Below are 67,440 nucleotides of genomic sequence, written 5' to 3'. Positions count from 1 at the left end.
TAACTACCTGGACACAACCTCCTCCTGCCCAGTGTCCTGCAAGAACTCCATCCCCCCCAATTCTTCTGTCTCTGCCACATCTGCTCTTACGAGAAGACATTCCGCTCCCAAGCATCCCAGATGTCCACCTATTAAGAAAGGTGGTAAGGACAAGCCAGGAAACTATAGACCAGTGAACCTAGTGTCAGTGGTGAGCAAGTTATTGGAGGGAATCCTGAGGGACAGGATGTACATGTATTTGTAAAGGCAAGGACTGATTAGGGATAGTCAACATGGCTTTGTGCATGGGAAATCATGCCTCACAAACTTGATTGAGTTTTTTGAGGAAGTATCAAAGAGGATTGATGAGGGCAGAATGGTAGATGTGAACTATATGGGCTTCAGTAAGGCGTTCGACAAAGTTCCCCATGGGAGACTGGTTAGCAAGGTTAGATCTCATGGAATACAGGGAAAACTAGCCATTTGGATACAGAACTGGCTCAAAGAGAGAAGACAGAGGGTGGTGGTGGAGGGTTGTTTTTCAAACTGGAGGCCTGTGACCAGTGGAGTTCCACAAGGATTGGTGCTGGGTCTGCTACTTTTCATCATTTATGTAAATGATTTGGATGTGAGCACAAGAGGTATAGTTAGTAAGTTTGCAGATGACACCAAAATTGGAGGTGTAGTGGACAGTGAAGAGGGTTACCTCAGATTACAACGGGATCTTGATCAGATGGGCAAATGGGCTGAGGAGTGGCAGATGCAGTTTAGTTTAGATAAATGTGAGGTGTTACAATTTGAGAAAGCAAATCTTAGCAGGACATATACACTTAATGGTACGGTCCTCGGGGTGTTGCTGAACAAAGAGACCTTGGAGTGCAGGTTCATAGCTCCTTGAGAGTGGAGTCGCAGGTAGATAGGATAGTGAAGGATGCATTTGGTATGCTTGCCTTTATTGGTCAGAGTATTGAGTACAGGAGTTGGGAGGTCATGTTGCAGCTGTGCAGGACATTGGTTAGGCCACTGTTGGAATATTGCGTGCTATTATCGGAAAAATGTTGTGAATCTTGAAAGGGTTCAGAAAATATTTACAAGGATGTTGCCAGGGCTGGAGGATTTGAGCTACAGAGTGAGGTTGAACAGGCTGAGGCTGTTTTTCCTGGAGTGTCGGAGGCTGAGGGGTGGCCTTGTAGAGGTTTACAAAATCATGAGGGGCATGGATAGAATAAATAGACAAAGTCTTTTCCCTAGGATGGGAGAGTCCAGAACTAGAGGGCATAAGTTCAGGGTGAGAGGGGAAAGATATAAAAGAGACCTAAGGGGCAACGTTTTCACACAGAGGGTGGTACGGGTATGGAATGAGCTGCCAGAGGAAGTGGTGGAGGCTGGTACAATTGCAGCATTTAAAAGGCATCTGGATGGGTATATGAATAGGAAGAGTTTGGAGGGACATGGGCGGCATGCTGGCAAGTGGGACTAGATTGGGTTGGGATATCTGGTCGGCATGGATGGGTTGGACTGAAGGGTCTGTTTCCATGCTGTACATCTCTATGACTCTATAATTGGTGCTTTTCCCCCCTCTGACATCCAGACAGCCCTTTACCATACTTCCTCCATTCCCTGTTCCACTGCTTTAAACCCCCTGCACAAACACAATGTAAACAGTATCCCTTTGTCCTCACCTATCACCCCACCAGTCTCCGCATCCAACATATCATCCTTAAACACTTCTGCGAACTCAAATTAGACCCTACCACCAAGAACACCTTCTCCTCTCCAACCCTTTCTGCCTTCCGCAAGGACCATTCCCTTCGCCAATCCTTAGTTCACATCACTCTCCCCTCCAACCCCATTGAACCCCCAGGTACCTTCCCCTGCAACCACAGAAGATGCAAAACCTGTCGGCAGACCACTCCCCCCACCTCCATCCAGGGCCCCAAACAGTCCTTCCAGGTGAGACAGAGGTTCACCTGCCTCTCCTCTACATCAAGGAGACCAAACATAAACTCAGGGCACAGTTTGCCAATTTGGGTCTGCAGGGGCCGACTGGACCTCCCAGTCACCACCGATTTTAATTCCCCTTCCCATTCCCTCTCCAACATGACCTCAGCCTCCTCCATTGCCACAGCGAATCAGAACGCAAATTGGAGGAACAACACCTCATCTTCCGCATGGGCAGCCTACAGCTCAGAGGACTCAACATTGTGTTCTCCAATTTCAAATAACCTTCCTTCCCATCCCCCGACTCCTTTCCCAGCCTCTCCCCTCCATTCTTCTAACCAACCCTTCATTCCGCTTATGCCCGAAACGTCGATTCTCCTGTTCCCTGGATGCTGCCTGACCTGCTGCGCTTTTCCAGCAACACATTTTCATCTCTGATCTCCAGCATCTGCAGACCTCACTTTCTCCTTCATTCCAGGTACCAACCGGATTCATTCCTCCCATCGACCAATCTGGGTTCACCTACCCATCTACCCCACCCATTATCTGTAGCACCCCTTACACCCACCCCCAGTCCTGATGAAGGGTTATACCCGAAACACGACATCTCCACCTCCTGATGCTACCTGGCTTGCTGTGTTCTTCCAGCCTCCTGCCTGTCTACCTCATGTTACATTAAGCATGTCTCATTCTGGACATGATTACCACTGGCAACAAACATGTCTATGAGCGTTCTCTCACTCACGTCACAACACTCCTGACAGACAGAATCCCCAGAACCTTCACTTTCTGACTCCTTTAGATGGTCCACTGGGGTGTGGCAACACTGAAATAGAAAATAAATGGGGCATTGTCCAATCCACAATCCATCGCCCTTCCTGTCTTCAGTGTTCTGTCCTATCCAACTGCATAACACATAGTAAGATAGTCTCTGCTCTGTTCGTGGCACTTGCTTCAACACCACGATCTGCCTTAAGACAGCCAGATAGAAACCTGTCCCATTTGGATTGGAGCTGGCCGTGTTCACCTGATGAAGGAGCAGCGCTCCGAAAGCTTGTGATTTCAATAAACCTGTTGGACTATAACCTGGTGTTGTGTGACTTCTGACTTTGTTCCATTTGGAGACAAACTTGCTTGTTTCCTCTCACCTGAATTCTCTGAACAGCCAAACAGAAACACCTCTGAAAGCCAGCCCCATCCCACTCCCCCGCCACACCCCACCCCACTGCATTTAGCTTTCATTTCGCCTGTTGCTTCTTAGCTATTCATTTCCTCAGCAATCTCAGGACAAATGACCATCTTTTTGCAACCTGGTATGTCAGAATTAGGAAGACAATAGCCCCTTTCTCAGATAACTTCCCAGCTGACTTTAGTCTTAAAGGGGCATAACATAAAAGGAAAATATAGGTTTCCCTAAGTACAGAGAGTGCCCGCCTAGACATTATCGCCAGCGTGGGACTTGAACCCATAATCGCCTGATTCAGAGGTGCGAGTACTCTATAATTGAGCCTGGGCTTTATTCGTTTTGTTCAGAAACAGTGAAGCCAGGAATTTGCACTTTTATTGATGTTTGTTTAAAACTAAGAGGCGATCAATGATGTTGAAACACGCTGCTAGTACTAGACATATTTGTCAAGACAGGAAGGATCTGTACTTTTTGAAGAAAAGCTTCATCTTTTAAAAGGCTCATTTCAGAGCAACAGTTCCTTTCATAGAATAATAAAATTGCTACAGCGCACAGGAGGCCATTTGGCTCATCAAGTCTGTGCTACCCCTGTCTGAATGTCTCAGTTCTTTGCCCTTTTTCCAGCAGCCCTATGCACATTTACCCTTCAGATGCATATCCAATCTTGTTTTGAAACCCCCTCCAAAAGTTCATTCCAGCTGGGGCCTAATGATTTCCTTGTGTCAAATGTGGTCCTGTTCCCAATCACCTAAAAACAGCGACTTCTTGTTCTTGAACCTTCCATGGTGCGAATAGTTTCTCAACATCAGTTCCGTCCGGATTGAGAAGTATCGAATCTCCTCTCAATCTTCATAACTGATGTCTGCCCAGTCCTGAGGCCAAACCAATGTTTTGGCCTGCACCTTACTCTCTTTGTAATTGATATTTCTCCTATCAGAGTCGATATGCTTTTAAATAATGAAGGGAGCAGATGTTTGGTGGCACCTGTCAGATGCAATAGTAAACAAGAAGTTGAATAATCTACAACAATCCTCAGCTGCAACTTGACACATTGGAAATGTATGTGCATTGTGTTTGACACAAAATTGGGCTCCACCTCATTAAGTGCTGCCGAGGAAGGTTTGGAGCTATCACATCTGGATTTCACCAGAACAGCTGGTCTCTGAACTAACAATTCTCTGTCTGGAGCTAATGAAGGCGGATTCAGAGTTTCAATTGCAATTAGCAGTTAATCATAATATTGCGAGGTTGGATCTGGGAGGGAATCAACTGGGCAATGCTCCAAGTACCCAGCAGGGTGACTGTCTTTCACTCATTTATGTTCCAAGATGATGTGAGCCAGTGTTACAAAGAATCCAGAAGTGAGGAAACCAATGCTTTTGACTCTGGTTGACTATATTACCCATTCAAGAATGAGTCAATGCTAGAAAGTTCTGATCCAGGAAGGAACAGTACATCCTGGCTGAGGGAGAGAGAGCTGAATCAAATTCAACTCAGCGTCAACAAGTTCCTCTAGGTTTAAGGGAGAGTGAGAGAGGAGGAGAGACCCAGCAAATGAGAGACCATGAGAGACAGGATGAGAGGGAGAAAACAAGAGGGGAAGAAAGACATGAGTGAAAGGAGAAGGAGAGCAAGGAATAATGAGAGGAAAGGAGTAAATGAGGGAGCAAGGGAGGGAAGAAGAGGCTGGGGACAAGAGTAACAAAAGCCAAGTACACAAAATTACATTCGGGAGTCAGAGAGTGAGAGAGAGAGAGAGAGAAAGAGGCCAAGAGAGAGACAGACAGCACAAGAGTGAAGCAGAGAATGAGAGTGCAGGCAGAGAGGAAAAGATTGAGACAGCACGTGGGAGAGAGGTAGAGAATGAGAGATTGATCTAGAGAGCAAGATAATGAGGCAAAGAAAGAGAGACCGAGGCTGAGAATGAGAGAGTGAGGCAGAGACTGAGAGAGCGATACAGGGAATGAGAGAGTGAGGCAGACAGTGAGAGAGCGAGGCAGGGAGTGAGAGAGCGAAGCAGAGAGTGAGAGAACGAGGCAGGGAGTGAGAGAGCGAGGCAGGGAATGAGAGAGTGAGGGAGGCCGTGAGAGAGTGAGGCAGGGTGTGAGAGAGCGAGGCAGGAAGTGAGAGAGCGAGGCAGGGAATGAGAGTGTGAGGCAGGGAGTGAGAGGGAGGTAGGGAATGAGAGAGCGAGGCAGGGAGTGTGAGAGTGAGGCAGGGAGTGTGAGAGTGAGGCAGAGAGTGAGAGAGTGAGGCAGGGAGTGAGAAAGTGAGGCAGGGAATGAGAGAGTGAGGCAGGGAATGAGAGGGTGAGGCAGGGAGTGAGAGAGTGAGACAGGGAATGAAAGAGTGAGGCAGAGAGTGAGAGAGTGAGGCAGGGAGTGAGAGAGTGAGAGAGTGAGGCAGAGAGTGAGAGAACAAGGCAGGGAATGAGAGTGTGTGGCAGGGAATGAGAGAGTGAGGCAGAGAGTGAGAGAGTGAGGCAGGGAATAGAGAGCGAGGCAGAGAGTGAGAGAGATGCAGGGAATGAGAGAGTGAGGCAGAGAGTGAGAGAGTGACGCAGAGAGTGTGAGAGTGAGGCAGGAAGTGAGAGAGTGAGGCAGAGAGTGAGAGAGTGACGCAGGGAATGAGAGAGTGAGGCAGGGAGTGAGAGAGTGAGGCAGGGAATAGAGAGCGAGGCAGAGAGTGAGAGAGACGCAGGGAGTGAGAGAGTGAGGCAGAGAGGGAGAAAAGGAGGCAGGGAGTGAGAGAGTGAGGCAGAGAATGAGAGAGTGAGGCAGAGAGTGAGAGAACGAGGCAGGGAGTGAGAGAACAAGGCAGGGAGTGAGAGAGTGAGGCAGGGAATAAGAGAGTGAGGCAGGGAATGAGAGAGTGAGGCAGGGAGTGAGACAGCGAAGCAGAGAGTGAGAGAATGAGGCAGGGAGTGAGAGAGCGAGGCAGGGAATGAGAGAGCGAGGCAGAGTGAGAGAGGGAGGCAGGGAATAGAGAGTGAGGCAGAGAGTGAGACAGTGACGCAGGAAGTGAGAGAGTGAGGCAGGGAGTGAGAGAGTGAGGCAGGGAATGAGAGAGTGAGACAGAGTGAGAGAGGGAGGCAGGGAATGAGACAGTGAGGCGGGGAATGAGAGAGTGAGGCAGAGAATGAGAGAGTGAAGCAGAGAGTGAGAGAACGAGGCAGGGAGTGAGAGAACGAGGCAGGGAGTGAGAGAGTGAGGCAGGGAATGAGAGAGTGAGGCAGGGAATAAGAGAGTGAGGCAGGGAATGAGAGAGTGAGGCAGGGAGTGAGACAGCGAAGCAGAGAGTGAGAGAATGAGGCAGGGAGTGAGAGAGCGAGGCAGGGAATGAGAGAGCGAGGAAGAATGAGAGAGTGAGGCAGGGAATGAGAGAGTGAGGCAGGGAGTAAGAGAGTGAGGCAGGGAGCGAGGGTGCGAGGCAGGGAGTGAGAGAGGGAGGCAGGGAATGAGAGAGTGAGGCAGAGAATGAGAGAGTGAAGCAGAGAGTGAGAGAACGAGGCAGGGAGTGAGAGAACGAGGCAGGGAGTGAGAGAGTGAGGCAGGGAATAAGAGAGTGAGGCAGGGAGTGAGAGAACGAGGCAGGGAGTGAGAGAGTGAGGCAGAGAGTGAGAGAGGGAGGCAGGGAATAGAGAGGGAGGCAGAGAGTGAGAGAGTGATGCAGGGAGTGAGAGAGTGAGGCAGGGAGTGAGAGAGTGAGGCAGGGAATGAGAGAGCGAGAGAGTGAAGCAGAGAGTGAGAGAACGAGGCAGGGAGTGAGAGAACGAGGCAGGGAGTGAGAGAGTGAGGCAGGGAGTGAGAGAGTGAGGCAGAGAGTGAGAGAGTGAGGCAGGGTGTCAGAGCACAAGGCCGGGAATGAGCGAGAAAGGCAGGCAGTGAGAGAGTGAAGCAGAGAGTGAGAGAGTGAGGCAGGGAAGGAGAGAGTGAGGCAGGGAGTGAGAGTGCGATGCAGAGACTGGGTGCATAAGGCAGAGAGTGAGAGAGTGAGGCAGGGAGTGAGTGAGTGAGTGAGGCAGGGAATGAGAGAGTGAGGCAGAGAGTGAGAGAGTGAGGCTGGGAGTGAGAGAACGTGGCAGGGAATGAGAGAGTGAGAGCGTGAAGCAGAGAGTGAGAGAACGAGGCAGGGAGTGTGAGAACGAGGCATTCAGTGAGAGAGTGAGGCAGGGAATAAGAGAGTGAGGCAGGGAATAGAGAGTGAGGCAGGGAATAGAGAGTGAGGCAGAGAGTGAGAGATTGAGGCAGGGAGTGAGAGAGTGAGGCAGGGAGTGAGAGAGTGAGGCAGGGAGTGAGAGATTAAGGCAGGGAGTGAGAGAGCGAGGCAGGGAGTGAGAGAGTGAGGCAGGGAATGAGAGAGTGAGGCAGAGAGTGAGTGAGGGAGGCAGGGAGTGAGAGAACGAGGCAGGGAGTGAGACAATGAGGCAGGGAGTGAGAGAGTGAGGCAGGGAGTGAAAGAGTGAGGCAGGGAGTGAAAGAGTGAAGCAGAGAGTGAAAGAACGAGACAGAGAATGAGAGCGTGAGGCAGGGAGTGAGAGAGTGAGGCAGGGAATGAGAGAGTGAGGCAGGGAGTGAGAGAGTGAAGCAGAGAGTGAGAGAACGAGGCAGGGAGTGAGACAACGAGGCAGGGAGTGAGAGAGTGAGGCAGGGAGTGAGAGAGTGAGGCAGGGAATGAGAGAGTGAGGCAGGGAGTGAGAGAGTGAGGCAGGGAATGAGAGAGTGAGGCAGGGAGTGAGAGAGTGAAGCAGAGAGTGAGAGAACGAGGCAGGGAGTGAGACAACGAGGCAGGGAGTGAGGGAGTGAGGCAGGGAGTGAAAGAATGAGGCAGGGAGTGAGAGAGTGAAGCAGAGAGTGAGAGAACGAGGCAGGGAGTGAGACAACGAGGCAGGGAATGAGAGAGTGAAGCAGGGAGTGAGAGAGCGAAGCAGAGACTGGGAGCATAAGGCAGAGAGTGACAGGGACGTGAGTGAGAGAGTGAGGCAGGGAGTAAGAGAGTGAGGCAGGGAGCAAGAGTGCGAGGCAGGGAGGGTGAGAGTGAGGCAGGGATGGAGAGAGTGAGCCAGAGAGTGAGAGATTGATGCAGGGAGTGAGAGAGTGAGGCAGGGAGTGAGAGAGTGAGGCAGGGAATGGGAGAGTGAGGCAGAGAGTGAGAGAGGGAGGCAGGGAATAGAGAGTGAGGCAGAGAGTGAGAGAGGGATGCAGGGAGTAAGAGAGTGAAGCAGAGAGTGAGAGAGTGAGGCAGGGAAGGAGAGAGTGAGGCAGGGACTGAGAGAGCGATGCAGGGAGTGAGAGAGTGAAGCAGAGAGTGAGAGAGTGAGGCAGGGAAGGAGAGAGTGAGGCAGGGAGTGAGAGAGTGAGGCAGAGAGTGAGAGAGTGAAGCAGGGAGTGAGAGAGTAAGGCAGGGAATGAGAGAGTGAGGCAGAGAGTGAGAGAGTGAAGCAGAGAGTGAAAGAACGTGGCAGGGAGTGAGAGAGCGAGGCAGGGAGTGAGAGAGTGAGGCAGGGAATAAGAGAGTGAGGCAGGGAATAGAGAGTGAGGCAGGGATTAGAGAGTGAGGCAGTGAGTGAGAGATTGAGGCAGGGAGTGAGAGAGTGAGGCAGGGAGTGAGAGAGTGAGGCAGGGATTAGAGAGTGAGGCAGAGAGTGAGAGATTGAGGCAGGGAGTGAGAGAGTGAGGCAGAGAGTAAGAGAGTGAGGCAGGGAGCGAGAAAGCGAGGCAGGAAATGAGAGAGCGAGGCAGGGAATGAGAGTGAGGCAGGGAGTGAGAGAGTGCGGCAGGGAATGAGAGAGTGAGGCAGGGAATTGAGAGTGAGGCAGGGAATGTGAGAGTGAGGCAGAGAGTGAGAGAGTGTCGCAGGGAGGGAGAGAGTGAGGCAGAGAGTGAGAGAACGAGGCAGGGAGTGAGAGAGTGAGGCAGGGAATGAGAGAGTGAGGCAGAGAGTTAGAGAGTGAGGCAGGGAGTGAGAGAACGAGGCAGGGAGTGAGAGAGTGAGGCAGGGAATGAGAGAGTGAGGCAGAGAGTTAGAGAGTGAGGCAGGGAGTAAGAGAGTGAGGCAGGGAATGAGAGAGTGAGGCAGGGAGTGAGAGAGTGAGAGAGTGAGGCAGGGAGTGAGAGTGAGGCTGGGAGTGAGAGAGTGAGGCAGGGAATGAGAGAGTGAGGCAGGGAGTGCGAGAGTGAAGCAGAGAGTGAGAGAACATGGCAGAGAGTGAAAGTGTGTGGCAGGGAGTAAGGGAGTGAGGCAGGGAGTGAGAGAGTGAAGAAGAGAGTGAGAGAACGAGGCAGAGAGTGAGAGAGTGTGGCAGGGAGTAAGGGAGTGAGGCAGAAAGCGAGAGTGCGAGGTAGGGAGGGAGAGAGTGTGGCAGGGAATAGAGAGTGAGGCAGAGAGTGAGAGAACGAGGCATGGAGTGAGAGAGTGAAGCAGAGAGTGAGAGAACAAGGCAGGGAGTGAGAGAGTGAAGCAGGGAGTGAGAGAGTGAGGCAGGGCATAGAGAGTGAGGCAGGGAATAGAGAGTGAGGCAGGGAAAAGAGAGTTACGCTTAGAGTGCGAGAGTGTCGCAGGGAGTGAGAGAGTGAGGCAGGGAGTGAAAGAGTGAGGCAGGGAGTGAGAGAGTGAAGCAGAGAGAGAGAGAACGAGACAGGGAGTGAGAGAGCGAGGCAGGGAATGAGAGAGTGAGGCAGGGAGTGAGAGAGCGAAGCAGAGACTGGGAGCATAAGGCAGAGAGAGACAGGGACGCGAGTGATAGAGTGAGGCAGAGAGTGAGAGAGTGAGGCATGGAGCGAGAGTGCGAGGCAGGGAGGGAGAGTGAGGCAGCGATGGAGAGAGTGAGGCAGGGAATGAGAGAGTGAGACAGGGAGTGAGAGAGTGAAGCAGAGAGTGAGAGAACGAGGCAGGAGTGAGAGAGTGAGGCAGGGAATGAGAGAGTGAGGCAGGTAATGAGAGAGTGAGGCAGGGGATGAGAGAGTGAGGCAGGGAGTGAGAGAGTAAAGCAGGGAGTGAGAGAACGAGGCAGGGAGTGAGCCAACGAGGCAGGGAGTGAGAGAGTGAGTCAGGGAGTGAAAGAGTGAGGCAGGGAGTGAGAGAGTGAAGCAGAGAGTGAGAGAACGAGGCAGGGAGTGAGAGAGTGAGGCAGGGAGTGAGAGAGTGAGGCAGGGAGTGAGAGAGTGAGGCAGGGAATGAGAGAGTGAGGCTGGGAATGAGAGAGTGAGGCAGGGAGTAAGAGAGTGAGGCAGGGAGCGAGGGTGCGAGGCAGGGAGGGAGAGATTGAGACAGGGATGGAGAGAGTGAGGCAGGTAATGAGAGAGGGAGTCAGGGGATGAGAGAGTGAGGCAGGGAGTGAGAGAGTGAAGCAGGGAGTGAGAGAACGAGGCAGGGAGTGAGACAACGAGGCAGGGAGTGAGACAACGAGGCAGGGAGTGAAAGAGTGAGGCAGGGAGTGAGAGAGTGAAGCGGAGAGTGAGAGAACGAGGCAGGGAGTGTGAGAGTGAGGCAAGGAATGAGAGAGTGAAGCAGAGAGTGAGAGAACGAAGCAGGGAGTGAGAGCGTGAGGCAGGGAGTGAGAGTGTGAGGCAGGGAATGAGAGAGCGACGCAGGGAATGAGAGAGTGTGGCAGGGAGTGAGAGAGCAAAGCAGAGACTGGGAGCATAAGGCAGAGAGTGACAGGGACGAGAGTGAGAGAGCGTGGCAGGGAGTAAGAGAGTGAGGCAGGGAGCGAGAGTGCGAGGCAGGGAGGGAGAGAGTGAGGCAGCGATGGAGAGAGTGAGGCAGGGAATGAGAGGGTCAGGCAGGGAGTGAGAGAGTGAAGCAGAGTGTAACAGAATGAGGCAGGCAGTGAGAGAGTGAGGCAGGGAATGAGAAAGTGAGGCAGGGAGTGAGAGAGTGAAGCAGGGAATAGAGTGTGAGGCAGAGATGAGAGGGTGAGGCAGGGTGTCAGAGCACGAGGCCGGGAATGAGCGAGAAATGCAGGGAGTGAGAGAGTGAGGCAGGGAGTGAGAGAACGAGGCATAGAGTGAGAGAGTGAGGCAGTGAATGGGAGAGTGAGGCAGGGAAGGGGAGAGTGAGGCAGGGAGTGAGAGAGTGAGGCAGGGAGTGAGAGAGTGAGGCAGGGAATGAGAGGTTGAAGCAGAGAGTGAGAGAACGATGCAGGGAGTGAGAGAGTGAGGCAGGGAATGAGAGAGTGAGGCATGGAGTGAGAGAGTGAAGCAGAGAGTCAGAGAGCGAGGCAGGGAGTGAGAGGTTGAAGCAGAGAGTGAAAGAACGAGGCAGGGAGTGAGATAACGAGTCAGGGAGTGAGAGAGTGAGACGGGGAGTGAGAGAGTGAAAGAATGAGGCAGGGAATGAGAGAGAGAGGCAGGGCGTGAGAGAGTGATGCAGGGAGTGAGAGAGGGAGGCAGGGATTAAGAGAGTGAGTCAGTGAGCGCGAGTGCGAGGCAGGGAGGGAGAGAGTGAGGCAGGGAATGAGAGAGTGAGGCAGGGAGTGAGAGAGTAAAGCAGAGAGTGAGAGAACGAGGCAGGTAGTGAGAGAGTGAGGCAGGGAGTGAGAGAACGAGGCAGGGAGTGAGAGAGTGAGGCAGGCAGTGAGAGAGTGAGACAGGGAGTGAGAGAGTGAAGCAGAGAGTAAGAGAACGAGGCAGGAGTGAGAGATTTAAGCAGAGAGTGAGAGAACGAGGCAGGGAGTGTGAGAGTGAGGCAAGGAATGAGAGAGTGAAGCAGAGAGTGAGAGAACGAAGCAGGTAGTGAGAGCGTGAGGCAGGGAGTGAGAGTGTGAGGCAGGGAGTGAGAGAGTGAAGCAGAGTGAGAGAACGAGGTATGGAGTGAGAGAGTGAGGCAGGGAGTAAGAGAGTGAGGCAGGGAGCGAGAGTGCGAGGCAGGGAGGGAGAGAGTGAGGCAGCGATGGAGAGTGAGGCAGGGAATGAGAGGGTGAGACAGGGAGTGAGAGAGTGAAGCAGAGAGTGAGAGAACGAGGCAGGAGTGAATGAAGCAGAGAGTGAGAGAGTGAGGCAGGGAGTGAGAGTGTCAGGCAGGGAGTGAGAGAGTGAAGCAGAGTGAGAGAACGAGGCATGGAGTGAGAGAGTGAGGCAGGGAGTAAGAGAGTGAGGCAGGGAGCGAGAGTGCGAGGCAGGGAGGGAGAGAGTGAGGCAGCGATGGAGAGAGTGAGGCAGGGAATGAGAGGGTGAGACAGGGAGTGAGAGAGTGAAGCAGAGAGTAAGAGAACGAGGCAGGAGTGAGAGATTGAAGCAGAGAGTGAGAGAACGAGGCAGGGAGTATGAGAGTGCGGCAAGGAATGAGAGAGTGAAGCAGAGAATGAGAGAACGAGGCTGGGAGTGAGAGAGTGAGGCTGGGAGTGAGAGAGTGAGGCAGGGAATGAGAGAGTGAAGCAGAGAGTGAGAGAACGAGGCATAGAGTGAGAGAGTGAGGCAGTGAATGGGAGAGTGAGGCAGGGAAGGGGAGAGTGAGGCAGGGAGTGAGAGAGTGAGGCAGGGAATGAGAGAGTGAGGCAGGGAGTGAGAGAGTGAAGCAGAGAGTGACAGAACGAGGCAGGGAGTAAGAGAGTGAGGCAGGGAGCGAGAGTGCGAGGCAGGGAGGGAGAGAGTGTGGCAGGGAGTGAGAGTGTGAAGCAGAGAGTGACAGAACGAGGCAGGCAGTAAGTGAGTGAGGCAGGGAGCGAGAGTGCGAGGCAGGGAGGGAGTGAGTGAGGCAGGGAATGAGAGAGTGAGACAGGGAGTGAGAGAGTGAAGCAGAGAGAGAGAGTGAAGCAGAGAGTGAGAGAACGAGGCAGGGAGTGAGAGAGTGAGGCAGGGAGTGAGAGAGTGAGGCAGGGAATGAGAGGTTGAAGCAGAGAGTGAGAGAACGATGCAGGGAGTGAGAGAGTGAGGCAGGGAATGAGAGAGTGAGGCATGGAGTGAGAGAGTGAAGCAGAGAGTGAGAGCGAGGCAGGGAGTGAGAGGTTGAAGCAGAGAGTGAAAGAACAAGGCAGGGAGTGAGATAACGAGTCAGGGAGTGAGAGAGTGAGACGGGGAGTGAGAGAGTGAAAGAATGAGGCAGGGAATGAGAGAGAGAGGCAGGGCGTGAGAAAGTGATGCAGGGAGTGAGAGAGGGAGGCAGGGATTAAGAGAGTGAGTCAGTGAGCGCGAGTGCGAGGCATAGAGTGAGAGAGTGAGGCAGTGAATGGGAGAGTGAGGCAGGGAAGGGGAGAGTGAGGCAGGGAGGGAGAGAGTGAGGCAGGGATGCAGAGAGTGAGGCAGAGAATGAGAGAGTGAGACAGGGAGTGAGAGTGTGAAGCAGAGAGTAAGAGAACGAGGCAGGATTGAGAGAGTGAAGCAGAGAGTGAGTCAACGAGGCAGTAAGTGAGAAAGTGAGGCAGGGAGTGAGAGAGTGAGGCAGGGAATGAGAGAGTGAGGCAGGGAGTGAGAGAGTGAAGCAGAGAGTGACAGAAAGAGGCAGGTAGTGAGAGAGTGAGGCAGGGAGTGAGAGAACGAGGCAGGGAGTGAGAGAGTGAGGCAGGCACTGAGAGAGTGAGACAGGGAGTGAGAGAGTGAAGCAGAGATTAAGAGAACGAGGCAGGAGTGAGAGATTGAAGCAGAGAGTGAGAGAATGAGGTAGGGAGTGTGAGAGTGAGGCAAGGAATGAGAGAGTGAAGCAGAGCGTGAGAGAACGAAGGAGGGAGTGAGAGCGTGAGGCAGGGAGTGAGAGTATGCGGCAGGGAGTGAGAGAGTGAAGCAGAGTGAGAGAACGAGGCATGGAGTGAGAGAGTGAGGCAGGGAGTAAGAGAGTGAGGCAGGGAGCGAGAGTGCGAGGCAGGGAGGGAGAGAGTGAGGCAGCGATGGAGAGAGTGAGGCAGGGAATGAGAGGGTGAGACAGGGAGTGAGAGAGTGAAGCAGAGAGTGAGAGAACGAGGCAGGAGTGAATGAAGCAGAGAGTGAGAGAGTGAGGCAGGGAGTGAGAGTGTCAGGCAGGGAGTGTGTGAGTGAAGCAGAGTGAGAGAACGTGGCATGGAGTGAGAGAGTGAGGCAGGGAGTGAGAGAGTGAGGCAAGGAGTGAGAGAGTGAAACAGGGAGTGAGAGAACGAGGCAGGGGTGAGTGAGTGAAGCAGGGTGTGTGAGAGTGAAGCAGAGAATAAGAGAACGAGGCAGGGAGTGAGAGAGTGAGGCAGGGAGTGAGGGGGTGAGCCAGGGAGTGAGAGAGTGAAGCAGGGAGTGAGAGAACGAGGCATGGAGTGAGAGAGAGAGGCAGGGAGTGAGAGAGTGAGGCAGGGAATGAGAGAGTGAGGCAGAGAGTGAGAGAGTGAGGCAGGGAGTGAGAGAGTGAAGCAGAGAGTGAGAGAACGAGTCATGGAGTGAGAGAGCGAAGCAGAGACTGGGAGCATAAGGCAGAGAGTGACAGGGACGAGAGTGAGGCAGGGAGGGAGAGTGCGAGGCAGGGAGGGAGAGAGTGAGGCAGGGATGGAGAGAGTGAGGCAGGGAATGAGAGAGTGAGACAGGGAATAGAGAGTGAGGCAGAGAGTGAGAGAGTGAAGCAGAGAGTGAGAGAGTGAGGCAGGGAGTGAGAGAGTGAGGCAGGGAGTGAGAGAGTGAGGCAGGGAATGAGAGAGTGAAGCAGAGATTGTGAGAGTGAGGCAGGGAATGAGAGAGTGTGGCAGGGAGTGAGAGAGTGAGGCAGAGAGTGAGAGAGCGACGCAGGGAATGAGAGAGTGAGACAGGGAGTGAGAGAGCAAAGCAGAGACTGGGAGCATAAGGCAGAGAGTGACAGGGACGAGAGTGAGGCAGGGAGTAAGAGAGTGAGGCAGGGAGCGAGAGTGCGAGGCAGGGAGTGAGAGAGTGAGGCAGGGAATGAGAGAGTGAGACAGCGAGTGAGAGAGTGAAGCAGAGAGTGAGAGAACGAGGCAGGTGTGAGAGAGTGAAGCAAGAGTGAGAGAGTGAAGCAGAGAGTGAGAGAACGAGGCAGGGAGTGAGAGAGTGAGGCAGGGAGTGAGAGAGTGAGGCAGGGAATGAGAGAGTGAGGCAGGGAATGAGAGAGTGAGACAGCGAGTGAGAGAGTGAAGCAGAGAGTGAGAGAACGAGGCAGGAGTGAGAGAGTGAAGCTGAGAGTGAGAGAGTGAGGCAGGGAGTGAGAGAGTGAGGCAGGGAGTGAGAGAGTGAGGCAGGGAATGAGAGAGTGAAGCAGAGAGTGAGAGAACGGAGCAGGGAGTGAGAGAGTGAGGAAGGGAGTGAGAGAGTGAGGCAGGGAGTGAGAGAGTGAGGCAGGGAATGAGAGGGTGAGGCAGAGAATGAGAGAGTGAGGCAGGGAGTGAGAGAGTGAGGCAGGGAATGTGAGAGCGAGGCAGGGAGTGAGAGAGTGAAGCAGAGAGTGACAGAACGAGGCACGGAGTGAGAGAGTGAAGCAGAGAGTGAGAGAATGAGGCAGGGAGTGAGAGAGCGAGGCAGGGAATGAGAGAGCGAGGCAGGATTTGAGAGAGTGAGGCAGGGAATGAGAGAGTGAGTGAGAGAGTGAGAGAATGAGGCAGGGAGTGAGAGCGAGGCAGGGAAGGAGAGAGTGAGGCAGGGAGTGAGAGAGCAATGCAGAGGCTGGGAGCATAAGGCAGAGAGTGAGAGTGAGGCAGGGAGTGAGAGAGTGAGGCAGGGAGGGAGAGAGTGAGGCAGGGCATGAGAGAGTGAGGCAGGGAATTAGAGAGTGAGGCAGGGAGTGAGAGAGTGAAGCAGAGAGTGAGAGAACGAGGCAGGAGTGAGAGAGTGAAGCTGAGAGTGAGAGAGTGAAGCAGAGAGTGAGAGGACGAGGCAGGGAGTGACAGAGTGAGGCAGGGAATGAGAGGGTGAGGCAGAGAATGAGAGAGTGAGGCAGGGAGTGAGAGAGTGAGGCAGGGAATGTGAGAGTGAGGCAGGGAGTGAGAGAGTGAAGCAGAGAGTGACAGAACGAGGCAGGGAGTGAGAGAGTGAAGCAGAGAGTGAGAGAATGAGGCAGGGAGCGAGAGAGCGAGGCAGGGAATGAGAGAGCGAGGCAGGATTTGAGAGAGTGAGGCAGGGAATGAGAGAGAGTGAGTGAGAGAGTGAGAGAATGAGGCAGGGAGTGAGAGCGAGGCAGGGAAGGAGAGAGTGAGGCAGGGAGTGAGAGAGCGATGCAGAGGCTGGGAGCATAAGGCAGAGAGTGAGAGTGAGGCAGGGAGTGAGAGAGTGAGGCAGGGAGTAAGAGAGTGAGGCAGGGAGCGAGATTGCGAGGCAGGGAGGGAAAGAGTGAGGCAGGGAGCGAGAGTGCGTGGCACGGAGGGAGAGAGTGAGGCAGGGAGCGAGAGAGTGAGGCAGGGTGGGAGAGAGTGAGGCAGAGAATGAGAGAGCGAGACAGGGAGTGAGAGTGTGAAGCAGAGAGTGAAAGAACGAGGCAGGAGTGAGAGAGTGAAGCAGAGAGTGAGAGAACGAGGCAGGGAGTGAGAGAGTGAGGCAAGGAGTGAGAGAGTGAAGCAGAGAGTGAAAGAACGAGGCAGGAGTGAGAGAGTGAAGCAGAGAGTGACAGAACGAGGCACGGAGTGAGAGAGTGAAGCAGAGAGTGAGAGAACGAGGCAGGGAGTGAGAGAGTGAGGCAGGGAATGAGAGGGTGAGGCAGAGAATGAGAGAGTGAGGCAGGGAGTGAGAGAGTGAGGCAGGGAATGTGAGAGTGAGGCAGAGAGTGAGAGAGTGAGGCAGGGAGTAAGAGAGTGAGGCAGGATTTGAGAGTGAGGCAGGGAATGAGAGAGTGAAGCAGAGAGTGACAGAACGAGGCAGGGAGTGAGAGAGTGAAGCAGAGAGTGAGAGAATGAGGCAGGGAGTGACAGAGTGAGGCAGGGAATGAGAGGGTAAAGCAGAGAGTGACAGAACGAGGCAGGGAGTGAGAGAGTGAAGCAGAGAGTGAGAGAATGAGGCAGGGAGTGACAGAGTGAGGCAGGGAATGAGAGGGTGAAGCAGAGAGTGACAGAACGAGGCAGGGAGTGAGAGAGTCAAGCAGAGAGTGAGAGAGTGAAGCAGAGAGTGAGAGAACGAGGCAGGGAGTGACAGAGTGAGGCAGGGAATGAGAGGGTGAAGCAGAGAGTGACAGAACGAGGCAGGGAGTGAGAGAGTGAAGCAGAGAGTGAGAGAATGAGGCAGGGAGCGAGAGAGCGAGGCAGGGAATGAGAGAGCGAGGCAGGATTTGAGAGAGTGAGGCAGGGAATGAGAGAATGAGTGAGAGAGTGAGAGAATGAGGCAGGGAGTGAGAGCGAGGCAGGGAAGGAGAGAGTGAGGCAGGGAGTAAGAGAGCGATGCAGAGGCTGGGAGCATAAGGCAGAGAGTGAGAGTGAGGCAGGGAGTGAGAGAGTGAGGCAGGGAGTAAGAGAGTGAGGCAGGGAGCAAGATTGCGAGGCAGGGAGGGAAAGAGTGAGGCAGGGAGCGAGAGTGCGTGGCACGGAGGGAGAGAGTGAGGCAGGGAGCGAGAGAGTGAGGCAGGGTGGGAGAGAGTGAGGCAGAGAATGAGAGAGTGAGGCAGGGAATTAGAGAGTGAGGCAGGGAGTGAGAGAGTGAAGCAGAGAGTGAGAGAACGAGGCAGGAGTGAGAGAGTGAAGCTGAGAGTGAGAGAGTGAAGCAGAGAGTGAGAGAACGAGGCAGGGAGTGACAGAGTGAGGCAGGGAATGAGAGGGTGAGGCAGAGAATGAGAGAGTGAGGCAGGGAGTGAGAGAGTGAGGCAGGGAATGTGAGAGTGAGGCAGGGAGTGAGAGAGTGAAGCAGAGAGTGACAGAACGAGGCAGGGAGTGAGAGAGTGAAGCAGAGAGTGAGAGAATGAGGCAGGGAGCGAGAGAGCGAGGCAGGGAATGAGAGAGCGAGGCAGGATTTGAGAGAGTGAGGCAGGGAATGAGAGAGTGAGTGAGAGAGTGAGAGAATGAGGCATGGAGTGAGAGCGAGGCAGGGAAGGAGAGAGTGAGGCAGGGAGTGAGAGAGCGATGCAGAGGCTGGGAGCATAAGGCAGAGAGTGAGAGTGAGGCAGGGAGTGAGAGAGTGAGGCAGGGAGTGAGAGAGTGAGGCTGGGAATGTGAGAGTGAGGCAGGGAGTGACATATGAGGCAGGGAGTAAGAGAGTGAGGCAGGATTTGAGAGTGAGGCAGAGAATGAGAGAGTGAAGCAGAGAGTGACAGAACGAGGCAGGGAGTGAGAGAGTGAAGCAGAGAGTGAGAGAATGAGGCAGGGAGTGACAGAGTGAGGCAGGGAATGAGAGGGTAAAGCAGAGAGTGACAGAACGAGGCAGGGAGTGAGAGAGTGAAGCAGAGAGTGAGAGAATGAGGCAGGGAGTGACAGAGTGAGGCAGGGAATGAGAGGGTGAAGCAGAGAGTGACAGAACGAGGCACGGAGTGAGAGAGTGAGGCAGGGAGCGAGAGAGTGAGGCAGGGTGGGAGAGAGTGAGGCAGAGAATGAGAGAGCGAGACAGGGAGTGAGAGTGTGAAGCAGAGAGTGAAAGAACGAGGCAGGAGTGAGAGAGTGAAGCAGAGAGTGAGAGAACGAGGCAGGGAGTGAGAGAGTGAGGCAAGGAGTGAGAGATTGAAGCAGAGAGTGAAAGAACGAGGCAGGAGTGAGAGAGTGAAGCAGAGAGTGAGAGAGTGAAGCAGAGAGTGAGAGAACGAGGCAGGGAGTGAGAGAGTTAGGCAGGGAGTGAGAGAGTGAGGCAGGGAATGAGAGAGTGAAGCAGAGAGTGAGAGAACGAGGCAGGGAGTGAGAGAGTGAGGCAGGAAATGAGAGAGTGAAGCAGAGAGTGAGAGAACGAGGCAGGGAGTGAGAGAGTGAGGCAGGGAATGAGAGAGTGAGGCAGGGAGTGAGAGAGTGAAGCAGAGAGTGACAGAATGAGGCAGGGAGTGAGAGAGTGAGGCAGGGAGTGAGAGAACGAGGCAGGGAGTGAGAGAGTGAGGCAGGGAGTGAGAGAGTGAGGCAGGAAGTGAGAGCGCGAGGCAGGGAATGAGAGAATGAGGCAGGGAGTGAGAGAGTGAAGCAGCAATAGAGTGTGAGGCAGAGATGAGAGGGTGAGGCACGGTGTCAGAGCACGAGGCCGGGAATGAGCGAGAAATGCAGGGAGTGAGAGAGTGAGGCAGGGAGTGAGAAAACGAGGCATAGCATGAGAGAGTGAGGCAGGGAATGAGAGAGTGAGGCAGGGAAGGGGAGAGTGAGGCAGGGAGTGAGAGAGTGAGGCAGAGAATGAGAGAGTGAGGCAGGGAGTGAGAGAGTGAAGCAGAGAGTGACAGAACGAGGCAGGGAGTAAGAGAGTGAGGCAGGGAGCGAGAGTGCGAGGCAGGGAGGGAGAGAGTGTGGCAGGGAGTGAGAGTGTGAAGCAAAGAGTGACAGAACGAGGCAGGCAGTAAGAGAGTGAGGCAGGGAGCGAGAGTGCGAGGCAGGGTGGGAGTGAGTGAGGCAGGGAATGAGAGAGTGAGACAGGGAGTGAGAGAGTGAATCAGAGAGTGAGAGAACGAGGCAGGAGTGAGAGAGTGAAGCAGAGAGAGAGAGTGAAGCAGAGAGTGAGAGAACGAGGCAGGGAGTGAGAGAGTGAGGCAGGGAGTGAGAGAGTGAGGCAGGGAATGAGAGATTGAAGCAGAGAGTGAGAGAACGATGCAGGGAGTGAGAGAGTGAGGCAGGGAATGAGAGAGTGAGGCATGGAGTGAGAGAGTGAAGCAGAGAGTCAGAGAGCGAAGCAGGGAGTGAGAGGTTGAAGCAGAGAGTGAAAGAACGAGGCAGGGAGTGAGATAACGAGTCAGGGAGTGAGAGAGTGAGACGGGGAGTGAGAGAGTGAAAGAATGAGGCAGGGAATGAGAGAGAGAGGCAGGGCGTGAGAGAGTGATGCAGGAAGTGAGAGAGGGAGGCAGGGATTAAGAGAGTGTGTCAGTGAGCGCGAGTGCGAGGCAGGGAGGGAGAGAGTGAGGCAGGGATGCAGAGAGTGAGGCAGAGAATGAGAGAGTGAGACAGGGAGTGAGAGTGTGAAGCAGAGAGTGAGTCAACGAGGCAGTAAGTGAGAAAGTGAGGCAGGGAGTGAGAGAGTGAGGCAGGGAATGAGAGAGTGAGGCAGGGAGTGAGAGAGTGAAGCAGAGAGTGAGAGAAAGAGGCAGGTAGTGAGAGAGTGAGGCAGGGAGTGAGAGAACGAGGCAGGGAGTGAGAGAGTGAGGCAGGCAGTGAGAGAGTGAGACAGGGAGTGAGAGAGTGAAGCAGAGAGTAAGAGAACGAGGCAGGAGTGAGAGATTGAAGCAGAGAGTGAGAGAACGAGGCAGGGAGTGTGAGAGTGAGGCAAGGAATGAGAGAGTGAAGCAGAGCGTGAGAGAACGAAGCAGGGATTGAGAGCGTGAGGCAGGGAGTGAGAGTGTGAGGCAGGGAGTGAGAGAGTGAAGCAGAGTGAGAGAATGAGGCATGGAGTGAGAGAGTGAGGCAGGGAGTAAGAGAGTGAGGCAGGGAGCGAGAGTGCGAGGCAGGGAGGGAGAGAGTGAGGCAGCGATGGAGAGAGTGAGGCAGGGAATGAGAGGGTGAGACAGGGAGTGAGAGAGTGAAGCAGAGAGTGAGAGAACGAGGCAGGAGTGAATGAAGCAGAGAGTGAGAGAGTGAGGCAGGGAGTGAGAGTGTCAGGCAGGGAGTGAGAGAGTGAAGCAGAGTGAGAGAACGAGGCATGGAGTGAGAGAGTGAGGCAGGGAGTAAGAGTGCGAGGCAGGGAGGGAGAGAGTGAGGCAGCGATGGAGAGAGTGAGGCAGGGAATGAGAGGGTGAGACAGGGAGTGAGAGAGTGAAGCAGAGAGTAAGAGAACGAGGCAGGAGTGAGAGATTGAAGCAGAGAGTGAGAGAACGAGGCAGGGAGTGTGAGAGTGCGGCAAGGAATGAGAGAGTGAAGCAGAGAATGAGAGAACGAGGCTGGGAGTGAGAGAGTGAGGCTGGGAGTGAGAGAGTGAGGCAGGGCATAGAGAGTGAGGCAGGGAATAGAGAGTGAGGCAGGGAAAAGAGAGTTACGCTTAGAGTGCGAGAGTGTCGCAGGGAGTGAGAGAGTGAGGCAGGGAGTGAAAGAGTGAGGCAGGGAGTGAGAGAGTGAAGCAGAGAGAGAGAGAACGAGACAGGGAGTGAGAGAGCGAGGCAGGAAATGAGAGAGTGAGGCAGGGAGTGAGAGAGCGAAGCAGAGACTGGGAGCATAAGGCAGAGAGTGACAGGGACGCGAGTGATAGAGTGAGGCAGAGAGTGAGAGAGTGAGGCATGGAGCGAGAGTGCGAGGCAGGGAGGGAGAGTGAGGCAGCGATGGAGAGAGTGAGGCAGGGAGTGAGAGAGTGAGACAGGGAGTGAGAGAGTGAAGCAGAGAGTGAGAGAACGAGGCAGGAGTGAGAGAGTGAGGCAGGGAATGAGAGAGTGAGGCAGGTAATGAGAGAGTGAGGCAGGGGATGAGAGAGTGAGGCAGGGAGTGAGAGAGGGAAGCAGGGAGTGAGAGAACGAGGCAGGGAGTGAGCCAACGAGGCAGGGAGTGAGAGAGTGAGTCAGGGAGTGAAAGAGTGAGGCAGGGAGTGAGAGAGTGAAGCAGAGAGTGAGAGAACGAGGCAGGGAGTGAGACAACGAGGCAGGGAGTGAGAGAGTGAGGCAGGGAGTGAGAGAGTGAGGCAGGGAATGAGAGAGTGAGGCAGGGAATGAGAGAGTGAGGCAGGGAGTAAGAGAGTGAGGCAGGGAGCGAGGGTGCGAGGCAGGGAGGGAGAGATTGAGGCAGGTAATGAGAGAGTGAGTCAGGGGATGAGAGAGTGAGGCAGGGAGTGAGAGAGTGAAGCAGGGAGTGAGAGAACGAGGCAGGGAGTGAGACAACGAGGCAGGGAGTGAGACAACGAGGCAGGGAGTGAAAGAGTGAGGCAGGGAGTGAGAGAATGAAGCGGAGAGTGAGAGAACGAGGCAGGGAGTGTGAGAGTGAGGCAAGGAATGAGAGAGTGAAGCAGAGAGTGAGAGAACGAAGCAGGGAGTGAGAGCGTGAGGCAGGGAGTGAGAGAGTGAGGCAGGGAGTGAGAGAGCGACGCAGGGAATGAGAGAGTGTGGCAGGGGGTGAGAGAGCAAAGCAGAGACTGGGAGCATAAGGCAGAGAGTGACAGGGACGAGAGTGAGAGAGCGTGGCAGGGAGTAAGAGAGTGAGGCAGGGAGCGAGAGTGCGAGGCAGGGAGGGAGAGAGTGAGGCAGCGATGGAGAGAGTGAGGCAGGGAATGAGAGGGTCAGGCAGGGAGTGAGAGAGTGAAGCAGAGAGTAAGAGAACGAGGCAGGAGTGAGAGATTGAAGCAGAGAGTGAGAGAATGAGGCAGGGAGTGTGAGAGTGCGGCAAGGAATGAGAGTGTGAAGCAGAGTGAGAGAACGAGGCTGGGAGTGAGAGAGGGAGGCAGGGAATGAAAGAGTGAGGCAGGGAGTGAGAGAGTGAAGCAGAGAGTGACAGAATGAGGCAGGGAGTGAGAGAGTGAGGCAGGGAGTGAGAGAACGAGGCAGGGAGTGAGAGAGTGAGGCAGGGAGTGAGAGAGTGAGGCAGGGAGTGAGAGAGTGAAGCAGAGAGTGACAGAATGAGGCAGGGAGTGAGAGAGTGAGGCAGGGAGTGAGAGAACGAGGCAGGGAGTGAGAGAGTGAGGCAGGGAGTGAGAGAGTGAGGCAGGGAGTGAGAGAGTGAGGCAGGGAGTGAGAGAACGAGGCATAGAGCGAGAGAGTGAGGCAGGGAGTGAGAGAGTGAAGCAGGGAATAGAGTGTGAGGCAGAGATGAGAGGGTGAGGCAGGGTGTCAGAGCACGAGGCCGGGAATGAGCGAGAAATGCAGGGAGTGAGAGAGTGAGGCAGGGAGTGAGAGAACGAGGCATAGAGTGAGAGAGTGAGGCAGTGAATGGGAGAGTGAGGCAGGGAAGGGGAGAGTGAGGCAGGGAGTGAGAGAGTGAGGCAGGGAATGAGAGAGTGAGGCAGGGAGTGAGAGAGTGAAGCAGAGAGTGACAGAACGAGGCAGGGAGTAAGAGAGTGTGGCAGGGAGCGAGAGTGCGAGGCAGGGAGGGAGAGACTGAGGCAGGGAGGGAGAGTGTGAAGCAGAGAGTGACAGAACGAGGCAGGCAGTAAGAGAGTGAGGCAGGGAGCGAGAGTGCGAGGCAGGGAGGGAGTGAGTGAGGCAGGGAATGAGAGAGTGAGACATGGAGTGAGAGAGTGAAGCAGAGAGTCAGAGAGCGAGGCAGGGAGTGAGAGGTTGAAGCAGAGAGTGAGAGAATGCAGCAGGGAGTGAGATAACGAGTCAGGGAGTGAGAGAGTGAGACGGGGAGTGAGAGAGTGAAAGAATGAGGCAGGGAATGAGAGAGAGAGGCAGGGCATGAGAGAGTGATGCAGGGAGTGAGAGAGGGAGGCAGGGATTAAGATAGTGAGTCAGTGAGCGCGAGTGCGAGGCAGGGAGGGAGAGAGTGAGGCAGGGAATGAGAGAGTGAGGCAGGGAGTGAGAGAGTGAAGCAGAGAGTGAGAGAACGAGGCAGGTAGTGAGAGAGTGAGGCAGGGAGTGAGAGAACGAGGCAGGGAGTGAGAGAGTGAGGCAGGGAGTGAGAGAGTGAAGCAGAGAGTGAGAGAACGAGGCAGGTAGTGAGAGAGTGAAGCAGAGAGTAAGAGAACGAGGCAGGAGTGAGAGATTTAAGCAGAGAGTGAGAGAACGAGGCAGGGAGTGTGAGAGTGAGGCAAGGAATGAGAGAGTGAAGCAGAGAGTGAGAGCGTGAGGCAGGGAGTGAGAGTGTGAGGCAGGGAGTGAGAGACTGAAGCAGAGTGAGAGAACGAGGCATGGAGTGAGAGAGTGAGGCAGGGAGTAAGAGAGTGAGGCAGGAAGCGAGAGTGCGAGGCAGGGAGGGAGAGAGTGAGGCAGCGATGGAGAGTGAGGCAGGAATGAGAGGGTGAGACAGGGAGTGAGAGAGTGAAGCAGAGAGTGAGAGAACGAGGCAGGAGTGAATGAAGCAGAGAGTGAGAGAGTGAGGCAGGGAGTGAGAGTGTCAGGCAGGGAGTGAGAGAGTGAAGCAGAGTGAGAGAACGAGGCATGGAGTGAGAGAGTGAGGCAGGGAGTAAGAGAGTGAGGCAGGGAGCGAGAGTGCGAGGCAGGGAGTGAGAGAGTGAGGCAGCGATGGAGAGAGTGAGGCAGGGAATGAGAGGGTGAGACAGGGAGTGAGAGAGTGAAGCAGAGAGTAAGAGAACGAGGCAGGAGTGAGAGATTGAAGCAGACAGTGAGAGAACGAGGCAGGGAGTGTGAGAGTGCGGCAAGGAATGAGAGAGTGAAGCAGAGAATGAGAGAACGAGGCTGGGAGTGAGAGAGTGAGGCTGGGAGTGAGAGAGTGAGGCAGGGAATGAGAGAGTGAAGCAGAGAGTGAGAGAACGAGGCATAGAGTGAGAGAGTGAGGCAGTGAATGGGAGAGTGAGGCAGGGAAGGGGAGAGTGAGGCAGGGAGTGAGAGAGTGAGGCAGGGAATGAGAGAGTGAGGCAGGGAGTGAGAGAGTGAAGCAGAGAGTGACAGAACGAGGCAGGGAGTAAGAGAGTGAGGCAGGGAGCGAGAGTGCGAGGCAGGGAGGGAGAGAGTGTGGCAGGGAGTGAGAGTGTGAAGCAGAGAGTGACAGAACGAGGCAGGCAGTAAGTGAGTGAGGCAGGGAGCGAGAGTGCGAGGCAGGGAGGGAGTGAGTGAGGCAGGGAATGAGAGAGTGAGACAGGGAGTGAGAGAGTGCAGCAGAGAGTGAGAGAACGAGGCAGGAGTGAGAGAGTGAAGCAGAGAGAGAGAGTGAAGCAGAGAGTGAGAGAACGAGGCAGGGAGTGAGAGAGTGAGGCAGGGAGTGAGAGAGTGAGGCAGGGAATGAGAGGTTGAAGCAGAGAGTGAGAGAACGATGCAGGGAGTGAGAGAGTGAGGCAGGGAATGAGAGAGTGAGGCATGGAGTGAGAGAGTGAAGCAGAGAGTGAGAGAGCGAGGCAGGGAGTGAGAGGTTGAAGCAGAGAGTGAAAGAACAAGGCAGGGTGTGAGATAACGAGTCAGGGAGTGAGAGAGTGAGATGGAGAGTGAGAGAGTGAAAGAATGAGGCAGGGAATGAGAGAGAGAGGCAGGGCATGAGAGAGTGATGCAGGGAGTGAGAGAGGGAGGCAGGGATTAAGAGAGTGAGTCAGTGAGCGCGAATGCGAGGCAGGGAGGGAGAGAGTGAGGCAGGGATGCAGAGAGTGAGGCAGAGAATGAGAGAGTGAGACAGGGAGTGAGAGTGTGAAGCAGAGAGTAAGAGAACGAGGCAGGATTGAGAGAGTGAAGCAGAGAGTGAGTCAACGAGGCAGTAAGTGAGAAAGTGAGGCAGGGAGTGAGAGAGTGAGGCAGGGAATGAGAGAGTGAGGCAGGGAGTGAGAGAGTGAAGCAGAGAGTGACAGAAAGAGGCAGGTAGTGAGAGAGTGAGGCAGGGAGTGAGAGAACGAGGCAGGGAGTGAGAGAGTGAGGCAGGCAGTGAGAGAGTGAGACAGGGAGTGAGAGAGTGAAGCAGAGATTAAGAGAACGAGGCAGGTGTGAGAGATTGAAGCAGAGAGTGAGAGAATAAGGCAGGGAGTGTGAGAGTGAGGCAAGGAATGAGAGAGTGAAGCAGAGCGTGAGAGAACGAAGCAGGGAGTGAGAGCGTGAGGCAGGGAGTGAGAGTGTGCGGCAGGGAGTGAGAGAGTGAAGCAGAGTGAGAGAACGAGGCATGGAGTGAGAGAGTGAGGCAGGGAGTAAGAGAGTGAGGCAGGGAGCGAGAGAGTGAGGCAGCGATGGAGAGAGTGAGGCAGGGAATGAGAGAGTGAGGCAGGGAGTGAGAGAGTGAAGCAGAGAGTGACAGAACGAGGCAGGGAGTAAGAGAGTGTGGCAGGGAGCGAGAGTGCGAGGCAGGGAGGGAGAGACTGAGGCAGGGAGGGAGAGTGTGAAGCAGAGAGTGACAGAACGAGGCAGGCAGTAAGAGAGTGAGGCAGGGAGCGAGAGTGCGAGGCAGGGAGGGAGTGAGTGAGGCAGGGAATGAGAGAGTGAGACATGGAGTGAGAGAGTGAAGCAGAGAGTCAGAGAGCGAGGCAGGGAGTGAGAGGTTGAAGCAGAGAGTGAGAGAATGCAGCAGGGAGTGAGATAACGAGTCAGGGAGTGAGAGAGTGAGACGGGGAGTGAGAGAGTGAAAGAATGAGGCAGGGAATGAGAGAGAGAGGCAGGGCATGAGAGAGTGATGCAGGGAGTGAGAGAGGGAGGCAGGGATTAAGATAGTGAGTCAGTGAGCGCGAGTGCGAGGCAGGGAGGGAGAGAGTGAGGCAGGGAATGAGAGAGTGAGGCAGGGAGTGAGAGAGTGAAGCAGAGAGTGAGAGAACGAGGCAGGTAGTGAGAGAGTGAGGCAGGGAGTGAGAGAACGAGGCAGGGAGTGAGAGAGTGAGGCAGGGAGTGAGAGAGTGAAGCAGAGAGTGAGAGAACGAGGCAGGTAGTGAGAGAGTGAAGCAGAGAGTAAGAGAACGAGGCAGGAGTGAGAGATTTAAGCAGAGAGTGAGAGAACGAGGCAGGGAGTGTGAGAGTGAGGCAAGGAATGAGAGAGTGAAGCAGAGAGTGAGAGCGTGAGGCAGGGAGTGAGAGTGTGAGGCAGGGAGTGAGAGACTGAAGCAGAGTGAGAGAACGAGGCATGGAGTGAGAGAGTGAGGCAGGGAGTAAGAGAGTGAGGCAGGAAGCGAGAGTGCGAGGCAGGGAGGGAGAGAGTGAGGCAGCGATGGAGAGTGAGGCAGGAATGAGAGGGTGAGACAGGGAGTGAGAGAGTGAAGCAGAGAGTGAGAGAACGAGGCAGGAGTGAATGAAGCAGAGAGTGAGAGAGTGAGGCAGGGAGTGAGAGTGTCAGGCAGGGAGTGAGAGAGTGAAGCAGAGTGAGAGAACGAGGCATGGAGTGAGAGAGTGAGGCAGGGAGTAAGAGAGTGAGGCAGGGAGCGAGAGTGCGAGGCAGGGAGTGAGAGAGTGAGGCAGCGATGGAGAGAGTGAGGCAGGGAATGAGAGGGTGAGACAGGGAGTGAGAGAGTGAAGCAGAGAGTAAGAGAACGAGGCAGGAGTGAGAGATTGAAGCAGAGAGTGAGAGAACGAGGCAGGGAGTGTGAGAGTGCGGCAAGGAATGAGAGAGTGAAGCAGAGAATGAGAGAACGAGGCTGGGAGTGAGAGAGTGAGGCTGGGAGTGAGAGAGTGAGGCAGGGAATGAGAGAGTGAAGCAGAGAGTGAGAGAACGAGGCATAGAGTGAGAGAGTGAGGCAGTGAATGGGAGAGTGAGGCAGGGAAGGGGAGAGTGAGGCAGGGAGTGAGAGAGTGAGGCAGGGAATGAGAGAGTGAGGCAGGGAGTGAGAGAGTGAAGCAGAGAGTGACAGAACGAGGCAGGGAGTAAGAGAGTGAGGCAGGGAGCGAGAGTGCGAGGCAGGGAGGGAGAGAGTGTGGCAGGGAGTGAGAGTGTGAAGCAGAGAGTGACAGAACGAGGCAGGCAGTAAGTGAGTGAGGCAGGGAGCGAGAGTGCGAGGCAGGGAGGGAGTGAGTGAGGCAGGGAATGAGAGAGTGAGACAGGGAGTGAGAGAGTGCAGCAGAGAGTGAGAGAACGAGGCAGGAGTGAGAGAGTGAAGCAGAGAGAGAGAGTGAAGCAGAGAGTGAGAGAACGAGGCAGGGAGTGAGAGAGTGAGGCAGGGAGTGAGAGAGTGAGGCAGGGAATGAGAGGTTGAAGCAGAGAGTGAGAGAACGATGCAGGGAGTGAGAGAGTGAGGCAGGGAATGAGAGAGTGAGGCATGGAGTGAGAGAGTGAAGCAGAGAGTGAGAGAGCGAGGCAGGGAGTGAGAGGTTGAAGCAGAGAGTGAAAGAACAAGGCAGGGTGTGAGATAACGAGTCAGGGAGTGAGAGAGTGAGACGGGGAGTGAGAGAGTGAAAGAATGAGGCAGGGAATGAGAGAGAGAGGCAGGGCATGAGAGAGTGATGCAGGGAGTGAGAGAGGGAGGCAGGGATTAAGATAGTGAGTCAGTGAGCGCGAGTGCGAGGCAGGGAGGGAGAGAGTGAGGCAGGGAATGAGAGAGTGAGGCAGGGAGTGAGAGAGTGAAGCAGAGAGTGAGAGAACGAGGCAGGTAGTGAGAGAGTGAGGCAGGGAGTGAGAGAACGAGGCAGGGAGTGAGAGAGTGAGGCAGGGAGTGAGAGAGTGAAGCAGAGAGTGAGAGAACGAGGCAGGTAGTGAGAGAGTGAAGCAGAGAGTAAGAGAACGAGGCAGGAGTGAGAGATTTAAGCAGAGAGTGAGAGAACGAGGCAGGGAGTGTGAGAGTGAGGCAAGGAATGAGAGAGTGAAGCAGAGAGTGAGAGCGTGAGGCAGGGAGTGAGAGTGTGAGGCAGGGAGTGAGAGACTGAAGCAGAGTGAGAGAACGAGGCATGGAGTGAGAGAGTGAGGCAGGGAGTAAGAGAGTGAGGCAGGAAGCGAGAGTGCGAGGCAGGGAGGGAGAGAGTGAGGCAGCGATGGAGAGTGAGGCAGGGAATGAGAGGGTGAGACAGGGAGTGAGAGAGTGAAGCAGAGAGTGAGAGAACGAGGCAGGAGTGAATGAAGCAGAGAGTGAGAGAGTGAGGCAGGGAGTGAGAGTGTCAGGCAGGGAGTGAGAGAGTGAAGCAGAGTGAGAGAACGAGGCATGGAGTGAGAGAGTGAGGCAGGGAGTAAGAGAGTGAGGCAGGGAGCGAGAGTGCGAGGCAGGGAGTGAGAGAGTGAGGCAGCGATGGAGAGAGTGAGGCAGGGAATGAGAGGGTGAGACAGGGAGTGAGAGAGTGAAGCAGAGAGTAAGAGAACGAGGCAGGAGTGAGAGATTGAAGCAGAGAGTGAGAGAACGAGGCAGGGAGTGTGAGAGTGCGGCAAGGAATGAGAGAGTGAAGCAGAGAATGAGAGAACGAGGCTGGGAGTGAGAGAGTGAGGCTGGGAGTGAGAGAGTGAGGCAGGGAATGAGAGAGTGAAGCAGAGAGTGAGAGAACGAGGCATAGAGTGAGAGAGTGAGGCAGTGAATGGGAGAGTGAGGCAGGGAAGGGGAGAGTGAGGCAGGGAGTGAGAGAGTGAGGCAGGGAATGAGAGAGTGAGGCAGGGAGTGAGAGAGTGAAGCAGAGAGTGACAGAACGAGGCAGGGAGTAAGAGAGTGAGGCAGGGAGCGAGAGTGCGAGGCAGGGAGGGAGAGAGTGTGGCAGGGAGTGAGAGTGTGAAGCAGAGAGTGACAGAATGAGGCAGGCAGTAAGTGAGTGAGGCAGGGAGCGAGAGTGCGAGGCAGGGAGGGAGTGAGTGAGGCAGGGAATGAGAGAGTGAGACAGGGAGTGAGAGAGTGCAGCAGAGAGTGAGAGAACGAGGCAGGAGTGAGAGAGTGAAGCAGAGAGAGAGAGTGAAGCAGAGAGTGAGAGAACGAGGCAGGGAGTGAGAGAGTGAGGCAGGGAGTGAGAGAGTGAGGCAGGGAATGAGAGGTTGAAGCAGAGAGTGAGAGAACGATGCAGGGAGTGAGAGAGTGAGGCAGGGAATGAGAGAGTGAGGCATGGAGTGAGAGAGTGAAGCAGAGAGTGAGAGAGCGAGGCAGGGAGTGAGAGGTTGAAGCAGAGAGTGAAAGAACAAGGCAGGGTGTGAGATAACGAGTCAGGGAGTGAGAGAGTGAGATGGAGAGTGAGAGAGTGAAAGAATGAGGCAGGGAATGAGAGAGAGAGGCAGGGCATGAGAGAGTGATGCAGGGAGTGAGAGAGGGAGGCAGGGATTAAGAGAGTGAGTCAGTGAGCGCGAATGCGAGGCAGGGAGGGAGAGAGTGAGGCAGGGATGCAGAGAGTGAGGCAGAGAATGAGAGAGTGAGACAGGGAGTGAGAGTGTGAAGCAGAGAGTAAGAGAACGAGGCAGGATTGAGAGAGTGAAGCAGAGAGTGAGTCAACGAGGCAGTAAGTGAGAAAGTGAGGCAGGGAGTGAGAGAGTGAGGCAGGGAATGAGAGAGTGAGGCAGGGAGTGAGAGAGTGAAGCAGAGAGTGACAGAAAGAGGCAGGTAGTGAGAGAGTGAGGCAGGGAGTGAGAGAACGAGGCAGGGAGTGAGAGAGTGAGGCAGGCACTGAGAGAGTGAGACAGGGAGTGAGAGAGTGAAGCAGAGATTAAGAGAACGAGGCAGGAGTGAGAGATTGAAGCAGAGAGTGAGAGAATGAGGTAGGGAGTGTGAGAGTGAGGCAAGGAATGAGAGAGTGAAGCAGAGCGTGAGAGAACGAAGGAGGGAGTGAGAGCGTGAGGCAGGGAGTGAGAGTGTGCGGCAGGGAGTGAGAGAGTGAAGCAGAGTGAGAGAACGAGGCATGGAGTGAGAGAGTGAGGCAGGGAGTAAGAGAGTGAGGCAGGGAGCGAGAGTGCGAGGCAGGGAGGGAGAGAGTGAGGCAGCGATGGAGAGAGTGAGGCAGGGAATGAGAGGGTGAGACAGGGAGTGAGAGAGTGAAGCAGAGAGTGAGAGAACGAGGCACGAGTGAATGAAGCAGAGAGTGAGAGAGTGAGGCAGGGAGTGAGAGTGTCAGGCAGGGAGTGTGTGAGTGAAGCAGAGTGAGAGAACGTGGCATGGAGTGAGAGAGTGAGGCAGGGAGTGAGAGAGTGAGGCAAGGAGTGAGAGAGTGAAACAGGGAGTGAGAGAACGAGGCAGGGGTGAGTGAGTGAAGCAGGGTGTGTGAGAGTGAAGCAGAGAATAAGAGAACGAGGCAGGGAGTGAGAGAGTGAGGCAGGGAGTGAGGGGGTGAGCCAGGGAGTGAGAGAGTGAAGCAGGGAGTGAGAGAACGAGGCATGGAGTGAGAGAGAGAGGCAGGGAGTGAGAGAGTGAGGCAGGGAATGAGAGAGTGAGGCAGAGAGTGAGAGAGTGAGGCAGGGAGTGAGAGAGTGAAGCAGAGAGTGAGAGAACGAGTCATGGAGTGAGAGAGCGAAGCAGAGACTGGGAGCATAAGGCAGAGAGTGACAGGGACGAGAGTGAGGCAGGGAGGGAGAGTGCGAGGCAGGGAGGGAGAGAGTGAGGCAGGGATGGAGAGAGTGAGGCAGGGAATGAGAGAGTGAGACAGGGAATAGAGAGTGAGGCAGAGAGTGAGAGAGTGAAGCAGAGAGTGAGAGAGTGAGGCAGGGAGTGAGAGAGTGAGGCAGGGAGTGAGAGAGTGAGGCAGGGAATGAGAGAGTGAAGCAGAGATTGTGAGAGTGAGGCAGGGAATGAGAGAGTGTGGCAGGGAGTGAGAGAGTGAGGCAGAGAGTGAGAGAGCGACGCAGGGAATGAGAGAGTGAGACAGGGAGTGAGAGAGCAAAGCAGAGACTGGGAGCATAAGGCAGAGAGTGACAGGGACGAGAGTGAGGCAGGGAGTAAGAGAGTGAGGCAGGGAGCGAGAGTGCGAGGCAGGGAGTGAGAGAGTGAGGCAGGGAATGAGAGAGTGAGACAGCGAGTGAGAGAGTGAAGCAGAGAGTGAGAGAACGAGGCAGGTGTGAGAGAGTGAGGCAGGGAGTGAGAGAGTGAGGCAGGGAATGAGAGAGTGAGGCAGGGAATGAGAGAGTGAGACAGCGAGTGAGAGAGTGAAGCAGAGAGTGAGAGAACGAGGCAGGAGTGAGAGAGTGAAGCTGAGAGTGAGAGAGTGAGGCAGGGAGTGAGAGAGTGAGGCAGGGAGTGAGAGAGTGAGGCAGGGAATGAGAGAGTGAAGCAGAGAGTGAGAGAACGGAGCAGGGAGTGAGAGAGTGAGGAAGGGAGTGAGAGAGTGAGGCAGGGAGTGAGAGAGTGAGGCAGGGAATGAGAGGGTGAGGCAGAGAATGAGAGAGTGAGGCAGGGAGTGAGAGAGTGAGGCAGGGAATGTGAGAGCGAGGCAGGGAGTGAGAGAGTGAAGCAGAGAGTGACAGAACGAGGCACGGAGTGAGAGAGTGAAGCAGAGAGTGAGAGAATGAGGCAGGGAGTGAGAGAGCGAGGCAGGGAATGAGAGAGTGAGGCAGGATTTGAGAGAGTGAGGCAGGGAATGAGAGAGTGAGTGAGAGAGTGAGAGAATGAGGCAGGGAGTGAGAGCGAGGCAGGGAAGGAGAGAGTGAGGCAGGGAGTGAGAGAGCAATGCAGAGGCTGGGAGCATAAGGCAGAGAGTGAGAGTGAGGCAGGGAGTGAGAGAGTGAGGCAGGGAGGGAGAGAGTGAGGCAGGGCATGAGAGAGTGAGGCAGGGAATTAGAGAGTGAGGCAGGGAGTGAGAGAGTGAAGCAGAGAGTGAGAGAACGAGGCAGGAGTGAGAGAGTGAAGCTGAGAGTGAGAGAGTGAAGCAGAGAGTGAGAGGACGAGGCAGGGAGTGACAGAGTGAGGCAGGGAATGAGAGGGTGAGGCAGAGAATGAGAGAGTGAGGCAGGGAGTGAGAGAGTGAGGCAGGGAATGTGAGAGTGAGGCAGGGAGTGAGAGAGTGAAGCAGAGAGTGACAGAACGAGGCAGGGAGTGAGAGAGTGAAGACAGAGAGTGAGAGAATGAGGCAGGGAGCGAGAGAGCGAGGCAGGGAATGAGAGAGCGAGGCAGGATTTGAGAGAGTGAGGCAGGGAATGAGAGAGAGTGAGTGAGAGAGTGAGAGAATGAGGTAGGGAGTGAGAGCGAGGCAGGGAAGGAGAGAGTGAGGCAGGGAGTGAGAGAGCGATGCAGAGGCTGGGAGCATAAGGCAGAGAGTGAGAGTGAGGCAGGGAGTGAGAGAGTGAGGCAGGGAGTAAGAGAGTGAGGCAGGGAGCGAGATTGCGAGGCAGGGAGGGAAAGAGTGAGGCAGGGAGCGAGAGTGCGTGGCACGGAGGGAGAGAGTGAGGCAGGGAGCGAGAGAGTGAGGCAGGGTGGGAGAGAGTGAGGCAGAGAATGAGAGAGCGAGACAGGGAGTGAGAGTGTGAAGCAGAGAGTGAAAGAACGAGGCAGGAGTGAGAGAGTGAAGCAGAGAGTGAGAGAACGAGGCAGGGAGTGAGAGAGTGAGGCAAGGAGTGAGAGAGTGAAGCAGAGAGTGAAAGAACGAGGCAGGAGTGAGAGAGTGAAGCAGAGAGTGACAGAACGAGGCACGGAGTGAGAGAGTGAAGCAGAGAGTGAGAGAACGAGGCAGGGAGTGAGAGAGTGAGGCAGGGAATGAGAGGGTGAGGCAGAGAATGAGAGAGTGAGGCAGGGAGTGAGAGAGTGAGGCAGGGAATGTGAGAGTGAGGCAGAGAGTGAGAGAGTGAGGCAGGGAGTAAGAGAGTGAGGCAGGATTTGAGAGTGAGGCAGGGAATGAGAGAGTGAAGCAGAGAGTGACAGAACGAGGCAGGGAGTGAGAGAGTGAAGCAGAGAGTGAGAGAATGAGGCAGGGAGTGACAGAGTGAGGCAGGGAATGAGAGGGTAAAGCAGAGAGTGACAGAACGAGGCAGGGAGTGAGAGAGTGAAGCAGAGAGTGAGAGAATGAGGCAGGGAGTGACAGAGTGAGGCAGGGAATGAGAGGGTGAAGCAGAGAGTGACAGAACGAGGCAGGGAGTGAGAGAGTCAAGCAGAGAGTGAGAGAGTGAAGCAGAGAGTGAGAGAACGAGGCAGGGAGTGACAGAGTGAGGCAGGGAATGAGAGGGTGAAGCAGAGAGTGACAGAACGAGGCAGGGAGTGAGAGAGTGAAGCAGAGAGTGAGAGAATGAGGCAGGGAGCGAGAGAGCGAGGCAGGGAATGAGAGAGCGAGGCAGGATTTGAGAGAGTGAGGCAGGGAATGAGAGAATGAGTGAGAGAGTGAGAGAATGAGGCAGGGAGTGAGAGCGAGGCAGGGAAGGAGAGAGTGAGGCAGGGAGTGAGAGAGCGATGCAGAGGCTGGGAGCATAAGGCAGGGAGTGAGAGAGTGAGGCAGGGAGTAAGAGAGTGAGGCAGGGAGCAAGATTGCGAGGCAGGGAGGGAAAGAGTGAGGCAGGGAGCGAGAGTGCGTGGCACGGAGGGAGAGAGTGAGGCAGGGAGCGAGAGAGTGAGGCAGGGTGGGAGAGAGTGAGGCAGAGAATGAGAGAGTGAGGCAGGGAATTAGAGAGTGAGGCAGGGAGTGAGAGAGTGAAGCAGAGAGTGAGAGAACGAGGCAGGAGTGAGAGAGTGAAGCTGAGAGTGAGAGAGTGAAGCAGAGAGTGAGAGAACGAGGCAGGGAGTGACAGAGTGAGGCAGGGAATGAGAGGGTGAGGCAGAGAATGAGAGAGTGAGGCAGGGAGTGAGAGAGTGAGGCAGGGAATGTGAGAGTGAGGCAGGGAGTGAGAGAGTGAAGCAGAGAGTGACAGAACGAGGCAGGGAGTGAGAGAGTGAAGCAGAGAGTGAGAGAATGAGGCAGGGAGCGAGAGAGCGAGGCAGGGAATGAGAGAGCGAGGCAGGATTTGAGAGAGTGAGGCAGGGAATGAGAGAGTGAGTGAGAGAGTGAGAGAATGAGGCATGGAGTGAGAGCGAGGCAGGGAAGGAGAGAGTGAGGCAGGGAGTGAGAGAGCGATGCAGAGGCTGGGAGCATAAGGCAGAGAGTGAGAGTGAGGCAGGGAGTGAGAGAGTGAGGCAGGGAGTGAGAGAGTGAGGCTGGGAATGTGAGAGTGAGGCAGGGAGTGAGAGAGTGAGGCAGGGAGTAAGAGAGTGAGGCAGGATTTGAGAGTGAGGCAGAGAATGAGAGAGTGAAGCAGAGAGTGACAGAACGAGGCAGGGAGTGAGAGAGTGAAGCAGAGAGTGAGAGAATGAGGCAGGGAGTGACAGAGTGAGGCAGGGAATGAGAGGGTGAAGCAGAGAGTGACAGAACGAGGCACGGAGTGAGAGAGTGAGGCAGGGAGCGAGAGAGTGAGGCAGGGTGGGAGAGAGTGAGGCAGAGAATGAGAGAGCGAGACAGGGAGTGAGAGTGTGAAGCAGAGAGTGAAAGAACGAGGCAGGAGTGAGAGAGTGAAGCAGAGAGTGAGAGAACGAGGCAGGGAGTGAGAGAGTGAGGCAAGGAGTGAGAGATTGAAGCAGAGAGTGAAAGAACGAGGCAGGAGTGAGAGAGTGAAGCAGAGAGTGAGAGAGTGAAGCAGAGAGTGAGAGAACGAGGCAGGGAGTGAGAGAGTTAGGCAGGGAGTGAGAGAGTGAGGCAGGGAATGAGAGAGTGAAGCAGAGAGTGAGAGAACGAGGCAGGGAGTGAGAGAGTGAGGCAGGAAATGAGAGAGTGAAGCAGAGAGTGAGAGAACGAGGCAGGGAGTGAGAGAGTGAGGCAGGGAATGAGAGAGTGAGGCAGGGAGTGAGAGAGTGAAGCAGAGAGTGACAGAATGAGGCAGGGAGTGAGAGAGTGAGGCAGGGAGTGAGAGAACGAGGCAGGGAGTGAGAGAGTGAGGCAGGGAGTGAGAGAGTGAGGCAGGAAGTGAGAGCGCGAGGCAGGGAATGAGAGAATGAGGCAGGGAGTGAGAGAGTGAAGCAGCAATAGAGTGTGAGGCAGAGATGAGAGGGTGAGGCACGGTGTCAGAGCACGAGGCCGGGAATGAGCGAGAAATGCAGGGAGTGAGAGAGTGAGGCAGGGAGTGAGAAAACGAGGCATAGCATGAGAGAGTGAGGCAGGGAATGAGAGAGTGAGGCAGGGAAGGGGAGAGTGAGGCAGGGAGTGAGAGAGTGAGGCAGGGAATGAGAGAGTGAGGCAGGGAGTGAGAGAGTGAAGCAGAGAGTGACAGAACGAGGCAGGGAGTAAGAGAGTGAGGCAGGGAGCGAGAGTGCGAGGCAGGGAGGGAGAGAGTGTGGCAGGGAGTGAGAGTGTGAAGCAAAGAGTGACAGAACGAGGCAGGCAGTAAGAGAGTGAGGCAGGGAGCGAGAGTGCGAGGCAGGGTGGGAGTGAGTGAGGCAGGGAATGAGAGAGTGAGACAGGGAGTGAGAGAGTGAAGCAGAGAGTGAGAGAACGAGGCAGGAGTGAGAGAGTGAAGCAGAGAGAGAGAGTGAAGCAGAGAGTGAGAGAACGAGGCAGGGAGTGAGAGAGTGAGGCAGGGAGTGAGAGAGTGAGGCAGGGAATGAGAGATTGAAGCAGAGAGTGAGAGAACGATGCAGGGAGTGAGAGAGTGAGGCAGGGAATGAGAGAGTGAGGCATGGAGTGAGAGAGTGAAGCAGAGAGTCAGAGAGCGAAGCAGGGAGTGAGAGGTTGAAGCAGAGAGTGAAAGAACGAGGCAGGGAGTGAGATAACGAGTCAGGGAGTGAGAGAGTGAGACGGGGAGTGAGAGAGTGAAAGAATGAGGCAGGGAATGAGAGAGAGAGGCAGGGCGTGAGAGAGTGAGGCAGGGAGTGAGAGAACGAGGCAGGGAGTGAGAGAGTGAGGCAGGGAGTGAGAGAGTGAGGCAGGGAGTGAGAGAGTGAGGCAGGGAGTGAGAGAGTGAAGCAGAGAGTGACAGAATGAGGCAGGGAGTGAGAGAGTGAGGCAGGGAGTGAGAGAACGAGGCAGGGAGTGAGAGAGTGAGGCAGGGAGTGAGAGAGTGAGGCAGGGAGTGAGAGAGTGAGGCAGGGAGTGAGAGAACGAGGCATAGAGTGAGAGAGTGAGGCAGGGAGTGAGAGAGTGAAGCAGGGAATAGAGTGTGAGGCAGAGATGAGAGGGTGAGGCAGGGTGTCAGAGCACGAGGCCGGGAATGAGCGAGAAATGCAGGGAGTGAGAGAGTGAGGCAGGGAGTGAGAGAACGAGGCATAGAGTGAGAGAGTGAGGCAGTGAATGGGAGAGTGAGGCAGGGAAGGGGAGAGTGAGGCAGGGAGTGAGAGAGTGAGGCAGGGAATGAGAGAGTGAGGCAGGGAGTGAGAGAGTGAAGCAGAGAGTGACAGAACGAGGCAGGGAGTAAGAGAGTGTGGCAGGGAGCGAGAGTGCGAGGCAGGGAGGGAGAGACTGAGGCAGGGAGGGAGAGTGTGAAGCAGAGAGTGACAGAACGAGGCAGGCAGTAAGAGAGTGAGGCAGGGAGCGAGAGTGCGAGGCAGGGAGGGAGTGAGTGAGGCAGGGAATGAGAGAGTGAGACAGGGAGTGAGAGAGTGAAGCAGAGAGTGAGAGAACGAGGCAGGAGTGAGAGAGTGAAGCAGAGAGAGAGAGTGAAGCAGAGAGTGAGAGAACGAGGCAGGGAGTGAGAGAGTGAGGCAGGGAATGAGAGGTTGAAGAAGAGAGTGACAGAACGAGGCAGGCAGTAAGAGAGTGAGGCAGGGAGCGAGAGTGCGAGGCAGGGAGGGAGTGAGTGAGGCAGGGAATGAGAGAGTGAGACATGGAGTGAGAGAGTGAAGCAGAGAGTCAGAGAGCGAGGCAGGGAGTGAGAGGTTGAAGCAGAGAGTGATAGAATGCAGCAGGGAGTGAGATAACGAGTCAGGGAGTGAGAGAGTGAGACGGGGAGTGAGAGAGTGAAAGAATGAGGCAGGGAATGAGAGAGAGAGGCAGGGCATGAGAGAGTGATGCAGGGAGTGAGAGAGGGAGGCAGGGATTAAGATAGTGAGTCAGTGAGCGCGAATGCGAGGCAGGGAGGGAGAGAGTGAGGCAGGGATGCAGAGAGTGAGGCAGAGAATGAGAGAGTGAGACAGGGAGTGAGAGTGTGAAGCAGAGAGTAAGAGAACGAGGCAGGATTGAGAGAGTGAAGCAGAGAGTGAGTCAACGAGGCAGTAAGTGAGAAAGTGAGGCAGGGAGTGAGAGAACGAGGCAGGGAGTGAGAGAGTGAGGCAGGGAGTGAGAGAGTGAAGCAGAGAGTGAGAGAACGAGGCAGGTAGTGAGAGAGTGAAGCAGAGAGTAAGAGAACGAGGCAGGAGTGAGAGATTTAAGCAGAGAGTGAGAGAACGAGGCAGGGAGTGTGAGAGTGAGGCAAGGAATGAGAGAGTGAAGCAGAGAGTGAGAGAACGAAGCAGGGAGTGAGAGCGTGAGGCAGGGAGTGAGAGTGTGAGGCAGGGAGTGAGAGACTGAAGCAGAGTGAGAGAACGAGGCATGGAGTGAGAGAGTGAGGCAGGGAGTAAGAGAGTGAGGCAGGAAGTGAGAGTGCGAGGCAGGGAGGGAGAGAGTGAGGCAGCGATGGAGAGTGAGGCAGGGAATGAGAGGGTGAGACAGGGAGTGAGAGAGTGAAGCAGAGAGTGAGAGAACGAGGCAGGAGTGAATGAAGCAGAGAGTGAGAGAGTGAGGCAGGGAGTGAGAGTGTCAGGCAGGGAGTGAGAGAGTGAAGCAGAGTGAGAGAACGAGGCATGGAGTGAGAGAGTGAGGCAGGGAGTAAGAGAGTGAGGCAGGGAGCGAGAGTGCGAGGCAGGGAGTGAGAGAGTGAGGCAGCGATGGAGAGAGTGAGGCAGGGAATGAGAGGGTGAGACAGGGAGTGAGAGAGTGAAGCAGAGAGTAAGAGAACGAGGCAGGAGTGAGAGATTGAAGCAGAGAGTGAGAGAACGAGGCAGGGAGTGTGAGAGTGCGGCAAGGAATGAGAGAGTGAAGCAGAGAATGAGAGAACGAGGCTGGGAGTGAGAGAGTGAGGCTGGGAGTGAGAGAGTGAGGCAGGGAATGAGAGAGTGAAGCAGAGAGTGAGAGAACGAGGCATAGAGTGAGAGAGTGAGGCAGTGAATGGGAGAGTGAGGCAGGGAAGGGGAGAGTGAGGCAGGGAGTGAGAGAGTGAGGCAGGGAATGAGAGAGTGAGGCAGGGAGTGAGAGAGTGAAGCAGAGAGTGACAGAACGAGGCAGGGAGTAAGAGAGTGAGGCAGGGAGCGAGAGTGCGAGGCAGGGAGGGAGAGAGTGTGGCAGGGAGTGAGAGTGTGAAGCAGAGAGTGACAGAACGAGGCAGGCAGTAAGTGAGTGAGGCAGGGAGCGAGAGTGCGAGGCAGGGAGGGAGTGAGTGAGGCAGGGAATGAGAGAGTGAGACAGGGAGTGAGAGAGTGCAGCAGAGAGTGAGAGAACGAGGCAGGAGTGAGAGAGTGAAGCAGAGAGAGAGAGTGAAGCAGAGAGTGAGAGAACGAGGCAGGGAGTGAGAGGTTGAAGCAGAGAGTGAGAGAACGATGCAGGGAGTGAGAGAGTGAGGCAGGGAATGAGAGAGTGAGGCATGGAGTGAGAGAGTGAAGCAGAGAGTGAGAGAGCGAGGCAGGGAGTGAGAGGTTGAAGCAGAGAGTGAAAGAACAAGGCAGGGTGTGAGATAACGAGTCAGGGAGTGAGAGAGTGAGATGGAGAGTGAGAGAGTGAAAGAATGAGGCAGGGAATGAGAGAGAGAGGCAGGGCATGAGAGAGTGATGCAGGGAGTGAGAGAGGGAGGCAGGGATTAAGAGAGTGAGTCAGTGAGCGCGAATGCGAGGCAGGGAGGGAGAGAGTGAGGCAGGGATGCAGAGAGTGAGGCAGAGAATGAGAGAGTGAGACAGGGAGTGAGAGTGTGAAGCAGAGAGTAAGAGAACGAGGCAGGATTGAGAGAGTGAAGCAGAGAGTGAGTCAACGAGGCAGTAAGTGAGAAAGTGAGGCAGGGAGTGAGAGAGTGAGGCAGGGAATGAGAGAGTGAGGCAGGGAGTGAGAGAGTGAAGCAGAGAGTGACAGAAAGAGGCAGGTAGTGAGAGAGTGAGGCAGGGAGTGAGAGAACGAGGCAGGGAGTGAGAGAGTGAGGCAGGCAGTGAGAGAGTGAGACAGGGAGTGAGAGAGTGAAGCAGAGATTAAGAGAACGAGGCAGGTGTGAGAGATTGAAGCAGAGAGTGAGAGAATAAGGCAGGGAGTGTGAGAGTGAGGCAAGGAATGAGAGAGTGAAGCAGAGCGTGAGAGAACGAAGCAGGGAGTGAGAGCGTGAGGCAGGGAGTGAGAGTGTGCGGCAGGGAGTGAGAGAGTGAAGCAGAGTGAGAGAACGAGGCATGGAGTGAGAGAGTGAGGCAGGGAGTAAGAGAGTGAGGCAGGGAGCGAGAGAGTGAGGCAGCGATGGAGAGAGTGAGGCAGGGAATGAGAGGGTGAGACAGGGAGTGAGAGAGTGAAGCAGAGAGTGAGAGAACGAGGCAGGAGTGAATGAAGCAGAGAGTGAGAGAGTGAGGCAGGGAGTGAGAGTGTCAGGCAGGGAGTGTGAGAGTGAAGCAGAGTGAGAGAACGAGGCATGGAGTGAGAGAGTGAGGCAAGGAGTAAGAGAGTGAGGCAGGGAGCGAGAGTGCGAGGCAGGGAGGGAGAGAGTGAGGCAGCGATGGAGAGAGTGAGGCAGGGAATGAGAGGGTGAGACAGGGAGTGAGAGAGTGAAGCAGAGAGTAAGAGAACGAGGCAGGAGTGAGAGATTGAAGCAGAGAGTGAGAGAACGAGGCAGGGAGTGTGAGAATGCGGCAAGGAATGAGAGAGTGAAGCAGAGTGAGAGAACGAGGCTGGGAGTGAGAGAGTGAGGCTGGGAGTGAGAGAGTGAGGCAGGGAATGAGAGAGTGAAGCAGAGAGTGAGAGAACGAGGCATAGAGTGAGAGAGGGAGGCAGGGAATGAGAGAGTGAGGCAGAGAATGAGAGAGTGAGGCAGGGAGTGAGAGAGTGAGGCAGGGAATGGGAGAGTGAGGCATGGAGTGAGAGAGTGAAGCAGAGAGTGACAGAACGAGGCAGGGAGTGCGATGACGAGTCAGGGAGTGAGAGAGAGAGGCAGGGGGTGAGAGAGTGAGTCAGGGAGTGAGAGAGTGAAGCAGAGAGTGAGAGAATGAGGCAGGGAGTGAGAGCGAGGCAGGGAAGGAGAGAGTGAGGCAGGGAGTGAGAGAGCGATGCAGAGGCTGGGAGCATAAGGCAAAGAGTGAGAGTGACGCAGGGAATGAGAGAGTGAGAGAGTGAGGCAGGGAGCGTGAGTGCGCGGCAGGGAGGGAGAGAGTGAGGCAGGGAGCGAGAGAACGAGGCAGGGAGTGAGAGAGTGAGGCACGGAGTGAGGGAGCGAGGCAGGGAATGAGAGAGTGAAGCAGAGAGTGAGAGAACGAGGCATGGAGTAATAGTGAGGAAGGGAGTGAGAGAGTGCAGCAGGGAATAGAGTGTGAGGCAGAGATGAGAGGGTGAGGCAGGGTGTCAGAGCACGAGGCCGGGAATGAGCGAGAAATGCAGGGAGTGAGAGAGTGAGGCAGGGAGTGAGAAAACGAGGCATAGAGTGAGAGAGTGAGGCAGGGAATGAGCAAGTGAGGCAGGGAGTGAGAGAGTGAGGCAGGGAATGAGAGAGTGAGGCAGGGAGTGAGAGAGTGAAGCAGAGAGGGACAGAACGAGGCAGGGAGTAAGAGAGTGAGGCAGGGAGCGAGAGTGCGAGGCAGGGAGGGAGAAAGTGAGGCAGGGATGGAGAGAGTGAGACATGGAGTGAGAGAGTGAGGCTGGGAGTGAGAGAGTGAAGCAGAAAGTGAGAGGATGAGGCAGGGAGTGAGAGCACGAAGCAGGGAATGAGAGAGTGAGGCAGGGAGTGAGTGAGTGAGGCAGGGAGTGAGAGAGTGAGGCAAGGAGTGAGAGAGTGAAACAGGGAGTGAGAGAACGAGGCAGGGGTGAGTGAGTGAAGCAGGGTGTGTGAGAGTGAAGCAGAGAATAAGAGAACGAGGCAGGGAGTGAGAGAGTGAGGCAGGGAGTGAGGGAGTGAGGCAGGGAGTGAGAGAGTGAAGCAGGGAGTGAGAGAACGAGGCATGGAGTGAGAGAGAGAGGCAGGGAGTGAGAGAGTGAGGCAGGGAATGAGAGAGTGAGGCAGAGAGTGAGAGAGTGAGGCAGGGAGTGAGAGAGTGAAGCAGAGAGTGAGAGAACGAGTCATGGAGTGAGAGAGCGAAGCAGAGACTGGGAGCATAAGGCAGAGAGTGACAGGGACGAGAGTGAGGCAGGGAGGGAGAGTGCGAGGCAGGGAGGGAGAGAGTGAGGCAGGGATGGAGAGAGTGAGGCAGGGAATGAGAGAGTGAGACAGGGAATAGAGAGTGAGGCAGAGAGTGAGAGAGTGAAGCAGAGAGTGAGAGAGTGAGGCAGGGAGTGAGAGAGTGAGGCAGTGAGTGAGAGAGTGAGGCAGGGAATGAGAGAGTGAAGCAGAGATTGTGAGAGTGAGGCAGGGAATGAGAGAGTGTGGCAGGGAGTGAGAGAGTGAGGCAGAGAGTGAGAGAGCGACGCAGGGAATGAGAGAGTGAGACAGGGAGTGAGAGAGCAAAGCAGAGACTGGGAGCATAAGGCAGAGAGTGACAGGGACGAGAGTGAGGCAGGGAGTAAGAGAGTGAGGCAGGGAGCGAGAGTGCGAGGCAGGTAGGGAGAGAGTGAGGCAGGGAATGAGAGAGTGAGGCAGGGAATGAGAGAGTGAGGCAGGGCATGAGAGAGTGATGCAGGGAATGAGAGAGGGAGGCAGGGATTAAGAGAGTGAGTCAGTGAGCGCGAGTGCGAGGCAGGGAGGGAGAGAGTGAGGCAGGGAATGAGAGAGTGAGGCAGGGAGTGAGAGAGTGAAGCAGAGAGTGAGAGAAAGAGGCAGGTAGTGAGAGAGTGAGGCAGGGAGTGAGAGAACGAGGCAGGGAGTGAGAGAGTGAGGCAGGCAGTGAGAGAGTGAGACAGGGAGTGAGAGAGTGAAGCAGAGATTAAGAGAACGAGGCAGGAGTGAGAGATTGAAGAAGACAGTGAGAGAATGAGGCAGGGAGTGTGAGAGTGAGGCAAGGAATGAGAGAGTGAAGCAGAGAGCGAGAGAACGAAGCAGGGAGTGAGAGCGTGAGGCAGGGAGTGAGAGTGTGCGGCAGGGAGTGAGAGATTGAAGCAGAGTGAGAGAACGAGGCATGGAGTGAGAGAGTGAGGCAGGGAGTAAGAGAGTGAGGCAGGGAGCGAGAGTGCGAGGCAGGGAGGGAGAGAGTGAGGCAGCGATGGAGAGAGTGAGGCAGGGAATGAGAGGGTGAGACAGGGAGTGAGAGAGTGAAGCAGAGAGTGAGAGAACGAGGCAGGAGTGAATGAAGCAGAGAGTGAGAGAGTGAGGCAGGGAGTGAGAGTGTCAGGCAGGGAGTGTGAGAGTGAAGCAGAGTGAGAGAACGAGGCATGGAGTGAGAGAGTGAGGCAGGGAGGGAGAGAGTGAGGCAGCGATGGAGAGAGTGAGGCAGGGAATGAGAGGGTGAGACAGGGAGTGAGAGAGTGAAGCAGAGAGTAAGAGAACGAGGCAGGAGTGAGAGATTGAAGCAGAGAGTGAGAGAACGAGGCAGGGAGTGTGAGAGTGCGGCAAGGAATGAGAGAGTGAAGCAGAGTGAGAGAACGAGGCTGGGAGTGAGAGAGTGAGGCTGGGAGTGAGAGAGTGAGGCAGGGAATGAGAGAGTGAAGCAGAGAGTGAGAGAACGAGGCATAGAGTGAGAGAGTGAGGCAGTGAATGGGAGAGTGAGGCAGGGAAGGGGAGAGTGAGGCAGGGAGTGAGAGAGTGAGGCAGGGAATGAGAGAGTGAGGCAGGGAGTGAGAGAGTGAAGCAGAGAGTGACAGAACGAGGCAGGGAGTAAGAGAGTGAGGCAGGGAGCGAGAGTGCGAGGCAGGGGGTGAGAGAGTGAGTCAGGGAGTGAGAGAGTGAAGCAGAGAGTGAGAGAATGAGGCAGGGAGTGAGAGCGAGGCAGGGAAGGAGAGAGTGAGGCAGGGAGTGAGAGAGCGATGCAGAGGCTGGGAGCATAAGGCAAAGAGTGAGAGTGACGCAGGGAATGAGAGAGTGAGAGAGTGAGGCAGGGAGCGAGAGTGCGCGGCAGGGAGGGAGAGAATGAGGCAGGGAGCGAGAGAACGAGGCAGGGGTGAGTGAGTGAAGCAGAGATTGAGAGAGTGAAGCAGAGAGTGAGAGAACGAGGCAGGGAGTGAGAGAGTGAGGCACGGAGTGAGGGAGCGAGGCAGGGAATGAGAGAGTGAAGCAGAGAGTGAGAGAACGAGGCATGGAGTAAGAGTGAGGAAGGGAGTGAGAGAGTGCAGCAGGGAATAGAGTGTGAGGCAGAGATGAGAGGGTGAGGCAGGGTGTCAGAGCACGAGGCCGGGAATGAGCGAGAAATGCAGGGAGTGAGAGAGTGAGGCAGGGAGTGAGAAAACGAGGCATAGAGTGAGAGAGTGAGGCAGGGAATGAGAGAGTGAGGCAGGGAATGAGCAAGTGAGGCAGGGAGTGAGAGAGTGAGGCAGGGAATGAGAGAGTGAGGCAGGGAGTGAGAGAGTGAAGCAGAGAGTGACAGAACGAGGCATGGAGTGAGAGAGTGAGGCAGGGAGTAAGAGAGTGAGGCAGGGAGCGAGAGTGCGAGGCAGAGAGGGAGAGAGTGAGGCAGCGATGGAGAGAGTGAGGCAGGGAATGAGAGGGTGAGACAGGGAGTGAGAGAGTGAAGCAGAGAGTGAGAGAACGAGGCAGGAGTGAATGAAGCAGAGAGTGAGAGAGTGAGGCAGGGAGTGAGAGTGTCAGGCAGGGAGTGTGAGAGTGAAGCAGAGTGAGAGAACGAGGCATGGAGTGAGAGAGTGAGGCAGGGAGTAAGAGAGTGAGGCAGGGAGCGAGAGTGCGAGGCAGGGAGGGAGAGAGTGAGGCAGCGATGGAGAGAGTGAGGCAGGGAATGAGAGGGTGAGACAGGGAGTGAGAGAGTGAAGCAGAGAGTAAGAGAACGAGGCAGGAGTGAGAGATTGAAGCAGAGAGTGAGAGAACGAGGCAGGGAGTGTGAGAGTGCGGCTGGGAGTGAGAGAGTGAGGCAGGGAATGAGAGAGTGAAGCAGAGAGTGAGAGAACGAGGCAGGAGTGAGAGATTGAAGCAGAGAGTGAGAGAACGAGGCTGGGAGTGAGAGAGTGAGGCTGGGAGTGAGAGAGTGAGGCAGGGAATGAGAGAGTGAAGCAGAGAGTGAGAGAACGAGGCAGGGAGTGAGAGAGGGAGGCAGGGAATGAGAGAGTGAGGCAGAGAATGAGAGAGTGAGGCAGGGAGTGAGAGAGTGAGGCAGGGAATGGGAGAGTGAGGCATGGAGTGAGAGAGTGAAGCAGAGAGTGACAGAACGAGGCAGGGAGTGAGATAACGAGTCAGGGAGTGAGAGAGAGAGGCAGGGGGTGAGAGAGTGAGTCAGGGAGTGAGAGAGTGAAGCAGAGAGTGGGAGAATGAGGCAGGGAGTGAGAGCGAGGCAGGGAAGGAGAGAGTGAGGCAGGGAGTGAGAGAGCGATGCAGAGGCTGGGAGCATAAGGCAAAGAGTGAGAGTGACGCAGGGAATGAGAGAGTGAGAGAGTGAGGCAGGGAGCGAGAGTGCGCGGCAGGGAGGGAGACAGTGAGGCAGGGAGCGAGAGAACGAGGCAGGGGTGAGTGAGTGAAGCAGAGATTGAGAGAGTGAAGCAGAGAGTGAGAGAACGAGGCAGGGAGTGAGAGAGTGAGGCACGGAGTGAGGGAGCGAGGCAGGGAATGAGAGAGTGAAGCAGAGAGTGAGAGAACGAGGCATGGAGTAAGAGTGAGGAAGGGAGTGAGAGAGTGCAGCAGGGAATAGAGTGTGAGGCAGAGATGAGAGGGTGAGGCAGGGTGTCAGAGCACGAGGCTGGGAATGAGCGAGAAATGCAGGGAGTGAGAGAGTGAGGCAGGGAGTGAGAAAACGAGGCATAGAGTGAGAGAGTGAGGCAGGGAATGAGAGAGTGAGGCAGGGAATGAGCAAGTGAGGCAGGGAGTGAGAGAGTGAGGCAGGGAATGAAAGAGTGAGGCAGGGAGTGAGAGACTAAAACAGAGAGTGAGAGAGTGAAGCAGAGAGTGAGAGAACGAGGCAGGGAGTGACAGAGTGAGGCAGGGAATGAGAGGGTGAAGCAGAGAGTGACAGAACGAGGCAGGGAGTGAGAGAGTGAAGCAGAGAGTGAGAGAATGAGGCAGGGAGCGAGAGAGCGAGGCAGGGAATGAGAGAGCGAGGCAGGATTTGAGAGAGTGAGGCAGGGAATGAGAGAGTGAGTGAGAGAGTGAGAGAATGAGGCAGGGAGTGAGAGCGAGGCAGGGAAGGAGAGAGTGAGGCAGGGAGTGAGAGAGTGAGGCAGGGAGTGAGAAAACGAGGCATAGAGTGAGAGAGTGAGGCAGGGAATGAGAGAGTGAGGCAGGGAATGAGCAAGTGAGGCAGGGAGTGAGAGAGTGAGGCAGGGAATGAAAGAGTGAAGCAGGGAGTGAGAGAGTGAAGCAGACAGTGACAGAACGAGGCAGGGAGTAAGAGAGTGAGGCAGGGAGCGAGAGTGCGAGGCAGGGAGGGAGAAAGTGAGGCAGGGATGGAGAGAGTGAGACATAGAGTGAGAGAGTGAGGCTGGGAGTGAGAGAGTGAAGCAGAAAGTGAGAGGATGAGGCAGGGAGTGAGAGCACGAAGCAGGGAATGAGAGAGTGAGGCAGGGAGTGAGTGAGTGAGGCAGGGAGTGAGAGAGTGAGGCAAGGAGTGAGAGAGTGAAACAGGGAGTGAGAGAACGAGGCAGGGGTGAGTGAGTGAAGCAGGGTGTGTGAGAGTGAAGCAGAGAATAAGAGAACGAGGCAGGGAGTGAGAGAGTGAGGCAGGGAGTGAGGGAGTGAGGCAGGGAGTGAGAGAGTGAAGCAGGGAGTGAGAGAACGAGGCATGGAGTGAGAGAGAGAGGCAGGGAGTGAGAGAGTGAGGCAGGGAATGAGAGAGTGAGGCAGAGAGTGAGAGAGTGAGGCAGGGAGTGAGAGAGTGAAGCAGAGAGTGAGAGAACGAGTCATGGAGTGAGAGAGCGAAGCAGAGACTGGGAGCATAAGGCAGAGAGTGACAGGGACGAGAGTGAGGCAGGGAGGGAGAGTGCGAGGCAGGGAGGGAGAGAGTGAGGCAGGGATGGAGAGAGTGAGGCAGGGAATGAGAGAGTGAGACAGGGAATAGAGAGTGAGGCAGAGAGTGAGAGAGTGAAGCAGAGAGTGAGAGAGTGAGGCAGGGAGTGAGTGAGCAAAGCAGAGACTGGGAGCATAAGGCAGAGAGTGACAGGGACGAGAGTGAGGCAGGGAGTAAGAGAGTGAGGCAGGGAGCGAGAGTGCGAGGCAGGGAGGGAGAGAGTGAGGCAGGGAATGAGAGAGTGAGGCAGGGAATGAGAGAGTGAGACAGCGAGTGAGAGAGTGAAGCAGAGAGTGAGAGAACGAGGCAGGTGTGAGAGAGTGAAGCTGAGAGTGAGAGAGTGAAGCAGAGAGTGAGAGGACGAGGCAGGGAGTGAGAGAGTGAGGCAGGGAGTGAGAGAGTGAGGCAGGGAATGAGAGAGTGAGGCAGGGAATGAGAGAGTGAGGCAGGGAATGAGAGAGTGAAGCAGGGAGTGAGAGAGTGAGGAAGGGAGTGAGAGAGTGAGGCAGGGAGTGAGAGAGTGAGGCAGGGAATGAGAGGGTGAGGCAGAGAATGAGAGAGTGAGGCAGGGAGTGAGAGAGTGAGGCAGGGAATGTGATAGCGAGGCAGGGAGTGAGAGAGTGAAGCAGAGAGTGACAGAACGAGGCAGGGAGCGAGAGTGCGAGGCAGGGAGGGAGAGAGTGAGGCAGGGAATGAGAGAGTGAGGCAGGGAATGAGAGAGTGAGACAGCGAGTGAGAGAGTGAAGCAGAGAGTGAGAGAACGAGGCAGGTGTGAGAGAGTGAAGCTGAGAGTGAGAGAGTGAAGCAGAGAGTGAGAGAACGAGGCAGGGAGTGAGAGAGTGAGGCAGGGAGTGAGAGAGTGAGGCAGGGAGTGAGAGAGTGAGGCAGGGAATGAGAGAGTGAAGCAGGGAGTGAGAGAACGGAGCAGGGAGTGAGAGAGTGAGGAAGGGAGTGAGAGAGTGAGGCAGGGAGTGAGAGAGTGAGGCAGGGAATGAGAGGGTGAGGCAGAGAATGAGAGAGTGAGGCAGGGAGTGAGAGAGTGAGGCAGGGAATGTGATAGCGAGGCAGGGAGTGAGAGAGTGAAGCAGAGAGTGACAGAACGAGGCAGGGAGTGAGAGAGTGAAGCAGAGAGTGAGAGAATGAGGCTGGGAGTGAGAGAGCGAGGCAGGGAATGAGAGAGCGAGGCAGGATTTGAGAGAGTGAGGCAGGGAATGAGAGAGTGAGTGAGAGAGTGAGAGAATGAGGCAGGGAGTGAGAGCGAGGCAGGGAAGGAGAGAGTGAGGCAGGGAGTGAGAGAGAAATGCAGAGGCTGGGAGCATAAGGCAGAGAGTGAGAGTGAGGCAGGGAGTGAGAGAGTGAGGCAGGGAGGGAGAGAGTGAGGCAGGGCATGAGAGAGTGAGGCAGGGAATTAGAGAGTGAGGCAGGGAGTGAGAGAGTGAAGCAGAGAGTGAGAGAACGAGGCAGGAGTGAGAGAGTGAAGCTGAGAGTGAGAGAGTGAAGCAGAGAGTGAGAGAACGAGGCAGGGAGTGACAGAGTGAGGCAGGGAATGAGAGGGTGAGGCAGAGAATGAGAGAGTGAGGCAGGGAGTGAGAGAGTGAGGCAGGGAATGTGAGAGTGAGGCAGGGAGTGAGAGAGTGAGGCAGGGAGTAAGAGAGTGAGCCAGGATTTGAGAGTGAGGCAGGGAATGAGAGAGTGAAGCAGAGAGTGACAGAACGAGGCAGGGAGTGAGAGAGTGAAGCAGAGAGTGAGAGAATGAGGCAGGGAATGAGAGGGTGAAGCAGAGAGTGACAGAACGAGGCAGGGAGTGAGAGAGTGAAGCAGAGAGTGAGAGAATGAGGCAGGGAGTGACAGAGTGAGGCAGGGAATGAGAGGGTGAAGCAGAGAGTGACAGAACAAGGCAGGGAGTGAGAGAGTGAAGCAGAGAGTGAGAGAGTGAAGCAGAGAGTGAGAGAACGAGGCAGGGAGTGACAGAGTGAGGCAGGGAATGAGAGGGTGAAGCAGAGAGTGACAGAACGAGGCAGGGAGTGAGAGAGTGAAGCAGAGAGTGAGAGAATGAGGCAGGGAGCGAGAGAGCGAGGCAGGGAATGAGAGAGCGAGGCAGGATTTGAGAGAGTGAGGCAGGGAATGAGAGAGTGAGTGAGAGAGTGAGAGAATGAGGCAGGGAGTGAGAGCGAGGCAGGGAAGGAGAGAGTGAGGCAGGGAGTGAGAGAGCGATGCAGAGGCTGGGAGCATAAGGCAGAGAGTGAGAGTGAGGCAGGGAGTGAGAAAGTGAGGCAGGGAGTAAGAGAGTGAGGCAGGGAGCGAGATTGCGAGGCAGGGAGGGAAAGAGTGAGGCAGGGAGCGAGAGTGCGTGGCACGGAGGGAGAGAGTGAGGCAGGGAGCGAGAGAGTGAGGCAGGGTGGGAGAGAGTGAGGCAGAGAATGAGAGAGCGAGACAGGGAGTGAGAGTGTGAAGCAGAGAGTGAAAGAACGAGGCAGGAGTGAGAGAGTGAAGCAGAGAGTGAGAGAACGAGGCAGGGAGTGAGAGAGTGAGGCAAGGAGTGAGAGATTGAAGCAGAGAGTGAAAGAACGAGGCAGGAGTGAGAGAGTGAAGCAGAGAGTGAGAGAGTGAAGCAGAGAGTGAGAGAACGAGGCAGGGAGTGAGAGAGTTAGGCAGGGAGTGAGAGAGTGAGGCAGAGAATGAGAGAGTGAAGCAGAGAGTGAGAGAACGAGGCAGGGAGTGAGAGAGTGTGGCAGGGAATGAGAGAGTGAAGCAGAGAGTGAGAGAACGAGGCAGGGAGTGAGAGAGTGAGGCAGGGAATGAGAGAGTGAGGCAGGGAGTGAGAGAACGAGGCAGGGAGTGACAGAGTGAGGCAGGGAATGAGAGGGTGAAGCAGAGAGTGACAGAACGAGGCAGGGAGTGAGAGAGTGAAGCAGGGAATGAGAGAGTTAGGCAGGGAGTGAGAGAGTGAGGCAGAGAATAAGAGAGTGAAGCAGAGAGTGAGAGAACGAGGCAGGGAGTGAGAGAGTGTGGCAGGGAATGAGAGAGTGAAGCAGAGAGTGAGAGAACGAGGCAGGGAGTGAGAGAGTGAGGCAGGGAATGAGAGAGTGAAGCAGGGAGTGAGAGAACGGAGCAGGGAGTGAGAGAGTGAGGAAGGGAGTGAGAGAGTGAGGCAGGGAGTGAGAGAGTGAGGCAGGGAATGAGAGGGTGAGGCAGAGAATGAGAGAGTGAGGCAGGGAGTGAGAGAGTGAGGCAGGGAATGTGATAGCGAGGCAGGGAGTGAGAGAGTGAAGCAGAGAGTGACAGAACGAGGCAGGGAGTGAGAGAGTGAAGCAGAGAGTGGAGAGAATGAGGCTGGGAGTGAGAGAGCGAGGCAGGGAATGAGAGAGCGAGGCAGGATTTGAGAGAGTGAGGCAGGGAATGAGAGAGTGAGTGAGAGAGTGAGAGAATGAGGCAGGGAGTGAGAGCGAGGCAGGGAAGGAGAGAGTGAGGCAGGGAGTGAGAGAGCAATGCAGAGGCTGGGAGCATAAGGCAGAGAGTGAGAGTGAGGCAGGGAGTGAGAGAGTGAGGCAGGGAGGGAGAGAGTGAGGCAGGGCATGAGAGAGTGAGGCAGGGAATTAGAGAGTGAGGCAGGGAGTGAGAGAGTGAAGCAGAGAGTGAGAGAACGAGGCAGGAGTGAGAGAGTGAAGCTGAGAGTGAGAGAGTGAAGCAGAGAGTGAGAGAATGAGGCAGGGAGTGACAGAGTGAGGCAGGGAATGAGAGGGTGAGGCAGAGAATGAGAGAGTGAGGCAGGGAGTGAGAGAGTGAGGCAGGGAATGTGAGAGTGAGGCAGGGAGTGAGAGAGTGAGGCAGGGAGTAAGAGAGTGAGCCAGGATTTGAGAGTGAGGCAGGGAATGAGAGAGTGAAGCAGAGAGTGACAGAACGAGGCAGGGAGTGAGAGAGTGAAGCAGAGAGTGAGAGAATGAGGCAGGGAGTGACAGAGTGAGGCAGGGAATGAGAGGGTGAAGCAGACAGTGACAGAATGAGGCAGGGAGTGAGAGAGTGAAGCAGAGAGTGAGAGAATGAGGCAGGGAGTGACAGAGTGAGGCAGGGAATGAGAGGGTGAAGCAGAGAGTGACAGAACGAGGCAGGGAGTGAGAGACTAAAGCAGAGAGTGAGAGAGTGAAGCAGAGAGTGAGAGAACGAGGCAGGGAGTGACAGAGTGAGGCAGGGAATGAGAGGGTGAAGCAGAGAGTGACAGAACGAGGCAGGGAGTGAGAGAGTGAAGCAGAGAGTGAGAGAATGAGGCAGGGAGCGAGTGAGCGAGGCAGGGAATGAGAGAGCGAGGCAGGATTTGAGAGAGTGAGGCAGGGAATGAGAGAGTGAGTGAGAGAGTGAGAGAATGAGGCAGGGAGTGAGAGCGAGGCAGGGAAGGAGAGAGTGAGGCAGGGAGTGAGAGAGTGAGGCAGGGAGTGAGAAAACGAGGCATAGAGTGAGAGAGTGAGGCAGGGAATGAGAGAGTGAGGCAGGGAATGAGCAAGTGAGGCAGGGAGTGAGAGAGTGAGGCAGGGAATGAAAGAGTGAGGCAGGGAGTGAGAGAGTGAAGCAGACAGTGACAGAACGAGGCAGGGAGTAAGAGAGTGAGGCAGGGAGCGAGAGTGCGAGGCAGGGAGGGAGAAAGTGAGGCAGGGATGGAGAGAGTGAGACATGGAGTGAGAGAGTGAGGCTGGGAGTGAGAGAGTGAAGCAGAAAGTGAGAGGATGAGACAGGGAGTGAGAGCACGAAGCAGGGAATGAGAGAGTGAGGCAGGGAGTGAGTGAGTGAGGCAGGGAGTGAGAGAGTGAGGCAAGGAGTGAGAGAGTGAAACAGGGAGTGAGAGAACGAGGCAGGGAGTGAGAGAGTGAGGCAGGGAGTGAGGGAGTGAGGCAGGGAGTGAGAGAGTGAAGCAGGGAGTGAGAGAACGAGGCATGGAGTGAGAGAGAGAGGCAGGGAGTGAGAGAGTGAGGCAGGGAATGAGAGAGTGAGGCAGAGAGTGAGAGAGTGAGGCAGGGAGTGAGAGAGTGAAGCAGAGAGTGAGAGAACGAGTCATGGAGTGAGAGAGCGAAGCAGAGACTGGGAGCATAAGGCAGAGAGTGACAGGGACGAGAGTGAGGCAGGGAGCGAGAGTGCGTGGCACGGAGGGAGAGAGTGAGGCAGGGAGCGAGAGAGTGAGGCAGGGTGGGAGAGAGTGAGGCAGAGAATGAGAGAGCGAGACAGGGAGTGAGAGAGTGAGGCAAGGAGTGAGAGATTGAAGCAGAGAGTGAAAGAACGAGGCAGGAGTGAGAGAGTGAAGCAGAGAGTGAGAGAGTGAAGCAGAGAGTGAGAGAACGAGGCAGGGAGTGAGAGAGTTAGGCAGGGAGTGAGAGAGTGAGGCAGAGAATGAGAGAGTGAAGCAGAGAGTGAGAGAACGAGGCAGGGAGTGAGAGAGTGTGGCAGGGAATGAGAGAGTGAAGCAGAGAGTGAGAGAACGAGGCAGGGAGTGAGAGAGTGAGGCAGGGAATGAGAGAGTGAGGCAGGGAGTGAGAGAGTGAAGCAGAGAGTGACAGAATGAGGCAGGGAGTGAGAGAGTGAGGCAGGGAGTGAGAGAACGAGGCAGGGAGTGAGAGAGTGAGGCAGGGAGTGAGAGAGTGAGGCAGGAAGTGAGAGCGCGAGGCAGGGAATGAGAGAATGAGGCAGGGAGTGAGAGTGAAGCAGCAATAGAGTGTGAGGCAGAGATGAGAGGGTGAGGCACGGTGTCAGAGCACGAGGCCGGGAATGAGCGAGAAATGCAGGGAGTGAGAGAGTGAGGCAGGGAGTGAGAAAACGAGGCATAGCATGAGAGAGTGAGGCAGGGAATGAGAGAGTGAGGCAGGGAAGGGGAGAGTGAGGCAGGGAGTGAGAGAGTGAGGCAGGGAATGAGAGAGTGAGGCAGGGAGTGAGAGAGTGAAGCAGAGAGTGACAGAACGAGGCAGGGAGTAAGAGAGTGAGGCAGGGAGCGAGAGTGCGAGGCAGGGAGGGAGAGAGTGTGGCAGGGAGTGAGAGTGTGACGCAAAGAGTGACAGAACGAGGCAGGCAGTAAGAGAGTGAGGCAGGGAGCGAGAGTACGAGGCAGGGAGGGAGTGAGTGAGGCAGGGAATGAGAGAGTGAGACAGGGAGTGAGAGAGTGAAGCAGAGAGTGAGAGAACGAGGCAGGAGTGAGAGAGTGAATCAGAGAGAGAGAGTGAAGCAGAGAGTGAGAGAACGAGGCAGGGAGTGAGAGAGTGAGGCAGGGAGTGAGAGAGTGAGGCAGGGAATGAGAGATTGAAGCAGAGAGTGAGAGAACGATGCAGGGAGTGAGAGAGTGAGGCAGGGAATGAGAGAGTGAGGCATGGAGTGAGAGAGTGAAGCAGAGAGTGAGAGAGTGAGGCAGGGAGTGAGAGGTTGAAGCAGAGAGTGAAAGAACGAGGCAGGGAGTGAGATAACGAGTCAGGGAGTGAGAGAGTGAGACGGGGAGTGAGAGAGTGAAAGAATGAGGCAGGGAATGAGAGAGAGAGGCAGGGCGTGAGAGAGTGATGCAGGGAGTGAGAGAGGGAGGCAGGGATTAAGAGAGTGAGTCAGTGAGCGCGACTGCGAGGCAGGGAGGGAGAGAGTGAGGCAGGGATGCAGAGAGTGAGGCAGAGAATGAGAGAGTGAGACAGGGAGTGAGAGTGTGAAGCAGAGAGTGAGTCAACGAGGCAGTAAGTGAGAAAGTGAGGCAGGGAGTGAGAGAGTGAGGCAGGGAATGAGAGAGTGAGGCAGGGAGTGAGAGAGTGAAGCAGAGAGTGAGAGAAAGAGGCAGGTAGTGAGAGAGTGAGGCAGGGAGTGAGAGAACGAGGCAGGGAGTGAGAGAGTGAGGCAGGCAGTGAGAGAGTGAGACAGGGAGTGAGAGAGTGAAGCAGAGAGTAAGAGAACGAGGCAGGAGTGAGAGATTGAAGCAGAGAGAGAGAGAACGAGGCAGGGAGTGTGAGAGTGAGGCAAGGAATGAGAGAGTGAAGCAGAGCGTGAGAGAACGAAGCAGGGAGTGAGAGAGTGAGGCAGGGAGTGAGAGTGTGAGGCAGGGAGTGAGAGAGTGAAGCAGAGTGAGAGAACGAGGCATGGAGTGAGAGAGTGAGGCAGGGAGTAAGAGAGTGAGGCAGGGAGCGAGTGTGCGAGGCAGGGAGGGAGAGAGTGAGGCAGCGATGGAGAGAGTGAGGCAGGGAATGAGAGGGTGAGACAGGGAGTGAGAGAGTGAAGCAGAGAGTGAGAGAACGAGGCAGGAGTGAATGAAGCAGAGAGTGAGAGAGTGAGGCAGGGAGTGAGAGTGTCACTCCCTGCCACACTTTGTCACTCCCTGTCTCGTTTTCTCACTCTCTGATTCACTCTCTCACTCTCTGCCTCACTCTTTCACTCCCTGCCTCACTCTCTCATTCCCTGCCTCACTCTCTCATTCCCTGCCTCATTCTCTCAAATCCTGCCTCGCTCTCTCATTCCCTGCCTCGCTCTCTCACTCCCTGCCTCATTCTCTCACTCTCTGCTTCACTCTCTCACTCCCTGCCTCGTTCTGTCACTCTCTGCTTCACTCTCTCACTCCCTGCCTCGCTCTCACATTCCCTGCCTCACTCTCTCACTCCCTGCCTCACTCTCTCATTCTCTGCCTCACCCTCTCATTCCCTGCCTCACTCTCTCACTCCCTGCCTCACTCTCTCACTCCCTGCCTCACTCTCTCACTCCCTGCCTCGTTCTCTCACTCTCAGCTTCACTCTCTCACTCCCTGCCTTGTTCTCTCACTCTCTGCTTCACTCCCTGCCTCACTCTCTCACTCGCATCCCTGCCTTATGCTCCCAGTCTCTGCTTCGCTCTCTCACTCCCTGCCTCACTCTCTCATTCCCTGCCTCGCTCTCTCACTCTCTGTCTCGTTTTCTCACTCTCTGCTTCACTCTCTCACTCTCTTCCTCACTCTTTCACTCCCTGCCACACTTTGTCACTCCCTGTCTCGTTTTCTCACTCTCTGCTTCACTCTCTCACTCTCTGCCTCACTCTTTCACTCCCTGCCTCACTCTCTCATTCCCTGCCTCACTCTCTCACTCCCTGTCTCGTTTTCTCACTCTCTGCTTCACTCTCTCACTCCCTGCCTCACTCTTTCACTCCCTGCCTCACTCTCTCACTCCCTGCCTCGTTGTCTCACTCCCTGCCTCGTTTTCTCACTCTCTGATTCACTCTCTCACTCTCTGCCTCACTCTTTCACTCCCTGCCTCACTCTCTCATTCCCTGCTTCACTCTCTCATTCGCTGCCTCCCTCTCTCATTCCCTGCCTCACTCTCTCCATCCCTGCCTCACTCTCTCACTCCCTGCCTCACTCTCTCACTCCCTGCCTCGTTCTCTCACTCTCTGCTTCACTCTCTCATTCGCTGTCTCACTCTCTCATTCCCTGCCTCACTCTCTCCATCCCTGCCTCACTCTCTCCCTCCCTGCCTCGCACTCTTACTCCCTGCCTCACTCTCTCACTCCATGTCTCGTTTTCGCACTCTCTGCTTCACTCTCTCACTCTCTGCCTCACTCTTTCACTCCTTGCCTCACTCTCTCACTCCCTGCCTCACTCTCTCACTCCCTGCCTCGTTCTCTCACTCTCTGCTTCACTCTCTTACTCCCTGCCTCACTCTCTCACTCTCTGCGTCACTCTCACTCTATGCCTTATGCTCCCAGCCTCTGCATCGCTCTCTCTCTCATTCCCTGCTTCACTCTCTCATTCGCTGCCTCACTCTCTCATTCCCTGCCTCACTCTCTCCATCCCTGCCTCACTCTCTCCCTCCCTGCCTCGCACTCTTACTCCCTGCCTCACTCTCTCACTCCATGTCTCTTTTTCGCACTCTCTGCTTCACTCTCTCACTCTCTGCTTCACTCTCTCACTCCCTGCCTCACTCTTTCACTCCCTGCCTCACTCTCTCACTCCCTGCCTCGTTGTCTCACTCCCTGCCTCGTTCTCTCACTCTCTGCTTCACTCTCTCATTCCCTGCCTCACTCTCTCATTCCCTGCCTCACTCTCTCACTCCCTCATCACACTCACATTCCCTGCCTCACACTCTCATTCCCTGCCTCACTCTCTCACTCCCTGCCTCACTCTCTCACTCCCTGCCTCACTCTCTCACTCCCTGCCTCGTTCTCTCACTCTCTGCTTCACTCTCTCATTCGCTGTCTCACTCTCTCATTCCCTGCCTCACTCTCTCCATCCCTGCCTCACTCTCTCCCTCCCTGCCTCGCACTCTTACTCCCTGCCTCACTCTCTCACTCCATGTCTCGTTTTCGCACTCTCTGCTTCACTCTCTCACTCTCTGCCTCACTCTTTCACTCCTTGCCTCACTCTCTCACTCCCTGCCTCACTCTCTCACTCCCTGCCTCGTTCTCTCACTCTCTGCTTCACTCTCTCACTCCCTGCATCACACTCACATTCCATGCCTCACTCTCCATTCCCTGCCTCACTCTCTCACTCCCTGCCTCGCTCTCAGCCTCCCTGCCTCGTTCTCTCACTCTCTGCTTCACTCTCTTACTCCCTGCCTCACTCTCTCACTCTCTGCGTCACTCTCACTCTATGCCTTATGCTCCCAGCCTCTGCATCGCTCTCTCTCTCATTCCCTGCTTCACTCTCTCATTCGCTGCCTCACTCTCTCATTCCCTGCCTCACTCTCTCCATCCCTGCCTCACTCTCTCCCTCCCTGCCTCGCACTCTTACTCCCTGCCTCACTCTCTCACTCCATGTCTCTTTTTCGCACTCTCTGCTTCACTCTCTCACTCTCTGCTTCACTCTCTCACTCCCTGCCTCACTCTTTCACTCCCTGCCTCACTCTCTCACTCCCTGCCTCGTTGTCTCACTCCCTGCCTCGTTCTCTCACTCTCTGCTTCACTCTCTCATTCCCTGCCTCACTCTCTCATTCCCTGCCTCACTCTCTCACTCCCTCATCACACTCACATTCCCTGCCTCACACTCTCATTCCCTGCCTCACTCTCTCACTCCCTGCCTCACTCTCTCACTCCCTGCCTCACTCTCTCACTCCCTGCCTCGTTCTCTCACTCTCTGCTTCACTCTCTCATTCGCTGTCTCACTCTCTCATTCCCTGCCTCACTCTCTCCATCCCTGCCTCACTCTCTCCCTCCCTGCCTCGCACTCTTACTCCCTGCCTCACTCTCTCACTCCATGTCTCGTTTTCGCACTCTCTGCTTCACTCTCTCACTCTCTGCCTCACTCTTTCACTCCTTGCCTCACTCTCTCACTCCCTGCCTCACTCTCTCACTCCCTGCCTCGTTCTCTCACTCTCTGCTTCACTCTCTCACTCCCTGCATCACACTCACATTCCATGCCTCACTCTCCATTCCCTGCCTCACTCTCTCACTCCCTGCCTCGCTCTCAGCCTCCCTGCCTCGCACTCTCCCTCCCTGCCTCACTCTCTTACTCCCTGCCTCACTCTCTCACTCTCTGCGTCACTCTCACTCTATGCCTTATGCTCCCAGCCTCTGCATCGCTCTCTCACTCCCTGAGTGAGCAGAAATTGAGAGGATGAGGCAGGGAGTGAGAGCACGAAGCAGGGAATGAGAGAGTGAGGCAGGGAGTGAGTGAGTGAGGCAGGGAGTGAGAGAGTGAGGCAAGGAGTGAGAGAGTGAAACAGGGAGTGAGAGAACGAGGCAGGGGTGAGTGAGTGAAGCAGGGTGTGTGAGAGTGAAGCAGAGAATAAGAGAACGAGGCAGGGAGTGAGAGAGTGAAGCAGAGAGTGAGAGAACGAGGCAGGGAGTGAGAGAGTGAGGCAGGGATGGAGAGAGTGAGGCAGGGAATGAGAGAGTGAGGCAGCGAATGAGAGAGTGAAGCAGGGAATGAGAGAGTGAGGCAGGGAGTGAAAGAGTGAGGCAGAGAGTGAGAGAGTGAATCAGAGAGTGAGAAAACGAGACAGGGAGTGACAAAGTGTGGCAGGGAGTGAAAGAGTGAGGAAGAGAGTGAGAGAGTGAAGCAGAGAGTGAGAAAACGAGACAGGGAGTGAGAGAGTGAGGCAGGGAATGAGAGAGTGAGGCAGGGAATGAGAGAGTGAGGCAGGGAATGAGAGAGTGAGGCAGGGAGTGAAAGAGTGAGGCAGAGAGTGAGAGAGTGAATCAGAGAGTGAGAAAACGAGACAGGGAGTGACAAAGTGTGGCAGGGAGTGAAAGAGTGAGGAAGAGAGTGAGAGAGTGAAGCAGAGAGTGAGAAAACGAGACAGAGAGTGAGAGAGCGAGGCAGGGAATGAGAGAGTGAGGCAGGGAGTGAGAGAGCGAAGCAGAGACTGGGAGCATAAGGCAGGGATGCGAGTGAGAGAGTGAGGCAGGGAGTGAAGCAGAGAGTGAGAGAACAAGGCAGGGAGTGAGAGAGTGAAGCTGAGAGTGAGAGAACGAGGCAGGGAGTGAGAGAGTGAGGCAGGGAGTGAGAGAGTGAGGCAGGGAGTGAGAGAGTGAGGCAGAGAGTGAGAGAGTGAAGCAGAGAGTGCGAAAACGAGACAGGGAGTGAGAGAGTGAGACAGGGAGTAAGAGTGCGAGGCAGGGAGGGAGAGAATGAGGCAGGGATGGAGAGAGTGAGGCAGGGAATGAGAGAGTAAGACAGGGAGTGAGAGAGTGAAGCGGAGAGTGAGAGAACGAGACAGGAGTGCCAGAGTGAAGCAGAGAGTGAGAGAGTGAGGTAGAGAGTGAGAGAACGAGGCAGGGAGTGAGAGAGTGAGGCAGGGAGTAAGAGAGTGAGGCAAGGAGTGAGAGAGTGATGCAGAGAGTGAGAGAATGAAGCAGAGAGTGCGAAAACAAGACAGGGAGTGAGAGAGTGAGGCAGTGAGAAAGAGTGCGAGGCTGGGAGGGAGAGAGTGAGGCAGGGATGGAGAGAGTGAGGCAGGGAATGAGAGAGTGAGACAGGGAATGAGAGAGTGAAGCAGAGAGTTAGAGAATGAGGCAGGGAGTGAGAGAGCGAGGCAGGGAATGAGAGAGTGAGGCAGGGAGTGAGAGAGTGAGGCTGGGAGTGAGAGAGTGAGGCAGGGAATGAGAGAGTGAAGCAGAGAGTGAGAGAACGAGGCAGGGAATGAGAGAGTGAGGCAGGGAATGAGAGTGTGAAGCAGAGAGTGAGAGAATGAGGCAGGGAGTGAGACAACGAGGCAGGGGATGAGAGAGTGAGGCATGGAGTGAGAGAGTGAAGCAGAGAGTGACAGAACGAGGCAGGGAGTGAGATAACGAGTCAGGGAGTGAGAGAGTGAGTCAGGGAGTGAGAGAGTGAAGCAGAGAGTGAGAGAATGAGGCAGGGAGTGAGAGCGAGGCAGGGAAGGAGAGAGTGAGGCAGGGAGTGAGAGAGCGATGCAGAGTCTGGGAGCATAAGGCAAAGAGTGAGAGTGACGCAGGGAATGAGAGAGTGAGAGAGTGAGGCAGGGAGCGAGAGTGCGAGGCAGGGAGTAGGAGAGTGAGGCAGGGAGCGAGAGTGCGCGGCAGGGAGGGAGAGAGTGAGGCAGGGAGCGAGAGAACGAGGCAGGGGTGAGTGAGTGAAGCAGAGATTGAGAGAGTGAAGCAGAGAGTGAGAGAACGAGGCAGGGAGTGAGAGAGTGAGGCACGGAGTGAGGGAGCGAGGCAGGGAATGAGAGAGTGAAGCAGAGAGTGAGAGAACGAGGCATGGAGTAAGAGTGAGGAAGGGAGTGAGAGAGTGCAGCAGGGAATAGAGTGTGAGGCAGAGATGAGAGGGTGAGGCAGGGTGTCAGAGCACGAGGCCGGGAATGAGCGAGAAATGCAGGGAGTGAGAGAGTGAGGCAGGGAGTGAGAAAATGAGGCATAGAGTGAGAAAGTGAGGCAGGGAATGAGAGAGTGAGGCAGGGAATGAGCAAGTGAGGCAGTGAGTGAGAGAGTGAGGCAGGGAATGAGAGAGTGAGGCAGGGAGTGAGAGAGTGAAGCAGAGAGTGACAGAACGAGGCAGGGAGTAAGAGAGTGAGGCAGGGAGCGAGAGTGCGAGGCAGGGAGGGAGAAAGTGAGGCAGAGAGTGAGAGAGTGAAGCAGAGAGACAGAAAATGAGACAGGCAGTGAGAGAGTGAGGCAGGGAATGAGAGAGTGAGGGGGGGAGTGAGAGAGCGAAGCTGAGACTGGGAGCATAAGGCAGGGATGCGAGTGAGAGAGTGAGGCAGGGAGTAAGAGTGCGAGGCAGGGAGGGAGAGAGTGAGGCAGGGATGGAGAGAGTTAGGCAGGGAATGAGAGAGTGAGACAGGGAGTGAGAGAGTGAAGCAGAGAGTGAGAGAACGAGGCAGGGAGTGAGAGAGTTAAGCTGAGAGTGAGAGAACGAGGCAGGGAGTGAGAGAGCGAGGCAGGGAGTGAGAGAGTGAGGCAGGGAATGAGAGAGTGAGGCAGGGAATGTGAGAGGGAGGCAGGGAATGAGAGAGTGAGGCAGGGAATGAGAGAGTGAGGCAGGGAGTGAAAGAGTGAGGCAGAGAGTGAGAGAGTGAAGCAGAGAGTGAGAAAACGAGGCAGGGAGTGAGAGAGTGTGGCAGGGAGTGAAAGAGTGAGGAAGAGAGTGAGAGAGTGAAGCAGAGAGTGAGAAAATGAGACAGAGAGTGAGAGAGCGAGGCAGGGAATGAGAGAGTGAGGCAGGGAGTGAGAGAGCGAAGCAGAGACTGGGAGCATAAGGCAGGGATGCGAGTGAGAGAGTGAGGCAGGGAGGGAGAGAGTGAAGCAGAGAGTGAGAGAACAAGGCAGGGAGTGAGAGAGTGAAGCTGAGTGAGAGAACGAGGCAGGGAGTGAGAGAGTGAGGCAGGGAGTGAGAGAGTGAGGCAGGGAGTGAAAGAGTGAGGCAGAGAGTGAGAGAGTGAAGCAGAGAGTGCGAAAACGAGACAGAGAGTGAGAGAGTGAGGCAGGAAGTAAGAGTGCGAGGCAGGGAGGAAGAGAGTGAGGCAAGGGTGGAGAGAGTGAGGCAGGGAATGAGAGAGTAAGACAGGGAGTGAGAGAGTGAAGCAGAGAGTGAGAGAACGAGACAGGAGTGCGTGAGTGAAGCAGAGAGTGAGAGAGTGAGGCAGAGAGTGAGAGAACGAGGCAGGGAGTGAGAGAGTGAGGCAGGGAGTGAGAGAGTGAGGCAGGGAGTGAAAGAGTGAGGCAGGGAGTGAGAGAGTGAGGCAGGGAGTGAAAGAGTGAGGCAGATATTGAGAGAGTGAAGCAGAGAGTGAGTAAACGAGACAGGGAGTGAGAGAGTGAGGCAGGCAATGAGACAGTGAGGCAGGGAGTGAGAGAGTGAAGCAGAGAGTAGAATGTGAGGCAGAGATGAGAGGGTGAGGCAGGGTGTCAGAGCACGAGGCCGGGAATGAGCGAGAAATGCAGGGAGTGAGAGAGTGAGGCAGGGAGTGAGAGAACGAGGCATAGAGTGAGAGAGTGAGGCAGGGAATGAGAGAGTGAGGCAGGGAATGAGAGAGTGAGGCAGGGAGTGAGAGAGTGAGGCAGGGAATGAGAGAGTGAGGCAGGGAGTGAGAGAGTGAAGCAGAGTGTGAGAGAACGAGGCAGGGAGTCAGAGAGTGAGGCAGGGAGCGAGAGTGCGAGGCAGAGAGGGAGAAAGTGAGGCAGGGAGTGAGAGAGTGAAGCAGAGAGTGAGAGAATGAGGCAGGGAGTGAGAGAGCGAGGCAGGGAATGAGAGAGTGAGGCAGGGAATGAGAGAGTAAGGCAGGGAGTGAGAGAGTGAGGCAGTGAGTGAGAGAGTGAAGCAGAGAGTGAGAGAACGAGGCATGGAGTGAGAGAGTGAGGCAGGGAGTGAGAGAACGAGGCAGGGGTGAGTGAGTGAAGCAGAGAGTGAGAGAGGGAAGCACAGAGTGAGAGAACGATGCAGGGAATGAGGGAGTGAGGCAGGGAATGAGAGAGCGAAGCAGAGAGTGAGAGAATGCGGCAGAGAGTGAGAGAGTGAGGCAGGGAGTGAGAGTGTGAGGCAGGGAATGAGAGAGTGAAGCAAAGAGTGAGAGAACGAGGCAGGGAGTGAGAGAGTGAGGCAGGGAGTGAGAGAGTGAGGCAGGGAATGAGAGAGTGAGGCAGGGAGTGAGAGAGCGATGCAGAGGCTGGGAGCATAAGGCAGAGAGTGAGAGTGACGCAGAGAGTGGGAGAGTGAGGCAGGGAGTAAGAGAGCGAGGCAGGGAGGGAGAGTGCGAGGCAGGGAGGCTGAGATCGAGGCAGGGAGTGAGAGAGTGAGGCAGGGAATGAGAGAGTGAAGCAGAGAGTAGAATGTGAGGCAGAGATGAGAGGGTGAGGCAGGGTGTCAGAGCACGAGGCCGGGAATGAGCGAGAAATGCAGGGAGTGAGAGAGTGAGGCAGGGAGTGAGAGAACGAGGCATAGAGTGAGAGAGTGAGGCAGGGAATGAGAGAGTGAGGCAGGGAATGAGAGAGTGAGGCAGGGAGTGAGAGAGTGAGGCAGGGAATGAGAGAGTGAGGCAGGGAGTGAGAGAGTGAAGCAGAGTGTGAGAGAACGAGGCAGGGAGTCAGAGAGTGAGGCAGGGAGCGAGAGTGCGAGGCAGAGAGGGAGAAAGTGAGGCAGGGAGTGAGAGAGTGAAGCAGAGAGTGAGAGAATGAGGCAGGGAGTGAGAGAGCGAGGCAGGGAATGAGAGAGTGAGGCAGGGAATGAGAGAGTAAGGCAGGGAGTGAGAGAGTGAGGCAGTGAGTGAGAGAGTGAAGCAGAGAGTGAGAGAACGAGGCATGGAGTGAGAGAGTGAGGCAGGGAGTGAGAGAACGAGGCAGGGGTGAGTGAGTGAAGCAGAGAGTGAGAGAGGGAAGCACAGAGTGAGAGAACGATGCAGGGAATGAGGGAGTGAGGCAGGGAATGAGAGAGCGAAGCAGAGAGTGAGAGAATGCGGCAGAGAGTGAGAGAGTGAGGCAGGGAGTGAGAGTGTGAGGCAGGGAATGAGAGAGTGAAGCAAAGAGTGAGAGAACGAGGCAGGGAGTGAGAGAGTGAGGCAGGGAGTGAGAGAGTGAGGCAGGGAATGAGAGAGTGAGGCAGGGAGTGAGAGAGCGATGCAGAGGCTGGGAGCATAAGGCAGAGAGTGAGAGTGACGCAGAGAGTGGGAGAGTGAGGCAGGGAGTAAGAGAGCGAGGCAGGGAGGGAGAGTGCGAGGCAGGGAGGCTGAGATCGAGGCAGGGAGTGAGAGAGTGAGGCAGGGAATGGAGAGTGAGGCAGGGAATGTGAGTGTGATGCAGGGTGAGAGAGTGAGGCAGGGAATGAGAGAGTGAGGCAGGGAGTGAGAGAGTGAAGCAGAGTGAGAAAACGAGGCAGGGAGTGAGAGAGTGAGGCAGGGAGTGAGAGAGTGAGGCAGGGAATCAGAGAGTGAGGCAGGGAGTGAGAGAGTGAAGCAGAGCGTGAGAGAATGAGGCAGGGAGTGAGAGAGCGAGGCAGGGAATGAGAGAGTGAGGCAGGGAGTGAGAGAGTGAAGCAGAGAGTAGAATGTGAGGCAGAGATGAGAGGGTGAGGCAGGGTGTCAGAGCACGAGGCCGGGAATGAGCGAGAAATGCAGGGAGTGAGAGAGTGAGGCAGGGAGTGAGAGAACGAGGCATAGAGTGAGAGAGTGAGGCAGTGAATGGGAGAGTGAGGCAGGGAAGGGGAGAGTGAGGCAGGGAGTGAGAGAGTGAGGCAGGGAATGAGAGAGTGAGGCAGGGAGTGAGAGAGTGAAGCTGAGAGTGAGAGAGTGAGGCAGAGAATGAGAGAGTGAGACAGGGAGTGAGAGTGTGAAGCAGAGAGTGAGTCAACGAGGCAGTAAGTGAGAAAGTGAGGCAGGGAGTGAGAGAGTGAGGCAGGGAATGAGAGAGTGAGGCAGGGAGTGAGAGAGTGAAGCAGAGAGTGAGAGAACGAGGCAGGGAGTAAGAGAGTGAGGCAGGGAGCGAGAGTGCGTGGCAGAGAGGGAGAAAGTGAGGCAGGGAGTGAGAGAGTGAAGCAGAGAGTGAGAGAATGAGGCAGGGAGTGAGAGAGCGAGGCAGGGAATGAGAGAGTGAGGCAGGGAATGAGAGAGTAAGGCAGGGAGTGAGAGAGTGAGGCAGTGAGTGAGAGAGTGAAGCAGAGAGTGAGAGAACGAGGCATGGAGTGAGAGTGAGGCAGGGAGTGAGAGAACGAGGCAGGGGTGAGTGAGTGAAGCAGAGAGTGAGAGAGGGAAGCACAGAGTGAGAGAACGAGGCAGGGAATGAGGGAGTGAGGCAGGGAATGAGAGAGCGAAGCAGAGAGTGAGAGAATGCAGCAGGGAGTGAGAGAGTGAGGCAGGGAGTGAGAGTGTGAGGCAGGGAATGAGAGAGTGAAGCAAAGAGTGAGAGAATGAGGCAGGGAGTGAGAGAGTGAGGCAGGGAATGGAGAGTGAGGCAGGGAATGTGAGTGTGATGCAGGGTGAGAGAGTGAGGCAGGGAATGAGAGAGTGAGGCAGGGAGTGAGAGAGTGAAGCAGAGAGTGAGAGAACGAGGCAGGGAGTGAGACAACGAGGCAGGGAGTGAGAGAGTGAGGCAGGGAGTGAAAGAGTGAGGCAGAGAGTGAGAGAGTGAAGCAGAGAGAGAGAAAATGAGACAGGGAGTGAGAGAGTGAGGCAGGGAGTGAGAGAGCGAAGCAGAGACTGGGAGCATAAGGCAAGGATGCGAGTGAGAGAGTGAGGCAGGGAGTAAGAGTGCGAGGCAGGGAGGGAGAGAGTGAGGCAGGGATGGAGAGAGTTAGGCAGGGAATGAGAGAGTGAGACAGGGAGTGAGAGAGTGAAGCAGAGAGTGAGAGAACGAGGCTGGGAGTGAGAGAGTGAAGCTGAGAGTGAGAGAACGAGGCAGGGAGTGAGAGAGTGAGGCAGGGAATGAGAGAGTGAGGCAGGGAATGAGAGAGTGAGGCAGGGAATGAGAGAGTGAAGCAGAGAGTGAGAGTACGAGGCAGGGAGTGAGACAACGAGGCAGGGAGTGAGAGAGTGAGGCAGGGAGTGAAAGAGTGAGGCAGATATTGAGAGAGTGAAGCAGAGAGTGAGTAAACGAGACAGGGAGTGAGAGAGTGAGGCAGGGAATGAGACAGTGAGGCAGGGAGTGAGAGAGCGAAGCAGAGACTGGGAGCATAAGGCAGGGATGAGAGTGAGAGACTGAGGCTGGGAGTAAGAGTGCGAGGCAGGGAGGGAGAGAGTGAGGCAGGGATGGAGAGAGTGAGGCAGGTTATGAGAGAGTGAGACAGGGAGTGAGAGAGTGAAGCAGAGAGTGAGAGAACGAGGCAGGATTGAGAGAGTGAAGCAGAGAGTGAGAGAGTGAAGCAGAGAGTGAGAGATCGAGGCAGGGAGTGAGAGAGAGAGGCAGGGAGTGAGAGAGTGAGGCAGGGAGTGAGAGAGTGAGGCAGGGAATGAGAGAGTGAAGCAGAGAGTGAGAGAATGAGGCAGGGAGTGAGAGAGTGAGGCAGGGAGTGAGAGAGTGAGGCAGGGAATGAGGGAGTGAGGCAGGGAATGAGAGCGTGAGGCTGGGAGTGAGAGAGTGAGGCAGGGAATGAGAGAGTGAGGCAAGGAGTGAGAGAGTTTAGCAGAGGGTGGGATGAACGAGTCATGGAGTGAGAGAGTGAGGCAGGGAGTGAGAGAGTGTGGCAGGGAATGAGAGAGGGAGACAGGGAATAGAGAGTGAGGCAGGGAGTGAGAGAGTGAAGCAGAGAGTGAGAGAACAAGGCAGCGAATGAGAGAGTGAAGCAGAGAGTGAGAGAGTGAATCAGAGAGTGAGAGAACGAGGAAGGGAGTGAGACAACGATGCAGGGAGTGAGAGAGTGAGGCAGGGAGAGAGAGAGTGAGGCAGGGAATGAGAGAGTGTGGCAGAGAGTAGAATGTGAGGCAGAGATGAGAGGGTGAGGCAGGGTGTCAGAGCACGAGGCCGGGAATGAGCGAGAAATGCAGGGAGTGAGAGAGTGAGGCAGGGAGTGAGAGAACGAGGCATGGAGTGAGAGAACGAGGCATAGAGTGAGAGAGTGAGGCAGGGAATGAGAGAGTGAGGCAGGGAATGAGAGAGTGAGGCAGGGAGTGAGAGAGTGAAGCAGAGAGTGAGAGAACGAGGCAGGGAGTAAGAGAGTGAGGCAGAGTGAGAGAACGAGGCAGGGAGTGAGAGAGTGAAGCTGAGAGTGAGAGAACGAGGCAGGGAGTGTGAGAGCGAGGCAGGGAGTGAGAGAGTAAAGCAGAGAGTGAGAGAATGAGGCAGGGAGTGAGAGAGCGAGGCAAGGAATGAGAGAGTGAGGCAGGGAGTGAGAGAGTGAAGCAGGGAGTAGAATGTGAGGCAGAGATGAGAGGGTGAGGCAGGGTGTCAGAGCACGAGGCCGGGAATGAGCGAGAAATGCAGGGAGTGAGAGAGTGAGGCAGGGAGTGAGAGAGTGTGGCAGGGATTGAGAGAGTGAGACAGGGAATAGAGAGTGAGGCAGAAAGTGAGAGAGTGAGGCAGGGAGTGAGAGAGTGAAGCAGAGAGTGAGAGAACAAGGCAGCGAATGAGAGAGTGAAGCAGAGAGTGAGAGAGTGAATCAGAGAGTGAGAGAACGAGGAAGGGAGTGAGACAACGATGCAGGGAGTGAGAGAGTGAGGCAGGGAATGAGAGAGTGAAGCAGAGAGTAGAATGTGAGGCAGAGATGAGAGGGTGAGGCAGGGTGTCAGAGCACGAGGCCGGGAATGAGCGAGAAATGCAGGGAGTGAGAGAGTGAGGCAGGGAGTGAGAGAACGAGGCATAGAGTGAGAGAGTGAGGCAGGGAATGAGAGAGTGAGGCAGGGAATGAGAGAGTGAGGCAGGGAGTGAGAGAGTGAGGCAGGGAATGAGAGAGTGAGGCAGGGAGTGAGAGAGTGAAGCAGAGAGTGAGAGAACGAGGCAGGGAGTAAGAGAGTGAGGCAGGGAGCGAGAGTGCGAGGCAGAGAGGGAGAAAGTGAGGCAGGGAGTGAGAGAGTGAAGCAGAGAGTGAGAGAATGAGGCAGGGAGTGAGAGAGCGAGGCAGGGAATGAGAGAGTGAGGCAGGGAATGAGAGAGTAAGGCAGGGAGTGAGAGAGTGAGGCAGTGAGTGAGAGAGTGAAGCAGAGAGTGAGAGAACGAGGCATGGAGTGAGAGTGAGGCAGGGAGTGAGAGAACGAGGCAGGGGTGAGTGAGTGAAGCAGAGAGTGAGAGAGGGAAGCACAGAGTGAGAGAACGATGCAGGGAATAAGGGAGTGAGGCAGGGAATGAGAGAGCGAAGCAGAGAGTGAGAGAATGCGGCAGGGAGTGAGAGAGTGAGGCAGGGAGTGAGAGAGTGAGGCAGGGAATGGGAGAGTGAGGCAGGGAGTGAGAGAGCGATGCAGAGGCTGGGAGCATAAGGCAGAGAGTGAGAGTGACGCAGAGAGTGAGAGAGTGAGGCAGGGAGTAAGAGAGTGAGGCAGGGAGTAAGAGAGTGAGGCAGGGAGGGAGAGTGCGAGGCAGGGAGGCTGAGAGCGAGGCAGGGAGTGAGAGAGTGAGGCAGGGAATGGAGAGTGAGGCAGGGAATGTGAGTGTGATGCAGGGTGAGAGAGTGAGGCAGGGAATGAGAGAGTGAGGCAGGGAGTGAGAGAGTGAAGCAGAGAGTGAGAGAACGAGGCAGGGAGTGAGACAACGAGGCAGGGAGTGAGAGAGTGAGGCAGGGAGTGAAAGAGTGAGGCAGAGAGTGAGAGAGTGAAGCAGAGAGAGAGAAAATGAGACAGGGAGTGAGAGAGTGAGGCAGGGAGTGAGAGAGCGAAGCAGAGACTGGGAGCATAAGGCAAGGATGCGAGTGAGAGAGTGAGGCAGGGAGTAAGAGTGCGAGGCAGGGAGGGAGAGAGTGAGGCAGGGATGGAGAGAGTTAGGCAGGGAATGAGAGAGTGAGACAGGGATTGA

The sequence above is a fragment of the Chiloscyllium plagiosum genome, unplaced genomic scaffold (genome assembly GCF_037043375.1).
Source record: "Chiloscyllium plagiosum isolate Xiang-an unplaced genomic scaffold, Cpla_swu_hap1 HiC_scaffold_4, whole genome shotgun sequence".
NCBI lineage: Eukaryota > Metazoa > Chordata > Chondrichthyes > Orectolobiformes > Hemiscylliidae > Chiloscyllium > Chiloscyllium plagiosum.
This window is presented reverse-complemented; position numbering follows the sequence as displayed.